The sequence below is a fragment of the Triturus cristatus genome, chromosome 1_1, assembly GCF_964204655.1.
Source record: "Triturus cristatus chromosome 1_1, aTriCri1.1, whole genome shotgun sequence".
Classification (NCBI taxonomy): Eukaryota; Metazoa; Chordata; class Amphibia; order Caudata; family Salamandridae; genus Triturus; species Triturus cristatus.
In genome coordinates, this window is record NC_140579.1 from 698,637,145 (window position 1) to 698,709,233 (window position 72,089).

Consider the following 72,089-nt stretch of genomic DNA (forward strand, 5'->3'; position numbering starts at 1 on the left):
GGAGCGAGAGGACTCGCGCTTGGCAGACTCCTCACCCGAGGAACAAGAGTCACTCGAGTTCCAGATATTACCATCCCATTCATCAGGATTCCAATCTAGTCCGGCTTTCGCCACGACCAGACGCACCTTCCGCGTCGAAACCCGACCACGCCGGTTCTTATATTTATAACGAGCAATTCGCACAGCCGCCCTCTCGGCAATAGTTTTGTACGTCTCAAGTTTGTCAGCAAGCAACTTATTTTGACACCGCAACAAAGTATGAGCATTCTGAATCTCAAAAAAGTTCGCTTCCACATCCTTATGCACTTTCTGTAACTTCAACAACCTCTCATGCAGAATCCTGTACGCAGACAGAACAATCCAACCTCTGCGCCCCAAAACGGGAAGCTCATCACCCTTCGATACGGTTGCCTTCTGTAAACAAGTAATCACATTAGCCGGCTCCGCCAGCTCCAAAAAAGAATTCCAATTCTCACTCAAACCAGTGGAATCAGCCCACTCACGGGCTAAGGCTTCATAAGGCGTTGAACCCCAACCGGGAATCTCAACGGGCAACTGAAAAGTAGATTTCGACTTTCTAGAAAACATCTCGGAAAAGACAAAAGAAAAAGAAGAAAAAGAAAAGAAAGAAGAGAGAGAAAAAAAAAAACTATACGCAGAAATATACCACAAATAATATACAAACAAAACCATGCACGCGCCGAAAGCAAACACGACACAACCACAACGCACACAGGTTTCGTAAACGGTTCGTGACGCCAAATGTTCTGCTTGGGTTTTCGGATCAGATAGAACCCGCTCATCAGAGCCTCACTAACCCAGCCAGAACGTTCCTTCGTCCCTAGGACCTATTTACAATAGGTAACCACATATATCTACCGCCTAAGGACAGGGAATTCCTAATACACATACCAAGACCTTTTACAATCGGCGGCCTCGCGATCCCATACGGATCCAGAACTCTCTACCCAGACGGCAGTATCACAAATGGCGGCCTCGCGGTCCCATACGAACCCAGAACTCTCTACCCAGACGGCAGTATCACAAATGGCGGCCTCGCGGTCCCATACGAACCCAGGACTCTCTACCCAGACGGCAGTATTACAAGTGGCGGCCTCGCGGTCCCATACGAACCCAGAACTCTCTACCCAGACGGCAGTATCACAAGTGGCGGCCTCGCGGTCCCATACGAACCCAGGACTCTCTACCCAGACGGCAGTATCACAAGTGGCGGCCTCGCGGTCCCATACGAACCCAGAACTCTCTACCCAGACGGCAGTATCACAAATGGCGGCCTCGCGGTCCCATACGAACCCAGGACTCTCTACCCAGACGGCAGTATCACAAGTGGCGGCCTCGCGGTCCCATACGAACCCAGGACTCTCTACCCAGACGGCAGTATCACAAGTGGCGGCCTCGCGGTCCCATACGAACCCAGGACTCTCTACCCAGACGGCAGTATCAGCACAAGTTCATCCTATGATCACCATAACATCATCACACAAAGACTGTTAGTTCGAGCACTGCCTGTTCTCTGGTTCGAGGGGCTCCCCTTCCCCCTTATTCAGTTACCACTCATCCGATCAGGGTTAACATCTGTTCATATAGCCGCAGCTGACTGGAGGAATAGGCTACCCTCTCATACAAGAACATACAGCACACGTTGGTCCACTACAAACTGGGGCATCATTATTCATCGGATCACACAAAGATTACTAGTTCGAGCACAACCTGTTCCCTGGTTTGAGGGGCTCCTCTTCTCCCTTGTTCAGTTACCACTTACCTGATCAGGGTTGACATCTGTTCATATAGCCGCAGCTGACTAGAGGAATAGGCTACCCTCCCACACAAGAACACGCAGCACATGTTGGTTCACCACAAACTGGGGTATTTTATTACTTATTTCATAACCTTACAATATAACTCACAACCTGTAAAGAAAAGTGAAAGATTAAGTTGTACAATCTAATACGAAAGGGTCGACATCACCTTAATAGTGTGTAGCCTGCACTCCGTGGTCATCTAGGTTCCCTTCTCGTCTATGCCTCGGCTCGTCTGGAAGTCACACCTCCGCGCACGGATCTGTTCCCTTCACCCTTCTCCGAGCCACTGGGACCTCTTCCTCATCGGCTACTCTCTCCTCTCTGGCTACTCTACTAGGAGAGTATCTGTCTCTCGGTTTCTTCTCCGCCTTCAAGATGGCGTTTGTCTTCCCTGGAATAAGTAGTAGCTCTACTGCTAACAGCCAGACGCCGCCTACGGACTGAAACAAGTGCCCACAACTGCCTCGGACTTTCACTAATATAGAGATGCATTTCCTCATGGAAAATTCCGGCCCGTAACCTGCCGCCCACCAAATTCTTGTACCTCCCCGTACCAAGGACACTTTCCCAGCCGGCCGGCCTGATGTAGTGTCTTCGGCATGAAGAAAAATACAATCCTTCGATAAGGGCCGGCCCGAACCGGTTCTCTCCAAGCGAATAACACCTCATAACTAAAACACTCCCTTTGACCTAGAAGCTTCCCAAGCTGTCGGAGCAGAAAGAAAGATGGAGTCTCTCCCGTTTGAGGCCTACCAGGTCTGAATTCAGCACGGCTCCAGGAAATACCCTCACTACAGGACAGGTTATCCCTAATACTAACAAATCTATCCCCTAGGTTATGTGTGCAAGCCCTGATCTACGGGAAGAGCACAGGATCATGTCGAAGTGCCCAGCAGATAGGCTCCATTCACTACTCTAACCCTTAGACTTGGATGGTAAGAGACTGAAGTCACAGTAATCACCCTACAACACAAAAAGGCCGGGAAAATCGAGCAGAACAAGTGGACAGAGATATGTGAGGGGTGGGTGTAGAGGACTCCCAGCAGTAGACAGAGACATGTGAGGGGTGGGTGCAGAGGACTCCCAGCAGTGGACAGAGACATGGGGGTGTGTACATCATTAGCAGATGACCACAACTCCATGGGTGTATGTACGCATCCCTAATTTTCGACTATGTTGATAGTGCCATAACAACACATCACTGACAGCAGTGTCCCACTCCCATGAGGATGGATGTCTTTCCCCCACTGCATGACACACCACATGTGGGTGTGAGGACAAATGACACATGCATACCCACCCCTGGCAGATGCAGCACAATACACACACAGAGATCATGCCACAAGACTGTATAGTCATGTCAATGTCTACTAAAGTAAGAGAGCCAAAGGGAACACACACTGTCACGCACATCCCAGGACTGATAGGAATGTACAGGTGCTGGGACAGCCACCAAGATGTTGTCTCTCATGGAAGGAATAGGGTGGAGTTCCCACAGATACAATGCCCACAATTGTGAGTCAGGTGCCCAAATACCCTGCAGAACAAGTACCATATGTGAGCTAGGCTGGTATTACACACATGCATAGTGCGGAAAAGGGACCATTTCTCCATGAAAGCATGGCAACATACTCAATACACAAGTACAGTGACTAGCAAGGATGGCACAGACGCTGCAGCCGAAGACATTGCTGAGCAGGCATGGCCATAGTTGAAGGGATCCGTCACCAACAAAGGAAATGTAGACACAGGTCAGCACAACAATTGTGCAACTCCCTGCAGGGAAGATGTCAGGTGCCACAGAGGAACACTCCTTGGGACAATGTCTCCAAACACAAATAGCACACACGACCAAAGATTCTTTGCAGAGACCTTGTGATGGCACGCAGATACCATGGTCCACCCCATGAGCATCAGACTACAACATTTCCCTGAAACATAACACATTACCACAACCCCAACTCCTGGAGCATCAGCACCAACATCAATACCTGAAATCCAATAGTGTTCAAAGTAAAAAGAAAATGCTTTATTCAGCATTAAATGAAAAATAATTAAAGGACACTATTTACACAGGCCAATGGCCAGTCCAGATCAGAAGTTCTTGGAGGGGACACATGGCCACGCGTCTCCCCTAGCTTGCCTGCACATTAGAACCCTCAGGTTCGTCGACTGGGGGGGGCATCATGTGGGGAAGGACCAGGCACCGCAGGGACAGGAGGTGTAAGGGTAGGTGTGGTGGGTGCAGGGCTGGACGCCTCCACCACAGGGGGTGGGGTAGCACCAAAGGTGGAGGTGAGCTTGGCGCTGCACACTTCTGCCAGGGCGTCCAGAGTATCACCTGCACCCGAAGAAACCACAGGCACAAAGGAGGGGGGGGGGTCGGAGGGATGGGGTGCAGAGCTACTGGGGGAGGGGGTGGACAGGGGGGGACTCAACTCCCTTACCCGTGGAGTGCCTTGCCCGTTTGCGGGCTGGTGAGCCAGTGGGGCTGAGGCCCAGCACAGCCAAGTAGCTCTCTTTGTCAGACTGTGTGGCAGGGGAGCCGAGGGGAGTGCCTTTGGAGGGACTGGGTAGTGAGGCATGTGGACTCAGACTGTGGCTGCGTGTATGCCTGTGTTCCCCAGACCCAGTGGGTGTGCCTTTATCCCCCTGAGTGTGCGTGGCAGGAGGTGTGCGCCTGCCCTTACGTGTTTGTGTGCTGCCTGTGTCTGGTGGGGTGCGTGCTTGGGAATGTCTGGGTGTGCATGGGACAGGCATGGGAGTGGGAAGTGTGGATGGTGCAGGGGTAGGGGGGGACGAAGCACTGCAGGAGACTCACTGCTGCCGTCAGTGAAGAGTCCATGGACCTCAGCAACATCTGTTGGTCAGACATCGCTGCTGACATGCCCTCCATGAACGACACCATCTGTGTCAGCAGTCTGGTGTGGCCATGGAGGACATTCAGCATCGATGACTGGCCAACCTGCAACTGCCGCTGAATGTCCACAGACTCTGCAGTGAGGGCAGCAGGGGGAACAGGGGCAGGGGGTGCGGTGCCTGGCACGAAGGAGACATGGTGGTGCCCTGCAAGGACAGAAGGGACCGGAGCAACTGGGAGGGCGGTAATGGGAATGGAGGGGGCGGTGATTGATGTTGTGCTGCTGCCAGGTGTTGTAGCAGCCTCCGCCCCCTCGAGGAGTTCAGCCTCGGACCCGTCAGCGTCGTAGTCGGTGTCGCCACCAGACAGGTCCTCCGCCTGACTCCCCTCGCCCTCCATGCCACTTGCTCCCACAGACTTGCCAGCAGTGGTGGCACCGGTGCTGGATCCCTCCTCCAGGTCCGTGCAGGTGTCTCCCTCGGTGTCCTCCGATGATGCTGTGGGCAAGGTGAAGATACAGAAAATAATCAGTCACCTGTATACATCTGACACATGAGTCCAAACAAAATATGTCACAGTGCATATCAGGAAATGCATCATGAGTAACATCTAGAATACTCCACACATATGTAAGCCCTGCACTCCCCAGTTGGTTGACCCACCATGCCACTTGGAAACAAGGAAAATTAGGACACAACAGCAAATAACTTGATATCGAATTAAACTGAGAAGCTAGTGTCTGGGAACAGTTGAGCACAGCAAGACTATGAAGGCATGCCACCTCTTGTTCACTGTGAAAGAAACAGTATTGGTGCACCCAAGGCCAAATAACAGAACTCAATGCTGAAGGTGTCCCCACACTCAGAGATCTGTGAGTACTTTGGAAACCCAAACGAAATACATTGTGATCCCTTGGGAATAACAACACTTTACACAATCTCCATGTTTAGAATGTGTGAATGTGCTACTTTGTGAACAGAACACACATGTGCCTGTATAAAAGAAGTCACACAATGAGGTGCACACAAAACTACATTTACACAGTCATTGTATGAGCTGCCAGCCTTATTCATATAAGCCACTGTTAGGAAGAAATGGGGTTTCAGTAAGTACATATACATGGCACCACGGCGGTCTGGATGACTTGACACTCGTAAGTTGGTATCAGCAACAACCAAGGACTTACCTAAATGCAACCACACTGTGGGAACATGTATATGCATAATCTGAAAACAAGTGTTATTCGAACTGTGCCTTCCTTTAAAATGTGCCAGCGTGTCTCCGGAAAGTGTAAAGTTGGTTTCCTGTGCACTTCCTTGGGAGACATCTGTCATGCAGGCACATTATTGTCCTTCACAACAAAACATCAAAGTCAAGCACAGAAAAAATCGAGACATGTTGACAAGTGTAGTGAGTGCCAAGGTACAAGACTTCTTGACTAACAACTTGATTCATGCCACCTGTCACATGGCCATCCGTACCATGATGACACAGTTGGCAACACATCTGACCCACTGACTGTCATGTGGAGTGGCACACATGTCCAAACACAGGACAATGCATAAGCTAATGGGCCTGCAATTGTGTCTGAATAAGGAACACCTGCACTGAGGAGACACCCTCATGGGAACCAAGAATGTCCACACAGATGTCAGCACACAAAGACCAAACTACGTAGCATCTGGACCACACACTGGTGCCAAAAATGGATGAGCAGGAATCATGTATTTTAACTTTTGACACATGCTGCAAAGCACAAACATGAAACCCTGCACAACATGACTGGGTCACTGCCTGTTGAGTGTCTGTCCAGACAATTATCACACACAGGTCAGACCTGGCAAGGAGACATAAGGTTTGGACATGTAGGCCTTGCCCGCACAAACCCCCTATACCTGAGACAATGTGATTGAGACAGATCAAGAAGTTACATCTCTTAATCTGGGTTTACTCAAATGTGCATCAAGATCTCCTAAATGTACTCCACATCACCTTGTGAGGCTGCCAACACATATTTGTGACAAACAACCATTAACAGATAGTTGTACATAGACACACATACACTGCCCAGTGTGAGGATGCAAAGGCCAAATGGGGTCACCCTCTACAGTGGACACATGTAGCACACTTTACATAAATACAAATGAGGCCAGGGAACGATGCCACAGAGGCCAACCTATGCTGAACACACAGAGAATGGGCACAGTGTTGGATGACACACATGATTCCGAGGCAAGGGTGTCTCAGGGGACTGTAGTGGGCACACTGCTCCATGGTCCTGGAATGATCTGACTGTAACATGAGCAACCGTCCCGGCACTATGCATATCTCCCACTCATGCACATCATGTCTGAGGCCACAACATCGGTCATGCATGCTGCTGTTAATTTGAATCCTCACACTCCTATGTTGAGACTCAGCATCAGTGCCAACAAATATGGACCCCCAAATGACTGAACAGGACAGGGCACAGGCAACACATGTCACAGACCACCCCCACACATGATGCAGAAAGCAATGTGCACGTGTATTAACTGGCAGCCTAGATTACCATGTGCAATAGTGTTTACACACAGACCAGGGAACACATGTCAAGGAGAGGAAGAGAGGAAGAACAGCACTGGTTGACTTGGTGGAAAAGGATATGCACTGCACATATAAACCCGTGTATCCAGGCGACTGAGCACTTCAAAAAGCTGGTGACACACAACAAACACACATGTACCTACCCCCTTCCTGCTGCTGCATCTCCTGTAACCGCCTATCCATGTCAGGGACACGCTTCATCTGGTGGGTCAGGCGTCGGCGCCCGTCGTGGCGGCGTGGAGGTGAGTCCTTCAGCAGGATCCGGGCGATCCTCTGGGTCCAGCACCGGATGTCCTGCCACCGTTTTCTCACTTGTGCTAGGTGCCGACTGCGACCCTCCACCGATCTCACGCCCCTGACGGCCTGCTTCCAGATCTCCCCCTTGGCATAGGCAGTTATCTGTGAGGATGACAAAGTGAGACAACATCACTACACCTGCTCCATGTCAGAGAGACACACATTTGAACATCTTTGAAATGTTGAACAGGGCATAGGATGCTGCCAAGGAATTGCATCTTAGTCATATGGACATTGGCCTCTGTGGAATCCCCAATGCACTACATGGCATGTAAAGTACACAGGTGGCGTGAGGGGTGCGACACACTCCATGAACATGGCACACACTGTGCATCACAAGAGACACCAGGCTGATGGACAGCACCTCCAAGCAGTTACATGCCCCAGGCCACTGACGCAACTTCAGCAGAGTACACAGACACACACAGGCACAGACCAATCACATGCCATTGGCAACAGCGGATACAAACCTCACTCTGCACATGTGCCACTTGCCTGGTGGGGGGTTACAGGTGTGGGGCTAGCTTAGCAAGTCAGACACACAGCACGGCTTACTTCTCACATCAAATTGGTAGAGCTGTTGCCTCCTCCATGCAGCTGTGGTGCTAAACTTCACATAGACACCCACCAACATGACAAGGAACATTCAAACACATCAATGTCCAGGGGGCGTACACATCACTTGGACACTCCCATCACAGCTCCACTCAACTCAGACACATCTGTGGGAACAGTCACCTGTCACACCCGGGGGACCACTGAATCACCTCAGGACAATAGACAAAAAACGCCACAAAGGATTAGCCAGGCTGAATGTGTCATGCACTATGCAGTGAATGTCACAGTAAGCACAATGCAAGTGAGGAGTGCACACATGAACTACATCATGCTCTGCATGGGAGACATAAGCCATTCCCTCCCCTGGGACCCACTCTAAACAACATTGCATGTCTGTCACACCTGGACACAATGCCAGAAGTGACAGTCACAAAAAAGGTGCACAGTCAAAGCTAGTGGACTCAGCACTCACCTGCTCCCATGGTCTCCCATACAGGCTGGGGTACTGTGGGAGGATGACATCAAGCAAAGCCTCATTCTCCTCCTGTGTGAAAGGCTGGGCCCTCTCCACAGACCTTGACATGGTGCCAGCAGTGGTATCAACTGAAAGGTTGTGCAGGCAAGTGCCCTCTCATGGGTTCTGCCTGACTTATATCTGCCTTGCTGGGTTCTTTCATTTACAGGAGTACAGAGGGATTGGTCAGACTCATTTGCATCCTACGTTTCCTCCAATCCCTTTAAACATACACCAGTGACAGCATTTGCATGGTTCAAATTAGCAGCATCATGTCAAGTCAACAACCACTTTGCAACAATGTATTTTGTGGCCAACTGACTTTTCAAGGCCACCTGATGGAAAAAAATGAACAGAAAACTCGGTATCCATGACAACCAGCATGCATTTATGGCCTAAAACTTGTCCCTTATGTGTCCCCTATGTAAATTTCAAATCCCCACACAGGTATGGTGCGTTTCACACGTACGCGTAGGCACTGGGAGTACACGTACGTGTACTACCTCAGTTCACGTACGTGTAGGCACTGGGAGTACACGTACGTGTACTACCTCAATTGTAGTACACATACATGTACAACTAGTGCGTACACGTACGTGTACTACCTCAGTACACGTACGTGTACAACTAGTGTGTACACGTACATGTACTCCCAGTGCCTACGCGTACGTGTACTGAGGTAGTACACGTGCCTACGCGTATGTGTACTGAGGTAGTACACATACGTGTACTACTTCAGTACACGTATGTGTACTCCCAGTGCCTACGTGTACGTGTACTGAGGTAGTACACGTACATGTACTACCAGTGCCTACAACAGTACGTGTAGGCACTGGGAATACACGTACGTGTACTACCTCAGTACACGTACGTGTACAACTAGTGCGTACACGTACATGTACTCCCAGTGCCTACACGTACATGTACTGAGGTAGTACACGTACGTGTACTACCAGTGCCTACAACAGTACGTGTACACGTATGTGTAGGCACTGGTAGTACACGTACGTGTACTACCTCAGTACACGTACGTGTACAACTAGTGCGTACACGTACATGTACTCCCAGTGCCTACACGTACATGTACTGAGGTAGTACACATACGTGTACTACCAGTGCCTACAACAGTACGTGTACACGTATGTGTAGGCACTGGTAGTACATGTACGTGTACTACCTCAGTTCACGTACGTGTAGGCACTGGGAGTACACGTATGTGTACTACCTCAGTACACGTATGTGTACAACTAGTGCGTACACGTACGTGTACTACCTCATTACACGTACATGTACAACTAGTGCGTACACGTACGTGTACACGTACGTGTAGTACCTCAGTACACGTACGTGTACAACTAGTGCCTACACGTACGTGTACTGAGGTAGTACACGTACATGTACGCACTAGTTGTACACGTATGTGTACTAAGGCAGTACACATATGTGTGTACGTCCCGTAACACGCGTGCTCCTACAGCAACACTACTATAGTGATACGGACCATACACACGCCCTCAAAGCGTGTGTACGGTGCGTTTCACACCCTTACACTGGTGATAGGGGGCGCACATGAAATCCATGTAGGTCTCAGACTCGCACAAGGCTGTACATCAAGTCATTGTCATTTATGTCCTTCATGTGCAGGGCCTAGGTGTGTCAGGCAGTGATATTGCACATGTCTCCTCATGTTTGAGCACAATAGATGTGTGATGACCTCTGTACACATGTCATGTGTGATGTGGCACTATGTGGCACACTTCCCCTTCACACTTTGCACATGTGTGCATGTAGTCCAAACGTGTCAAGCACAGCATCACTGGTATGGCACAGTCACCAACACCCGCAACTGTCGCCTGATGCCAGGGACAGGGACACTAATAACTGACATTGAACGACCAGCGTGCCACGATGTGACTATGTCATGTGTGTGTGATGTGTTCCCATGAGCTGGCAGTTGGTGTCCCGTCAACTGCATCTGCTGTTGCTGCATCCAACATGTGACGGTGTGTAGATGGGCATGGCACACATCTACACACACCATGCCACATGTGGAATCCCACGTAACGTGTGTCTGTATGCATTGAACATGGGATTTTGACATGAGGACATATCTGCGTTGTCTCAATGTCTGTGTTTTCAGTTTTCCCGTGTACCCCTTCATCGCAATGTGTGTGATCTGTACATTTGACCTTCCATGTGACCTGTACGTCTAGCTTGCCGTCAGCTGTCTGTATGAGATGACATCCTTCAAAGGCAGATATGTGGATGTATGTCACTCCTGTGATGTCTATGGCTATTCACTTACACTGGCCCACAGCTCGTTTCAGGGCATGTCATGTAGACTTGCCAATCAATGGTGTTATCTGGCTTTTCGTAGGAGTATCACCTGGCTGGCATACGTGTCCTGGATGTATTGCACAGACCAGACTCTGTATTAAGCAGATGTGTATTAGCAGTTGAGCATGTGCTCACTTCATTCCAATTTTCTGCAGGGCACCGCCTCTCCCCCGACCAATGCCAGTCTTGGCTGCCATGAGGGATCGTGACTGCATAAGACGTTACCGATTCTCTCAACAGTTGATTGAGGACTTGACCGCCAGGCTGGCACCACACCTCCAACCGCGACACTGGTATCCTACAGCGCTGACCCCCAAGATGAAGGTGATGGCAGCCCTACACTTTTTTGCCACCGGTACGTTTCAATTCACCATAGCTGATGTCGGTGGCATGTCTCAGACGATGTTCAGCCGTGTCCTGCATGATGTTTTAGAAGCCGTGTTGGAGCACCTGGATGAATTCATCCATTTTCCGACTCCTGAGCAGTTGACAGGTGTCAAGGGTGATTTCTATGCCCTGGGAGGGATGCCCCATGTAATTGGGTCCATTGATGGGATACATGTGGCTTTGGTACCACCACAGGCACAGGAGGTAGCCTATCGCAACCGTAACATTACCACTCTATTAATGCCCTTGTGGTGTGTCTTGCTAACATGCTGATTTGCCATGTCTGTGCACGTTTTCCAGGGTCAGCACACGATGCCTACATCATGAGGCGTAGCAGGATGCCACAAATGATGCTGCGGCTGCACAACGAACGAGCATGTCTTGTTGGTGGGTATACTTTGTTTGTCCTATGTGTTGTGGTATCTTTGTATCTTACGGCATCTCCTGACCCACTTCTTCACATGATGTTTCCATGTAGGGGACTCTGGCTATCCCAACATGCCATGGCAGATGACGCCTCTCCGCAACCCAAGATCAGCTGCAGATGACCGTTATAATAATGCACACGGGCAGACCAAGCGAGTGATTGAGAGGACGTTTGGCCTCCTGAAGAGCCGATTCCGGTGCCTTCACAAGACAGGCGGGTCCCTCCCATATGCACCGGTGAAGGTCTGCAACATCTTCCTCGTGTGCTGCATGCTGCACAACATGGCAGTGGAGAAGGCAGTGCCACTCATCCTGGATCCGGATGAGCTGGAACATCCACCCGTGGAGGATGAAGGGCTTGGTCACAAGGCAAGTGAGGAGGAGGAGGAGGAGGAGGAGGAGGACATCCGGAGTCAGCTCATACGCAACTTCTTCTCACAATGGTGAGTCACTGGGTCTGAGTGTGCACGCTTGGAGCCTTGTGTGGCAGGTGTTGCAATGTGTATGTCCAGCTGACTGAATGCTAAGTGACTTAGAGGTGTGCTCTGATGTGTCACTCGAGTGATGATGTAATTCCACACATTTTAGCAGAGACACAAAATTTTGAATTAGCATGGTGACAACATTATTCATGTAGAGTAAATGACCATGCATGCGGATAACAATATTTTCGCTGTCTCCTTGTGTGTCTGTCATCCCCAGGGTCTTGCGCATGTTGTCTGCTCGTGTCATCGTTGGCCTCCTGATATTCCTCATGAGTATTGCAACGTGTGCTGAATCAGCGTTCCATGCACGGACATGTTGGAAAGACATTTCGGGTAAGGATTGCAGCAAGGCATTTTGGGGGTGTTACGTGTTTTGAATGTGTGGGGACTGCTCCTGTGCATGTTGTGTTACCATGCATACATGTCGACTCACCATGGGGCACATGACATGTAGCATGACTCCCATGAACTGATAGTCACCCTTTGTGACAGTCATCTGTAATGGTTTGTGGATTCTGAGGAAGGCATCAATGTGTGTAAAACTTCACTCAGACACATACAGTATGCTATGGGTGGACATAGTGTGGGACATCCCCATAGGAGGCTCACTGGGGAATTGCAGCCTCTCCGTGTGCAGCAGGGGGTGTTTGGCCCACCTCCTTCACTTGTGTGCCATTTCATTTGGATTTACAACATCTGTGTTGTGAAGGGCGTGTCCAGTGTAGGTCCGACATGTTCAGCCAAATGACCTGTGAGTCTGTTCATATTGATGCATTTCACTTAGTGTGAGCCTGAGTAATAAAGGTGTTCCTCACACCCCAAGGTGCCTCATCTCTGTCAATGCAGGTCTCTTGCCACTTTGCATGCAGCATCTCTGGCATAGTTGTCAAAGATAGTGCATATGAGTCTATGTGTAGTTTAGCAACATGCATGCAGTTCTTCATGGATTCGAATCTGTATTGTGCACGAAGTCCATGGTTGTGCATGTATTTGGGCATGTTGGTCCCCACAACGGGCCGTCAACACCTGCTGAGGGTGTGTCTCCTATGCGCAGCTCGGCCTTCTGTTTCCTGATCCTGTGTCAGTCATCTTTGGTGATTGTGCATCCATTCTCTCGGGGTGTGCCATGGGTGACCGGACACTCCTTCCTTTGCATACGCCTGTTGGAGTTGTCCTTTCTGACATCCTTGTCTTTGTGTGCAACTCTTGGCATACTATCCAGGGCATGGCGCCTGCTGCTGCAGCCCCTGCAGCAAGGGCCCACAAAGTAGCGGGAGTCGGCAACACACACGCCTCAAAGATGTTCCTCCCTGCCTCCCTCCACCCATTCATTTGGCTGTCATCATCTTGTCTGTGCCACTGTTGCGGCCACGCGGTGCCAAAGGCTGGACCGTCAGCACATGCAACGTGCACATTGCATGACCCTCATCACACTACAGTCTGATGTTTTAGCCACCCTCCCAGCAATGTCTATCCAAAACTCAACCGCCTGCTCTCAGGCATACCCTAACCGCACACACAACACCTTTGCATGCTGAGTGTTCAACTCCAACTGGCTACACAGTGCTGCCCCGCCTTCCAGGCCCTGTCACACCAACCAGATCATGTCCCTCCTGCTCCACACAGGCTCCCTCCACCAGCAAGGCCTTGGGAGTGGGACTGAAGCCTTCAGCATGTGGTATAGTGGTGTCATCTGGCACATGGCCCAGGGATCATCTCTCAGCGTGTCAATCTTCAAAGTGTCCAGGACCCCCCTCTCCACCGTCACATGCGCACACAACCTCTACATCATGTCGTATGCCATTGACACCCAGGTGCTCCTCACCAAAGATGCAGCCATTGCCAGTTCCAACATTTAAGAAGGCAAGAGGTCCGTTGATGAATGGCTGAACATCAGCCACCTGAGGCTGGACTTGTACAGGACTGAGGTAATCATCTGAGGATTGTCCCCTTACAGCTGGCTCAACTCCTTGTGTCCCACCCGCAGGGGCCCTACATAAGCACCCAGTGGGTACGCACACAAGATGGTGTGCATCATGGATTTGTCACTCACATTTGCCATGCAAATCACCAGCATCTGTACCTCATGCTGCAACACCCTCTGCATGATGCACATGATCCTCAGATAGATCCACTCCAAGGAAAGACAGACCATCCCCCAGGTCCACGACACCAGCCGTGTCAACTACTGCCCCGCCCTCTACGGAGCAAGTACATCCAAACTCACGGGAAACTTGTCCACATCCAGGGTGCATCTGCACAACTCAGCTTCAACATCCCGCACACCATCAACATCACCGTCCACCTGAAATAGCTGCAAGGGATCACTGTGTGCTGCAGGATGACCTTCACACTCCTCACACACACTAAGGAGGCAGTCAACAACCCCATATCCCAAAATCAACCTTGTACGTCTGTCATCCAAGACCCCGTTGGCCCAACTCTATGCATCCGAACTTGGCCTGGACAACATTCTTCACATCCACAACACTCCAGCATGAAGGAGAAGGTTCTCACGCCTGGACAAACATACCTGGGACTCCCTCCCCGGGAACCTCCACATGAGCCATGACCTCTAGGCCTTCATCATCCTCCTCCTGATTGGTGTGTCCGCACAGTATTTCAAGCCCCCCCTCAGCAGCTTGAGGCCATCACGGGTGAGTATTGGGATCCCAGGCTGTATTGGATGATACATTGTGACCCATGTGTGTCCTGTACCAGACTCAGATCCCAGGGTATGGATGGCTGGAGTTAGTTCAACACTCAGGCATAGTTTGACATTTACACACACGTATGTTGTGGACTAATGCAGAATGACAGCAACATCTCATGACAAATAAATAGTTTTATTGTCGGTGGGGTGCGTGTTTTGGTAGAAAAAATAAGGTGCATAGAATCCAAAGTTCACAGGGGGAGATGGGATCCTTGGCATTTGAAGTCATCAGAGTCCAGACCACAGTGTTGGTCATCATTGGTCAGACTGTGACCATCAAGTCCATGTGGCAGAGAATGTCAGTCAATGATGTGCTGCTGTTGCACATGAAGGCCAGGTGCAAGGCCAGGTGACCTGGGAGATGTGGATGGTCCGCTGCCTCTCACGGTCTTTTCCGTGGATGACCCACCTTCCTCCGGGGACCCTCAGATGCAGGCCTTGACGATGTTTGGGAGGCTCCATCGGACGAATCCTCCTCCTCCTCCTTCTCCCTCCCTGTGGCTGGTGCTGGTCTGCACCTGGTGTCACAGGGAGGGTTGCCCATGTTGTCGGCGATCCGACGGAGTGAATGGCTCATGTCCCTTTGCACCGCCAGGAGCTCAGCCAGTCTTGCCTCCATCCGTCCTTGGTGTTGTTGTTGACTGGCGTGTTGCTCGGCCTGCTGATTCTTAATGTCTGTGAGGGCCGCCACTACCTGACAACCTCAAAAACATCTCCTATGCCGACGACACCCAGCTCATCCTCTCCCTCACCAAGGACCCTCACACCGCCAAAACCAACATCCACGAGGGTCGGAGGGCCATCGCCGACTGGATGCGTAGCGGCCATCTGAAACCGAACTCGGACAAGACGGAGGTCCTCATCCTCGGACCCACACCCTCAGCCTGGGACGACTCCTGGTGGCCGATCGCTCTGGGGACATCACCGACACCCACCAAACACGCACGCAACCTAGGATTGATCCTCGCATCCTCCCTCTCCATGTCCAAGCAGGTCAACGCAGTCTCCTCCTCCTGCTACGACACCCTACGCACGCTCCGCCGGTTCTACTGGTGGATCCCGACCTAAACAAGTAGAACAGTGACACAGGCCCTCGTCAGCAGCTGACTGGACTACGCCAATGCACTCTACGCAGGACTCCCATCCAAACACCAACGGCGGCTACAACGCTTCTGAAACACCTCCGCACAACTGATCGTCAACGCCCCCCGCCACAGCCACATCACCCCCCTCCTGAATGACCGACACTGGCTCCACATCGAGAAGAGTATCACCTTTAAGCTCCTCACCCACGCACACAAGGCACTCCACACCACCGGACAAGCCTACCTGCACATCAGACTCAGCTTCTACACCCCCACCTGCCAGCTCCGCTCCGGCATCCTCGCCCTCGCAGCTGTCCTCCGCATCCAACGTACGCCCGCCTGCAGCAGATCCTTCTCCTACCTCGCCGCAAAGACCTGGAACACCCTCCCAACTCACCTACGACTGACCCAAGACCTACTTGCCTGTAGAAGACTCCTGAAGACCTGGCTCTTCGAGCAGTGGTGGAACCCCCCCCCCCCCTCAGCGCCTTGAGACCCTGACAGGTAAGTAGCGCGCCTTACAAGTACCCTGATCGATTGTAGATTGATTGACGGTGCCTGCTCCTGGGTGTGGTGTGATTTGGCAGTGGGTCTCCCAGGTGATGTATCTGTCCCCCCATGGCGCATGCTGCCATGTCAGTGAGTGTGAGTTCCTGGCCTAGATATCTGAGCTTGTTGTGTTTGTGTTCGAGTTTGCAGTTGTCACAGGAGGGCCTTGTGCTGCCTACAGCAGGGCCAAGTGTCAGCTACCTTGTCAGTACTTTGCCAGGCCTGTGCATTGCGCATGGTGCGTGGGTATGTACCTGGGCCATATGGGCTGAGGGCAATGGTGTCTGTTTCTGAGTTGTACAATATGTTTAGTGATCCCCACCCTCCCAGCATCCCAGACATCCTGTCTTGGGTTTGTGGTTTGTGTAGGCTGGGACATGGCATGGCCTTGCTTTGTGAATGGGGCATACTCATGTTAGTGGCATGAGCATTGTTTTTGAGTGTGGTTGTGTCCGGTGAGGGCTTGGGGGTAGGTGAGTTAATTTGCTGTAGTTGGGGTGTGGATGCCATTCCCCCATGTTACGTAAGTTGTTTGTGTACTCACCAGGCTCTAGAACTCCTTCGACTCCGTGTACTCCCACCGGCGGAAGCAGGGCCATCACCTCCTCCTCCCAGGGATGGTAATGTACCGCTCTGCGGGGAAGCCCACCTCCTGTGATGTTACTCTGGGCGTAGTCCTCGTTCATTTCGCGCTTGACTGCCCTCTGCAGATCGTACCACCTGGCTTGGCATTCATTCCTGGTCCTTCTGATGGGCGCAACAGCATTCACCCGATCGACGATCCTCTGCCACAGGCGTGTTTTTTCAGCTATGCTGGTCTGTCTGACCAATGTTCCAAAGAGCTGTGGCTCGACTCTGATGACTTCGTTGACAAGGATGTCCAGCTCCTTACTTGTGAACTTTGGATTCTTGTCTGTGGGCATGGTGTGGATGGTTGTGGGTGTGTGGGTGTGAATGTTTAGGTGTGTGTGTATGTGTAGAGGGGGCATGTGTGAAGGAGGTTGTGTGAAGGTGTGTAAGTTAAGATGTATGGGTGCAGTTGTTTGTGTGTGATGTCTGTCAGCAGTGGGTCTGTTGCAAAGGCTCGTGGTTTGTGAGTGTGGGCCCTTTTTATTGGTCCATTTGTGGGTGTGGCTGGGTTTGAACTTTTGGTGGGTGTGTTATAAGAGGTGTTTGTGAGTTTGGGCCTCTGTTTGCCTGTTTGGATGTGCCAGGTCAGTCTTTTAGATGTTTTTTGTACTGTAGACGTGTTTTGTGGTGTTGTGCGAGTCGAATTGACCGTCCTTGTGCTGTTTTACAGTGTGCTTGTTCAGTACGAATCGTTTTTGCGTATGTAAGGTGCGTACATACGCTATGTTGTTGTACAGTGATCACATATGCAATGGTGTTGTACGAATCGTACATACGCGATGCTGGGGTACGGTGTTGGGGTACGGTGCGTCCGAGTGTGGGGCTGGGGTGGGGGGTACGGGGCGTACATACGCGGGTGCTTGGGTGGGGGCTGCGGCGCGTACATACACGGGTGCTGGGGTGGGAGGTACGGCGCGTACATACGCGGGTGCTGGGGTGGGGGTACGGCGCATACATACGCAGGTGCTGGGGTACGGTGCGTACATACGTGGGTGCTGGGGTGGGGGTACGGCGTGGACATGCGCAGGTGGGGTTGGGGGGCTGTATGACTCGTACCCCAGGCCCAAGTGTACCCGGGGTAGGGCTCGTACAAAGTTCGCTCCGTACGGGACGTTTTCCATACGCTTGTGTATTCGGGACGCCGGTACGGATCGGACTTGTGCGCTCGGACTTCAGTTTCACGACTCGTACGTAAATCTGTCCGGGGACGTCTCGTAGACTTTTGCCGATACGATTCATATCTATTTTTACTGTACGAATCGTACTTCGCCGTTTGTACGGGACTTGTACGACTCGTACGTAAAAAAATACGGATACGAGTCGTACGGTCATGTTTTTTTCTCGAATTGGAATCGGCACCATAATGTTTTGGGAGCATGAACTGAAATAAACTTTGGAGAAAAAAACTACTTTTGTAGGTTTTGATTTGATTATTAATTTCAAAGAAATAGGAAAAAATAATACTTTGATTATTGTTCAAGGAAAATCCTTGTCAACTTCTATTTGTGGAGCTACACAATAATTTTGTCTTAAGTCTCAATGGAAAATGGATTATAGGAAATGCCGTAAAATCATTAGTTTGGTTACATTAACAATAATATTTACAGTCTTAGCTGGCTTGTTGTTCTGCCTATTTTCTCTTGTAGGATATGTGTCAACAAAGCTTGAATTGACTAAAGTCACTATGAAGTGAATTACTATGAATACATAAAATAAATAATTAAATAAATGAAATAAAGAGAATCAATATAAAACAATATAAACAATACACTGCCATGTAGGGATGTTTAATCAGTGGATTGCAAGAAAATATTTATGTTAAAATGCTGAGAGAATACTTAATATTAGCACTGTTGCGTCTGCACTTTCATTTTCCTTTTCCCTAGGTGAAGGCACAACATACTTCCAACTTCCTATTTCTCTCAGACTTTCATATACAGTGTGTGGATTTAATTAGAATGAGTTACCCGGGGCGTGGCCGGCAGCAATGTAAGATCGTCAACACCTGAAGATGCTCCCGAAACAAAAAAAAACTAAAATGCAGCATAATATCCAAGTAAGGTACCAAGGTAACGCGGCCATCAAGACGGGGATGCCACTGGAGTGACTGGTTGGAGTTTGGAGTTCCGTGGAGGTCAGAGGAACAAGATATGAGATGGGGCCTTGTTAGAAATGGGGGTTTATAGTTGGAAATGGTTTGCAACTTTGTCCAAATAGGGACCCATGCTTCTAGTCAGGATAAGGGGGATACACTCCTAAAATAACCCTTGCTCACCCCCTTGGTAGCTTGCCACAAGCAGACAGGCTTATCTCAGAGGCAGTGTGTAAAGCATTTTTGAACACATACAGTAACACAGTGAAAACACTACAAATGGACACCACACCAGTTTAGAAAAATAAGTAGTCTTTATCTAAACAAGACCAAATGACAACAATCCACAATGCAGTGTTAAAAAATAAGACTTTAAAATGATAGAAGTAGTTCAGTTCAATGCAAGTTGTAAATGCACCATTTTTCTCACAAAGTACCTTAGATATGTCACGCAAAACAAACAAAAGGGTCGCAAGGATGGTGATGCGTCAGTTCCTTACCGGAGAGGAGGGGATGAGTCTGTTTCTTACTGCGTTCCGGTTACGATGCGACAAGTTGGCACCTCGATGCGTGGCGATGATCCAGTGCAATGCGACAAAATGGCAGCTCGATGTGATGCGATGATCCCGTATGATGCGGGCATGTTTGCAGCCGCACGGCAGGTGCTGCAACGGATTTCTCGGCGAATCGTCGGGACCCGGTGTGGATGCGGCATGCTTCTTCCCGGTTGCTAGGCGAGGTGTCATGCTTCTTCCCGTGGTTCGGCGATACATCGGGAATCGTTGCGTCAATCTTCCAGCTCCCAGTGACAAACAGTCTCTAGAGGTCCTAAACAGCAGTAGGAACCTCTTTGCAGGTTAGAATTCCCATCAAGGAAATTCAGGGGAGCTGAGCGTGAAGTCTTTGTGTCCCTGAGACTTCAGAACAGGAGGTAAGCTCATTTTCAAGCCCTTGGAGATCTTTTCTTCAAGCAGGTGACAAAGCAAATAGCCAAGTCCTTCTTTTCCTTTCTTTGGAAGCAAGCAGCCACTGCAGGCCAACCCCAGACAACACAAGGGCAGTAGTCCTTCTCAGCTTCTCCGGCTCCTCTCCTCGGCAGAGGTTCCTCTTGATTCCCAGAAGTGATCTAAAAGTCTGGGGTGTGGACCCCTCTTTTTATACACACCAATCGTTTGCTCTCTGAAGGCAGAGAGTGTCTGTACCCAGCCAAAAAAGGTTCTGTCCTTACTGGTGCAGCTTCCTGGCAAGAAGTGGAGACAGCATTGTTGAAAGGAGACCTGGCCCAGGCAGGTGAAAGGAAATCTCCTCCCCCTACTGTAAATTCAACCCAGGTCCCATTCAGCCCATCCCTGACTCATCAGACTGCCGGAGCCGCTGCCCTCTCCCAGCTCCTGTCACTCACAAGCCAGACATGCAATACACAAACCTAGCAGAGGCACAATGGAAAATACCCACTTTCTAAATGTGGTATTTTGAAACACAGAATGTAAAAATCACCAGTTCAGGCATACTAAACTTTATTTTTCTATCTTGTTCCTAGGGCCAGATATGTTTATGTTTTAAACTAACTGCCCATTCTGGCCTATGGGAACAGATAGCCTTGCAATAGTGAAAAACAAAATTGGTAGTATTTCACTATCAGGACATGCCACACACACATCAGGGCATGTCCTACCTTTCACATACAATGCACCCTGCCCACAGGGGACCTTGGGCCTACCTTAGGGGTGGTTAACATGTAGAAAGGGGAAGGTTTGGGGACTGGCAAGTGTGTGCACTTGCCAAGTCGACATGGCAGTCCCAGACTGCACACAGGCTCTGCAATGGCAGGTCTAAGTCACATTTTACAGGCTGCTTCTGTGGGTGGCACAATCAGTGCTGCAAGCACACCAGTAACATTTGATTTACAGGCCCTGGGTAGACATGGTACACTGTAATAAGGTCTGACAAGTAAATCAAGTCAGCCAATCATGGAATCACTAATCCATCACACAATTTACAAAGGGAGTACTCGCACTTTTAGCACTGAACAGCAGTGGGAAAGTGCCCAAAGCATCTAGACCAGCAAAAACAGACGAGGCAACAGCAAAAGAATGGAAGGGAAACCCACACCAATGGTGCCAGGTCAAATAGGCCTAAAAGCAGGCGGAATCCAGGGGCTGGAGTTGCGACTTTCCCAAGTCCAGACAGTTCTGGAGTGGAGCGGAGGCCTAAGAGTGGTCGCCCCTGGGAAGTCAGAAGAGTAATTAAAGTAGAGTCCAGGACAAGACATGAGAGAGCCTTGCGGCCCGGCATCAGTGCTCTGGACACTGCGGAATAGTGACCAAAGTGGTAACTGTATCACAAGCTGGACCTTCGGCTGCTGCTCAACCAAGACAGAAGGCGATGCTAACAGAGTACCAGGGAGGCCTGACATGCCTGTGGAGTTGCGATCCGGATGCTAATAAAAGCGGAGACAGATCTTGATAGCCACAGGCGGAATGAGTCAGAGAAGGCACCCATTTCAACTTGGTGAGATTTGTATGGACCCAGAAAGGGGAAAAGTTGTCAGGTGATCCACCCCCCTGCTGAGACGATCCGTAGGGCTGCATTGGGAAATTGTAGAGCACAGGGTTCAAGAACTGATATGCTAGCAGTGTATGTGAAGGTGTGCAGTGGAGCTGTGAAGCGTGTGGCCCGGGCTGTGGTGCAGAGGGAGAGGCGTAAGGGAAGATCAGATGCACTGCGGAGCAGAATGCAACTAGTCCATCGGAGACACTGCAACGATCCTGGCTTGGGGTGCAGGGATAGGAGGCAGCTCCTCATTACTCTCCCCCACAAGAGACTGTCTAGGAGAGCCTCAGACAAGGCGAACAGACAAGGCAGACTAGGAATTTGATCTCCCCACCCAGACTTTGGAAGAAACAGGAGCCTCGTGTTGTAGTTACCCCAGACTGCACAAAGTAAAGAGGAGGAGAGTGTAGGCAGTGAGTACATGCCCAGAGGTGGAGAGACACTCCACACACCACTGGAACCAAGAGATTATCAGTGGCACGAAGAAGTAAAGATGTACTCCCTAGATCCCGAGAGACACCATACAGGCCTCATTGTGTTTATTCACACCTATGGGCAGGCAACGGATGAACCTGAGCGGGGTTATAACTCCAACTGCTAGGTTTGGGGCTTGGATGAAAGTCCCTATGTATGATGGGTGACAAAGGCATGCGTAGCTCCCACCAATCTAAACTCGACAAATATGCCTGGAAAAGACAGCCGAAAGCCAAAGAGAACCCTGTTATGCGACACTGGCAAGGACCTAGTGGCCCACAACTGCAGGATATAATGGCGGCACAAAATAGGATACAGGCTTCACTGGAATCCAAAATTTACTCTGTGACTACGGAGGTCTCCCTTGTCAGAGTGGAGCTTAGGAAAATGGGCTCAAGAGTCACAGAGGTGCAAGAGAAAACAGCAGACCTAGAGAAGGACACATGCCAGGTTAGTGAACTGTATGAGACAATTAAAGTTATGGAGTCCAAGCTCAATGACTATGAAAGGAGGTCAAGGCGTAATAACATAAGAATTATGGGAGTGCCTGAATGGTCAGAAGGACCGGCAGCAGACCTATTTGTCAAGGATCTGATCCTCAAATCCCTCCAGTCCGTGGCCTTGCCACATATTTTTGGGTGGAGCACGTTCACCGAGTACCAGGGGGATGGCCAAGACTGGGAGCACCACCAAGACCGATATTAGCTCACATCACCAACTTCCGAGATCGGGACATAATACTCCAAACCTATTGAAGTGCACCTCCTGTGCGCTACGAAAACAACAAAACCACATTCTTCCCAGACTTCACAATCAAGGTCCAAAAACAAAAGCACTGTTTTTTGGAGGTAAAAAAGGCTCTGAGAGAGAAGGGATTCAAATAGGCTCTTACCTGGTAAGCTCAGAGTGGGACCAGAAGGGAGGGTCTGGTTCTTCGCTAGGCCAGATGATGCATGGGAATGGCTCGATGGATGGCGGCGAGTCGGAGATTCCAGTTCCAATGCGAAAAGAGACCAATGACCGAGAAAGACTCAGGGAGCTGGTGATACTAAAAGGACTGACACTGACCACAACAGGGGAGATTTACTTGAGGAAACACTGGAAGCAACGGAGCACCTCTGAGGGTGCTCCAAGACATCCCTATGGAAGGTTGATTTATATATTAAACCACTATGAGAAACTGACACAGTAGGTGCGATGCACCAGAGAAAATGGAACACAGAACTTAGAAAATGCTTGTACTATTTGGTGGGGGCTTGTAACACTGGGAGCCACAGTGGTTTGAAGATATTGTACCTTGCATGCATTGAAGCACAAATGGGGGAGGGTTCGGGGGGGATGCTGCAACTCTGTCTCCGAAGTTAGGGTTGGGAAGGGATGACCGTCAGTCTGCAGAGTTGGGGAGGTGGGCAGTTCAAGGCCAGAGATGCAGGGAGGCAGGAGGGGGGGGGGGTTGTCATAACCCATAGGAGTAGTTCTGTAGTTTTTGTAGTAATTAAACTTATGAAGAATTTGACTTGGTGAACAGACCCTATAGTTAAGATACCAGTATGCGGCAGTCAGGGGCACATGCAGAGGTATTCCTTTTTAAGAAGCAGAGCAAGGTTAAAATATCCAAGGTAATCCACCACCCACTCTCCAGAACAGAAAGGCACAGCTTGCTATCACGGATCAGGGATGAGTGACATTATCAATAATCCTGCTGCTTTTTTGGAATGTTAATGGATTGGGGTATAAGTTGAAAAGGGGGCTGGTACAGCAGTATATCAAACGTCAGTTACCAGACGTGGCCCTCTTGCAGGAAACACACTTGGTGGACAATACCTGCAAGGCTCTGGGCAGGTGGGGATATACTTTAGTTACACACTCATATGTCACTTCGGTGTTGAGAGGGTTGGGGGTACTGGTGAGGACCTGTGTGGATAAACAAGGCAGGTTTTCCACCCTGACAAGCAAGTGGGAGGGGAAAAAGATCAATATTGTTTCTGTATACATGCTGCCAGCGCTGCACAGCATAGCCATTCCAGATCTGAGGGCATTTCTACTGAGGTTACCCAAGGTAGAACTCCTGTTCAGGGGTGACTTTAATATGATGCTGAATGAGATCCTCCTGGATCGGCTCTCCGCAAAGATGTAACCTCGCCACCCCTCTGCTTTGTTTGATTTCATGGGAGCGATAGGTCTGGCAAATGTCTGGCACACCCAAAATCCACAGACACAGCAATTCACTTATTACTCAGATGCGCACAACAGTCACTCGTGAATAGACTTTATTTTGACACATGCAGATAGGGCCCTAATTTCAGGGATGTTTACCAACTGGTGTGGGGCATCTCAGATCACTCCACTAGGCTTGCTATTTAGCAGGAACACAAAGTGACACCATATTTTCTTTAAAAATATTCAGAGAGTGTAAGGGTAGGGAAGCTGCCAGTAGACCAACGCCTGGCTTTGATGGTAGTTATCCATAAACCTGTTAAGCTGGCGGATCAATGCGCCTCATCTTGTCCTATTTCACTCCTTAGTACTGAAATTAAAATACTGGCTAAGCTTCTCACCTCCAGACTTGTGCACCACATCTCTTACTTGATACACCCAGACCAATCAGGTTTATGCCAGGGAGAAATACAGCACTCGATCTGCGTCTCCTCCATGGGGTAATGGGCAGGAAAGATAAAATACGAGAAGATGTAGTAGTGATCTCTCTAGAAGTTTGCACGGCGTTCGACAAGGTGGAATGCGCATATTTATTCGCAGTCCTGGAGAAAATGGGGTTTGGTCCCAAATTCCGGGCACTGATCCGGCTCATATACATGGGGCCCAGAGCGCAGGTTCTAGTGAACAAGCAAGTCTCTGTCGCTTTTTCACAGCAGAGAGCAACGCGTCAGGGTTGTCCCCTGTTGCCATTTCTGTTTGCACTTGTTCTTAAACCACTGGTGATGTGGCTCAGGGGAGACCAGCTGATAAAATGTCTTCATTGGGCAGAAGAATGGGAAGATCGTATATCGCTATGACATCAATGGTCCAAATCCACAATTGATGTACTATGTGGCCCAACCCTGGTCCTACCCTCAGTCTGTGAGGCAACGGTAGTAGTCGAGGGCTTCTGTTACTTTGGAATATTTGTGACGGCAGACCCAGATCTGTTCTATATCTAAAACATACAGGCCCCACTGACTCGTCTCCGCAGTGATATCCAGCATTGAAAAAATTGCCACTGTCATTACCGGGACGTGCAGCACTTTACAAAATGATGCCACTGCCTTGGTTTTTATACGTCCTACAAAATACCCAATTTATAATCCCTAATTTCCGGGCTGTTAAGAGTGAGGTACGGGATCTATTATGGGATGAGAAGCCCCGACGATTAGCCATGCAGAAGTTGATTCAGGTTTGATGGGAGCATAGCACTGCCTTGTATTGAAAGATATTATTGGGCAGCCCAGCTGGCAATAATTAATCAGTGGGTGTCTTGACCCCATGACAAACCAGCCTACAGTATGGATACTTTTCTGATATGCAATGGAGGGTACATGTACCATATGTACCAAACCTAGGGAAAATATACTTACAGGACCCACCTCACACATGATCACCCTATGGCATAAGATAAATAAAAGGTTGTGGTGGCTTGGCATTCTAACTCAAAGTACTCAGCTCTGGGACAGTGAAAAGCTAGGCAGGCTTCACACATGCAAACGATTCAACAAATGTGACCTTATTGGTATCTCAACAGTGGGAGACTTGTGGAGAATAGGGGGGTGGTTCCAATTACGGATCTACAAAGTTTACACTGGCCCCAACTGAAACCTTCAGGTAACTACAGGTCAAACATGCCTTAATGGCAGCCATCCACATTGGGAGTAGTCTCTCTGAAGTCTCACCGCTAGAAGACAGGTGTTTGTTATAAAATCAGGTGTTTGTTAAGCGCGACTACTCACCCATAAGGGTCTCAAGGTGCTGGAGGTGTGGGGGGGTTCGCAGGTTCCAGTCCATCAAGGAGGGGGTCTGTCAAAGAGCCAGGTTTTGAGGTTTCTTGCAAAGATGGGGAGCGATGTTATCTGTCTGAGGTGGAGCGGAACGTCGTTCCAGGCTCCGGCCGCGAGGAAGGAGAATGAGCGGCCTCCCGATCTGGTCTTTCTGGTGCGGGGGACCACTGCATAGGAGAGCTGGGCTGACCGTAGGGTCCTTTGGGGTGCGTGGAATTTGAGTCAGCTTTTCAAGTATGCTGGTCCGGTGTCGTGGAGGGCCTTGTGAGCGTGGGTTAGCATCTTGAAGGTTTCTTACAGACTTCATGGAATGTAAGGCAATCTTATCAAAAGCTAATACAGAACTCCTCTGACCCCCTACGGACACTCCATGGGTACTGGCACAGTGATTTAGGTGATCTGGACAATAAGGACTGTCAGGAAGCCCTCAGATCCCCTAGGGAAGTAGCCATTTCCACAAAACTACGGCTCATTCATCTTAAAATCCTACACAGAGACGACTTCCCTAGGGCTACAATGGTCAAGATGGGTAGAGAACCCACTCTATATTGCTAACGGTCATGGGGGCAGGAAGGTACGCTCTATCATTTATTATGGGAATGTCCAATGATCAGGCAATATTAGAGAGAAGTGGTGAGCACATTGGCCAGTGTCTGCGGGGGAGACTTAGAATTAGAGCTGAAACAGTGTCTCCTCAATAACTGGGTTGGGACTGATCTGAACCAGAAAGACCAAATATGGGTAACACGGGGAATGGCAATAGCTAAGAACTGGGGAGCCAAGTCACACTATCATCCCGAGAATGGGGCAAAGACATGGTCTCATGCATGATCCCAGAAAGGGCGGCATACAGTATCAGAGATTGACGTAGAAAGTTAAACAAGATTTGGGAAAAGTGGAACATCCAGAGGGGGGGGGGTATGTACCAACCCCTCTGAGAGGCCGGGTGGGACAGCCATGATGTATAACAATAGGTGAAATTTGAATGAGGATGTCCTGGAGACGGATTGCCAGGATAAGGAATTGTTTTGCACTGTATTGCGAATTGAATGTGAAATATGCGACGGCTGCGTCGAGAATGTTTGTATCTAATTGAACAAGTTACTTACAAATCTAAAGATAATTTTAAAAAAAGAAATGATTTATTAAAAAGTGTCTGAAGTATGGTAAACATTTCCACAAATTAAGCATTGAATTAAAAATACTAAATGGGGATATGTGTGTGGTTTAAGCAAAGAAGAGCATGAATTCATTAAAGAATGCAATGAGAGATTAAATATTGTGTGAGACTAGAAAAATGAGAGAAAGATAAGAGAACAGATGAAAGTAGAAGAATTTAGATTGTCAAATCTACATCCTAGATTGAGAGTGGAGCATGAGAGAAAGGGTGAGATGCGGATGGTTTGTCATGAACCTTTGAACAATAGGAATGTTGAATATGTAGGAGAAAGTGAGTTTCAAAGAAGTTATGTTAGAAATGGTGATTTTCAGATTGGTGAAGAACGGATTATGATATTAATGTATTATGAATGTGTTAGGTGTGTGGTAAGACTACTTATTATAATTTGCCATGAAATTGGGCTGAATCATGTTATCTTGACTTGGTGTTTCCCATAGTTTACCATATGAGTGGAATGGGAGATGAAGTTGTTTTGAGGAGAGTGGAATATGGCTTTGGACAGATGGAATTACATATATTGGATGCTATTATTTTCCATAGAGGTGTGGCTATGAATGATGTGAAAAATAAATGCTTGTCTTTACAGTTGGACAAACTTGCTTCGAGTACTACTGGGGCAGTAACACAAATTAATTTTGAACTAATCAAGATGAGAGCAATGGCAATACAAAATTATTTAGTGCTAAATATCCTTCTTTAGAAGGAAGGCTGTGTTTGCTAGGTACTGAATATCAAGGAATGTACACCTTCATAGCTGCTAACAGCAGGGTTATTAGGTAATACATGGATTATGAGTTAGGGAAGTGTATTGGCAAGGTTGTTGAATTCATTAATAATTTGGGAAGGGGGAACCTTGAGACCAATTCTAACTCCTGTACTTATTATATTGATTTGTGCACTTGTTCTGTTTCTCATTTTCAAATTATCTGGGTGTCTGTTTAAAAATTGTGGGCCTAAGAGTGAAAGAAATGTATTGAAATGGAAATCCATAGAAGAAATGGATGTGATCCTTGAAGAAATTTGTGTGTTAAAACACATAATGGAAGAGACTTCCAAAATGTTGCAACGTTTAGATGATAAATGGCCTTCACTAGAATCACGAGTTTTAATGGTGCAACAAAAAACAGACCCTCTTCAACTTGTAGCTTCATGTATTTCTCATCAAGACTGGGAAATCTCTCTAAAAAAGCACACAGACTATCTTGAAAATCAAAATCTCAGGAACAAATTTGTGCATTGTGATCCGACATTATACTTTCAGCCTTTTCTTTCGAAATTTCTTGAAATGTCTGTGAACACCTCTCTCAAAATACAAAGAGCACTTAGGCTTGGTCCCAGAGTTTCTACAAAACCAAGAGATGTTATTCTGTTCTTTCAATATATGGACCTGTTACAAGTTATGTCTTCTGTCAAAGCTAAAAAATAAACTATCAGGGCCATTCACTGACTGTTTTTTTCTCATGATGTAGCTAAAGTTACTACAGATCGCCATAAACAATACCAGGATATTGATCCTCAGTTGAGAGCCATGAACACTAGATAAGGTCTAATTCATCTTTGCCTGTTTTAGGTGACATGCAAGGAGAAATAAACCACTTATGAGGAGCCTGTTGCACATAAGAGATTTATTCAACAACACCCAGGAGAAGATATGGACACTTCAAGAATTACTTGAATGTCATCTTGTTTATCTTGCTTGTTTCCTTTTGAATAACAATAAAGTATTGGTTTCTTTTATGTCTAATTGTTATGATTTTTTCCTTGCAAAGTTTAAATCTGTAATGTCTCTTTTCTTATGATACAGGTAGATGTCTTCATATCTTGTAAGGTCTCACTTTGTTGTGATGTCTTCATTCAAGTCAAGGCTACCTTGCCATTCTATGGATTTCGAGTGATGTCACCGTTGTCTTCTGGTTTTCCCACTCTCCCTTTTGTTTATGTGTTTTTGTAGTTATGTTTTTCTGACGTCCTTTGCATGACTTCTACTGTCTTTTTTTTCACTATTTCCTTACTGATGTTTCTTTCTATGGTTTCACTCTGTCCTTTCTTCTTTCCTGTCTCCCATACTAATACATTTCTCCCCCTTCCTTTTCCTGTTAAGAAGACTTCTCCCCAATATGTAATTCTTCTCTTTGCTAATCTTGCTACTGTAGACATATTAATTGTGCATACTAATGTTTCAGTAATTCATTCTGGTTTACCACATAATATATATGAAGGGTTAGGTAGCCCTATTAAGCGGCAGAGGGTGTTATCCCCTTTAGCTAAACTAAAAACAGATGTTGCATTACACCTTTCCGAACTAGAGGTTGCCAAGTTAAAAAGATGCTGGGTAGATACTGTGTTTGCTTCCCCTGCTCTGGGGAAGAAGAATGGAGTGCAGAGTCTTTACCACAAAAAATTTACATGTAACAGTTGTTAACCAAGAGTCTGATTTTGACGGTCAATGGATCATTTAAACTTCTTGTTGATAACATTCCATTAACTATTTTTAATGTATACGGTCCAGTTCCTGTTGATAATTCTTTTTGAACCAACATTTCTGACAAATTGCTCTTGTGTGATGATGACTATCTCATGTTTGGTGATGACTGCAATTCATTTCATGATCCTATACTGGCTAGAAATCCAACAGGCAAGTTTGTCTACACTAAAATGCACTCACAATTCAAATCCATAATCCAGCATAAGTCATTAGTTGATATTTAGAGGTTATGCCACCTGGATTTCCGGGAATATATTTTTTATTCAGCCACGCACAATTCACAATCTTGCATAGACAATGTTTTTCTGAATAAATCACTGGCCCACCATTTCCTTCAGTCTGCTATAGGGTAAATTTTGATATCAGATCATGCACCAGTATACACGGACTTTGACCATATACCCTTGTCACCACATGCAGTTTTACAATTCATTACTTTTAGAAAAAAATTCACATCCAAATTTGAAGCCTTTGCTTCTGAAAATGTTGTTATCAACACTATACCTGATTCATCTTTTGCAATAATTTGGGATTCCTTTAAATCAGCAGCCATAGGTTTTATAATAAATTTTGTTTTGCAAAAGTAAAAATCTATGGAAGCCCAATCAAATCAATGTCATGATAAAATAAAAAAATTGGAACATACCCACTATCATTCTGAAAATGAAACTTTCCTACAACATCTTATTGGCACAAAACTCACCTTTAACAGAATAACTACAAATGCTGCTTCTTCTTACCTATTGAAGAGCAGTGCATGTTACTATGGGGGTCAAAATAAAATGGGAAACTTGTTTGCAAACTATGTCAAAATCAGAAGAGATATAACCAGAATAGAATCTGTGTAAACTAGCTCAGGTACTACTCTTTTTAAGGATAAGGAATTTAACTTTCATACAAAATTTATATTCAGCAGTGACACAACCATTACAATTAGATTTGACAAAATACTTTCAATCTATTGCTTCCCCGCTCCCTCCCTCACATCTTATTGATTTCGATACACTAGTGGCAGATATTTCAATCTCAGAAATCCCCCATGCAGTCTCTCTGCTATGCACACCGTAAGCTCCTGGAACTGATGGCTTTACCATTATGATGTCTATTCTATAGCTTTTTTGTACAGCTTCTCCTTGAACCATTTACATTTATTTAACTCATTGATCTCTAAGGTTGCCTCTCAAGGATCCTTCCAGGGCGAAATGATTTGCCTAATTCCAAAAGATAATAAAGATCTTTCATAATGTAAGAATTACTTCCCATTTTTTTAGCTAAAATGTATTAAAAAATGTTCACAAAAATGTTAGCATTGCGCATTGACCCTATTTTGCCTGATCGCATAGGCCCTGAGAAATACGGTTTTGTTAAGGGTCAATTGGCTTATGACAAAGTTCAAGTTTTTTTTAATGTCCTAAGCAAGGCCTATACTTTAGATCATCCTACTGCATTGCTTTTGACATAGGAAAAGCTTTCAATAGGATCGGTTGAGATTTTATGTTTCAGGTATTAAAATGGATTGGTTTCCCACCCAAATTGACTGGCTCAATTTCTGTGTTGTAAAAGGGCCCTAAAGCTGAAGTTTTGGTGATGCTCTGCTCTCACACTAATTTCCTATGCACCCTGGAAGCGGGTGCATAGTGATCAAAGTGCGTCGGGTTTCGTCGTGCAGGTCTATGGAGCCTGAGGATGAAGATGCTGCAGGTGGCCAGGCAGGAAGAGTTCTGGTCGATCCAAGGATGGATCTGAAGAGTAGACGACCTGCAAGCAGAGGGGACAATGTTCAAAGTCACTAGCCAGTGACTGGCGTGGCACCAGGAAGGAACCAGGCGATGTCGGGTGCCAACAGGTGAAGAAAGGAAGCTTGTCTCCGCAGCCACGTGAAAGTGAAGAGGTCGACAACATCCAGGAGTCCCTCACGAGCTGTCCCACGAAGGCTCTAGCTGATGGCGGTGTTGGGTTCTTGATCGGAGCAAACAGGCCTTGGCTAATGCAAGCCACGCAGGAATCGAGGAAAGCTTGGTGCTCTGGCCAGCAAGGTCAGAGGGGCTGCTCCTTTTCACAGGAGCAAGGGCCAGTCTGGAGCAACCAGACCAGCAGTGTTAGTTGTAGTTTTCGTCACCAAGATGGCCACTAGCCAACGGGCCAGTAACTGGGATGACGTGTTGAGTGGCAAAAAGCAAAAGGGCCCCACGCAGATCTCGTAGATGCTGGAGGGCTGGTCTTTGGTGCAAATGCTGCTCGGTGTTGGGGCTTCTCAGGACCCAAAGCACAGCATTGAGGATGCCTCAGGTGCTGCGCAGTCAGCTTGTCGTGGATGTTCCAAGATGGCCGATCCCACATCTCTCGGTGCCTCCACGGGTCTCTTCTTTGCAGGGACTGTGGATCTGGCTCAGAGATGTCTGGGAGTCTGGGTCTTGTTGGGCTCTGGGCTCAGTCTCCGGCGGGAGGCGGCGGCAAAGCAGTCATTGAGTTGCTGGATGGTGCCTGTATTCACAGGGTGGTCACTCCTTGGCCACAAGGGAGATTCTCTTCAGTCTTCTGTGCAGCAGAACGTCGAAGTCCAGTAGTTCTTCTTATTAAAGTCGAGTTTCAGGATGATCTGAAGTCTTGGGACACAGCTCCTACTCTTATTCCAAATCTAGGGGCCGGATTACCTGCTAGGTCCCTCCTCTGGGTGGGACCAGGAAGGGGGGCAGTTACACCCCCTTTCCTTCGTCCAGTTTCATGCCAGGACTGGGGCTGGAGAGCCCCAGCTCCGGTTTGAACTGGCATATGCACAGGGACACCTTGTGTGCCCCAGGCATGTCTCAATCTATTCAGCCCTCCCTAACCCACTACACAAAATCCTGTCTGGGGTGGTGCAAGCACCTCCCCTGACAGGAAACCCTTTGTCCACACCTCCCAAGCTGGAAGGACTCCCAGCAGCAGGAGGGCAGACTTGTGTCTGTGGTGGCAGCATCCATTTTGTGATGCTGAGGCTCTGTCTAACTTTACCCGGGTTTCAGGTTAGGTACATGTCGTGTCCCTCTAGAAGGGTGGAATGCTACCCCCGTCGCCAGAATTGGCGAGGGGGTAGTATTACAAATGGTATGACACCTTACTCGACATGTTTTGATAAAGCCAAACCAAAGTTAGCATTCGACCGCGAGGTACATAATGCACTTAAGAGTATATGGTATGGCAATATCATGAAACAGCTAAAGGACGTTGTTCCGAAAGCTGCAGACAGGCTCAGCTTATGCCAGAGCACCATCTCACATGAAACCAAGCACTCTGCCTCCAGGATTGTTAATGCCTGCCATAGGAGTGACTGATAGGTTACCATGTGTCCATATATGTTAGATATAGATATACTATATCTAAGTAAGAGGTGGTTACACCAACTTACCCCAGCTGAGTGATCAGCCAGTTGTGTCAAATAGTGAGGCCAGGCCAGGGGTGGCATAATACATGCTGCAGCCCCTGGTAGGCCTTGGATACACCTATGCCCTAGGTACCTGGGGTACACTGTTACAGGGTCCAATAAGGTGAACCAGTTCCAATTGATAATGCACCTAGCGTGCATTGGCATTAATTTAGGGAGAGAGCAGCAGGGCTGTGGGTCTGATTAGCAGGCCCACAGCCACACTAAGTCATAAAACCAGCGAAGCAAAAGCAAAAATTTGGGGTGACCATAGGATAGCAGACCCTACTCTCCTACACAACCCCCCCCCAAACGCAGGGACATTAGACTAACCTTGACCAGTTGTGTCTTCATGTTCTAAGTGGAAGTACCGGGAGAGACCATCTGCATTACCATGGTCAGTCCCTGGGCGGTGCTCCACTGTAAAGTCCATCCCCTGTAGGGAAATGGACCACCTGAGTAGTTTGGGGTTTTCACCCTTCATCTGATTTAGCCATAAGACGGGCTTATGGTCGTTCTGAATCTTGAAGTGAGTTCCAAACAAGTATGGTCTCAACTTCTTCAGGGCCCACACCACAGCAAAGGCCTCCCTCTCAATAGCTGACCAACGTTTCTCTCTAGGGGTCAGCCTTCTGCTAATAAAAGCAATGGGCTGGTCTTGACCAACTACATTTAGTTGTGAAAGCATAGCTCCCACCCCCAACTCAGAAGCATCTGTTTGGACAATAAACTCTTTGGAGTAGTCAGGACTCTTCAGGATAGGTGCAGAGCACATGGCCTTCTTCAGGTCGTCAAATGCCTTTGACAGTTTACTGTCCACTGAACCTTTTTGGGCATCTTCTTGGATGTCAGAGCATTAAGAGGAGTCACTATGGACCCATAGTTCTTAACAAACGTCCTGTAGTACCCAGTCAGGCCCAAGAAAGCTCTGACCTGAGTCTGGGTAGTTGGAGGGGACCAGTCCTTGATGGTCTGGATCTTACTCTCCAGTGGTTGAACCTGGCCTCCACCTACAAGGTGGCCCAAGTATACAACTTTACTCTGCCCTATCTGGCACTTAGTAGCCTTGATAGTGAGGCCTGCCTTTCGCAGGGCCTCTAGTACTTTTGTCAGGTGGATCAGGTGATCCTCCCAGGTGGAGCTAAACACAGCAATATCATCTAGATATGCTGCACAGAAGTCATCCAACCCAGTGAGGACTTGGTTCACCAACATTTGAAAAGTGGCAGGTGCATTCTTCAGACCAAAGGGCATCACCACAAACTGGTAATGACCTCCTGGGGTTGAGAATGCTGTTTTGGCCTTAGACTCCTCAGCTAATCTGATTTGCCAATAGCCAGCTGTCAAATCAAATGTGCTCAAAAACTTGGCAGAAGCCAGTCTATCTATGAGCTCATCTGCCCTTGGAATTGGGTGTGCATCTGTCCTGGTGACAGCAGTGAGTCCTCTGTAATCCACACAGAACCTCATTTCTCTCTTTCCATCTTGTGTGTGAGGTTTGGGGACCAGAACCACTGGGCTAGCCCAGGGGCTCTCTGAAGGCTCAATGACACTTAACTCCAGCATTTTCTGCACCTCAGCCTTTATACAGTCCCTGACATGGTCAGGTTGCCTGTAAATCTTGCTTTTCACAGGAAGACTGTCACCAGTGTCCACCACATGGGTACACCAGTTAGTCTGACTGGGTGTCAAGGAGAACATATGTCTATATGACTGTAAAACTTGTCTGCAGTCATTTTGCTGATGTTCAGTGAGGCTGCCACCAAAGGCCACACCATCAACTGAGCCATCTTCAGGGTTCTGAGACAACAGGTCTGTGAGAGGGTCACTCTCTTTCTCCTGCCCCTCATCTGTAGCCATGAGAAAGCCCATGTCTGCCCTGTCAACATATGCCTTGAGTCTGTTGACATGGAGCACCCTGTGGGGGCTCCTGGGAGTTCCTAGGTCCACCAAGTAGGTAACCTCTCCCTTCTTTTCAACAATTGTATGGGGTCCAGACCATTTGTCTTGGAGTGCTGCTGGGGCCACTGGCTCCAACACCCATACCTTCTGTCCTGGCTGGTACTCAGTCAAAACAGCCTTTTGGTCATGCCAAGCTTTCTGTAATTCTTGGCTTGCCTCCAGGTTTTTAGATGCCTTCTCCATGTACTCAGCCATCCGGGAGCGGAGACCAAGTACATAGTCCACTATGTCTTGCTTAGGCTTTTTGAGAGGTAACTCCCATCCTTCCCTCACCAGACATAGAGGTCCTCTTACAGGGTGCCCAAATAACAATTCAAAGGGGCTGTAGCCAACTCCTTTTTGTGGGACCTCTCTGTAAGCAAACAGAAGGCAGGGTAGAAGGATGTCCCATCTTCGCCTGAGCTTTTCAGGTAATCCTTTGATCATACCCTTTAGGGTCTTGTTGAATCTCTCAACAAGCCCATTGCATTGTGGATGGTAAGGAGTGGTGAACTTGTAGTTGACACCACATTCCTTCCACATAGCTGTCAAGTATCCTGACATGAAGTTGGCACCTCTGTCAGATACTACCTCCTTAGGAAACCCCACTCTGGAGAAAACTCCAAGTAAGGCCCTGGCCACAACAGGAGCTGTTGTGGTCCTAAGGGGAATTGCCTCTGGATACCTGGTGGCATGATCCACTACCACCAGTATCTATTTGTGCCCAGATGCAGTGGGGGGATCCATGGGACCCACAATATCAATCCCCACTCTTTCAAAGGGAACCCCCACCAGAGGTAGTGGTATTAGGGGGGCCTTTGTTGTGCCACCTGATTTGCCACTGGCTTGGCAGGTTACACAGGAGCGACAAAACTCCTTGGTATCTTCATTCATGTGAGGTCAGTGAAAGTGAGGGACAAGCCTGTCCCAAGTCTTGTTCTGGCCTAAGTGTCCTGCTAGGGGAATATCATGGGCCAAGGTAAGAAGGAAGCCCCTAAATTGCAGAGGTATAACCAACCTCCTGGTTGCACCAGGTGTTGGGTCTCTAGCCTCTGAATAAAGGAGCCCATCATCCCAATATACTTTATGGGTACCTTGAGCATTCCCAGCAGCCTCAGCAGCAGCCTGCTGTCTGAGGGGTTCAAGGGAAGAACAGTCTAACTGAGCCTGCCTTAAGTCAGCCCTAGAAGGTCCCCCTGCACCCAGAAACTCAACCTGGTCAGGTTCAAGCTCTTCAGGGACAGTTCCTTCAGGGGTCTCAAAATCAGTTTCCTGAGAAGACTGATCTTCATTTTCAGGCAGGAGGGAAGGCACAGCCTTGACCCTTCTGTTCTTCTTCTTGGTAGGTGCTTGGTCCATTGTTCCAGGCTCCAAGACCTGAGGTTCAGTGAGGCACTTTTTGGCCTGTGACCTGGTCACAGCAAGGACATGTGATGAAATCCCTAACATCTCTGCATGAGTCCTGTACTCCACTTCTGACCATAGAGAGGATTCTAGGTCATTGCCCAACAGACATTCAACTGGGAGGTCTGCACTTACCACAACCTTTTTGAGGCCAGTTACCCCTCCCCAGAAGAAATTAACAATTGCCACACTATGTGTAGTAGAGATATTGCTGGCGTTGGTCACTAGGTAATTATCACCTAGTATTATCTGTCCAGGGTCCACAAAGCCAGGTGTCACCATGGTGACACTGGCACAGGTGTCCCTGTATGCTTGAGCCACTTTATTGTTTATTAGAGGTGTCTGTCTGTACTTGCCTAGATTACTAGGACTCACAGTAGTGGCCAAATCCATGTCCACCTCACAAATCAGAACAGCCTGTGTAGGAGTTCTGACTAGGCCAGAATCTCCTTCAGTACCCAAGGTTAACCCCACTACTCCCTTAGCCTGAGGATCAACACTGCCAACTGTACTAGGGGGTGCAGGTGCCTTAGGGGCTGCAGTGATGGGGGCTCCAGTTTTCTTACAATCACTGGTCCAGTGAGAGGTGTTTTTACAGACATTACACCATGGCTTTTTCTGACCTTCTTTCTTCTTCTCCTTGGAAGTTTGGGACCCACCCTCATTATTCTGTTGGGGGCCTGGTGAAGACTTCTGGTCTTTGGGTTTCTGTTCCCCACCCTTTTGGTCTGCCTTCTTCTGGTCACCACCCTGGTTCTGGTTCTGGTTCTTTTGCTTAACCCATTTGTCTGCCTTCTTTCCCAATTCTTGTGGAGAGGTCAGATCTGAGTCAATCAGGCATTGATGCAACTGCTGGTTCTGACAATTATTTAAGATTTGCTCTCTCATAATTAGATTATACAACCCTGTGTAATCTGCAACCTTACTTCCCAGCAACCAGCCCTCCAGAGCCTTAGTGGCACACTCAACAAATTCAGACCAGTCCTGAGTCTGTGTCTTCTGGGTGTCTCTGAACATTAACCTGTACTGTTCAGTGGTTAAGCCTAACCCATCAATCAGAACACTCTTCAGGACCAGGTAGTTTCTAGCATCCTCATCACTAACTGTGAGGAGCTTGTCTCTGCCTCTACCTTCAAAGGAGAGCCACAGGATTGCTGCCCACTGCTCCTGAGGGACCTGCTGTACTCTGCAGGCCCTCTCAAGGGCAGTTATCCGCTTGGGGATGTCATCCCCAGTTTTGTAGGGGGGCACAATCTTACTCAGGTTTCTATTGTCATAGGACCTGTCTTTATCCTTAGGGATATTGCTGCCACCAGTGGAATCTAATCCACTCTCTCTAGACTGTCTTGCTCTAGCAAGTTTCTCCTTAGCTAAGGCAACTTCTAGTTCTTGCCTTTGAATCCTAAGTTCAGCCTCTCTCATCTTGGCTTCATGCTCTCTTCTCTGAGGGGAAGTCATCCTCCTCTGAGCAGGGGCATTGGGGTCTTTAGAGCCAGTGGAATGGTCAGATCCACTCGAACTGGATCTTCTATCCCTCTGTTGCAAGCCTGCTTGGGGGTCTGTAGGGAGGCATCCCATTTCCAGTCCCATGTAAGCTTAAGTTAGCCTGGCTAAGTCTCCTGACTGGCACCCGGCTATTTCTATCATCATCTGAATCTGCCTCCTCCTCATCTACATCATCTCCCTCTTGAGTGATAGGGGCATTAGTATTATCATCTTCAGATGGGTGACCTCCATCTCCAGACCCTGTAGGGACTGAGTCAGGGGGACTTAGAGTATCAGAGTGATCTAATAGCTCTAGGAGTTTGGCTATAGTAGGGATTTGACCCTGCTTAAGACCTCTGGTGTTACACAGCTGTCTTAACTCCTGATAGTTTAACATAGAATATTTGGATGGTGCCTTTTGAGGGTCACTCTCAACAACTGGGAGCCCAGTGGCTCCTGCTGCTCCAGCCATTCTCTTAGTGAGGTGGATGTGTTGCAATCTACCTACACTGGTGTTTTCCTACTGTACCTTTTCTAGTTAGTTGTAGTTTGCTCTACAACAACTAAGTTCAGTAGAACTTATGTATACTAGTCTTGCTTTTATATGTACCTAAAGGTACCTGTATGATCTTTCAAATGATATTTTCAAAGATTACATTTGGTAAAACACAGCAAGCTCAAATCCCAACCGCTGCTCACCAATGTGAGAAGTTGGCCTGGTATATGCTGCTCACTAATTCTAGTGATCACCTTGTACCATGCCAAACAACCCTTATGGTGGTGGTTGAAGTCAACCATGATAGACCAGCTATCCTAGTGGTAGCGTGGACAGTGCAGTCTGCAGGCTAAACTCTTGAGGGCATGTGAAGCCAGCTGTTTTACCATATGTAACCTCCTTGAATACTAAATGAAAGGATACCACACAGATATATATTCAAAATATATATGTATTTATTTACTAAAAGTATCCCCTATACTCTTTATGAGCACAGAAGCACATTCGTTTAAAACAAGGCAGTGTTTAAATATACAAAAGTTGCACAATTATGGATGGGCCAGGTGGCCAGCTAAACCATATACTAAAATAGTGGTATAAGAACCACAAATAGAAAGGAAGGAAGGCCTAGGGCCTTGGGAATTGCTGGGACGACAAGGAGCTAACTGTAGTTAGTGACCAGGAGGCCCACAGGATGCGTGTGCAGTGTTAAAAGTTACACGCGTTCACCTATTTATTTCAATGGGTGCGTAAAAGTCACAAAGGTAAAGGAAAAGGAGTCTTCCGGATGGACCAGAACCTAACAACTTGAAACCTAGACACTAGAGATGTTTCTCTACCCAGGAGCACCGGAGTGCCAGCGTTACCTCACCCACAGGAAGCGGGTGCATAGGGGTCAAAGTGCGTCGGGTTTCGTCGTGCAGGACTATGGAGCCTGAGGATGAAGATGCTGCAGGAGGCCAGGCAGGAAGAGTTCCGGTGGATCCAAGAATGGATCTGAAGAGTAGACGACCTGCAAGCAGAGGGAACAATGTTCAAAGTCACTAGCCAGTGACTGGCGTGGCACCAGGAAGGAACCAGGCGATGTCGGGTGCCAATGGTGCAGATCAGAGCTTCCGAATCCCCTCTACTTCCACAGACGGAGTGATCTCACAGTCACACGCGCACACACACATCACACGCTGGTGGGGCCCATAACAGCAACATTCATTCTACCGCTCTATCCGTGCCATGTATAAGGGGAAACACCTTTTCTTTACCTAAACCAATCTGCATATACCTTGAGGTCAATGGCATCAACTAGTTGCTATAGATTTGGTGAAAAACATCATATTACACTCAATATTCAAATAACATGACAATAAAATAACCACCCGACACAGTAATTCAAACAGAATTTTGTTTATCTAAATTTGTAAGAAAAGCCAATTAAATGCAAGTTCATTTCTCTCATATTTACCTATTCTGGCTAAAAGTCAGATCCTAAGTCAGAACCGGTCCTCAGCAAAATAGTTAGAGTTTCTAGCCGTCATGTAGAGTCACCGTCCTCTCCGTCAGCATCGGGACCTCTGATCATCAGTTCGGGAAGAAGTGGCGCTAGACCTTTCTAGTCTACTAATATTTATACTAAAATTACATTCCAAATGTTGCAATCATATCTTACAAAACAGTCGCATGGCGGAAATTATGTCGTCTTGGTACATTGGGATACAACGATAGTTTCTCTCACGCATTGATAGTCTCAAATAATGAATAGAAATTAGGAGTCCATAACTAATTTGTTACTTCTAAGGATGTCTCTTTAGGGTAAATTGTATCCCATCCGTGGGACCACTATAAGTTCATCATGTCGGTATTTGGATTAGTAACAAATCTCCACGTTCAGGGGCATTTGGCATCTCTCCCAGATTTGTCATCATGTTCATGGCTTTTCAGTTCATCAGGAGGGCAAGGTCGCAGTCAGCGCGAAGCCTCCTTTCAATTATTCATCTACTCAAATGCAGGTGGCGGGTGGTAGCCATTTTCTAGCAGGCCACAATGGTCAACTTAAGTAAAAAGAAACACAAAACATAATTACTGCATAGAAATGATTATACAGTGTTATTCCCCTGCTTATACCCTTATGTGTATGCATTTACCTAGCCATTTGCGACATCAAAAGCCATTAATGCGTATTAATTATAAACGCAAAACAAAATAACATCACATAAGCAACATCTATTTCTGTCAGTGTGCTCACCAACTTAGTTCACTTATTATTTTAGCCATGCAATAGCATTCCCACGTGTAATTTTTCTGTTAATAAGGTTGATTAGACAAGACTCGACAAACCTTTAATAATTAATAATTAATCAGTAGTACTTTTAATTATAACATACGAAAATGAAACAGGTATTTGGGTTTAAAGTAAAAACCCTGCTCCATCAATCCCCCCTTTGGTGATATCTTATCACCACAAAATCAAAAACCCCAAAAATCAATTTAATTTCCCCTTTTGAAGAAATTCAATATGTCTTCTTGTTTAATTTTTTAAACTCTTGTTTCCATATCATCTTCTCTCTTAGTTTCTATATACATGCTTTCTCTCAATTCTTCTAATTCTATTTCTTGTGGATCTCTTTCTGGTTTCTTTTGTCTCTTTTTAACATTTTCTCTTGTTATTTTCTTTTTATTTCTTCTATATCTACAACACATACACCCCAATCTAAGAATCAATAAAGCAACAATTACACACGTTAATGGAAATAATATCTTACCAAAAATGGTACTACCTATTTTAGCTACAAAATTCTTAATAGCAATCATCTTATTAGCCATTTTAGTCCAGATACATTCAGCTTCCAGTGGTACTAATTCTTCATGCAAATCAGTAATATTTTTGATATAGACCTTTAGATCTTTGCTTTTGTCAGGAATGTAAGTGCAACAATGTTGAACTTTCAGCATTCTACAGACTGCACCCTCTTTTGCCACAAGAATGTTGAGGGCAAGTCAATTTTGCATCGCCATAGCGCGTAAAGCAACCATTTCAGTATTTACCAAAAGAAAGCCTCCAACGGTGCTTGTTGACAAGCGATCTACCACTGTTGACAGCTTCCGAATGCCAAATGCATTCAATGAAATTCCCACTGCTGGAATTAAAGCTCCAAAAATATCTCCTAAAATTTCTGTCCATGTTTCTCTTCTATAGCGGGTTAAGGGATTAGTATGTTCAGCATTGTCTACTCTATCCATGTGAAAAATCTTTGGAAAGACCAGGCCAACATAACATGTGCCAAACCAATGGTCAGGCAAACGGTAATAAGCCTTATTCCCACAAATATAATACACTCCCGGAAAAACTGGATCTTCTCCCCCTCTAAATCCCCATCCGGTTGCAATAAAGTATGTATCATGGCACTCACTAGTCCCTATGAAATAATAATCATACTGGGATCTCTTCCTGGTAATGCATAATTTGCCTTTCTGTGGTGCATCTATAGCCATAGTTGGACTAGCTCCATTTTTCAACTCTTTTTCTTTCTCAATATCCCACATTGTTTCACTCATTTTATGCCCTTCTGCTTTCTTGTGCATGTTTAACCTTCTTCTCTCAACCATATCTAGGAAAGTTTTCTCTTCTTCTTTCAAACTGCAGGTTAAATTATTTCTAAAATCATATTCTAATGTTAATTCTCTAGTTTCTATAAAAATCTCACCTAAAGTGTTAGCTTCTTTTGCAGGATTCAGTTCTTTATTCATAGGCAGTTGCCCGAGAATATTATCTATGTTAGACATATTATAATCTAATTTCCCTAATTGATAAAATATACTAATCAACACACTACATGAAATTCCATATGTAGCCGGAAGATGATGATAAGTCACTCCTTCTGAAACAGAAGCAGGTAATTGCATACAGACGTAGCAATCCCTTACATCCATTGTCTTTACGTATTCATACAGCAATTTTGAAAACACATTGCTGGAAAAATCATTAATTGACCTATCCTTATGTATATATACATTGCTAGTTCTAGTTGGAACTATCTTCTGTGAACTTTTCCCTATATTAGTCTTGTTCTCAGTATGTCCTTCTAAAGTGTCTATTGTTACTCTAAAAGAAATCAGTAGAGCAAGCACGCTCCAAAGCAGCATTAATAATCCTGTACAGCAGCAGCACATCTTGCACCATCTTTTCAAGAAGGTACATCTACTTTGATTATTCTCAGTGTTAGCCATCTTGTTAATTTGACCGTGTCTTTTGACTTAGCCTCTTCTACTCCACTACCGAACTTTAGGGCAGCAAGTACCCAACAGATTATTACAATCTACTAGTTTTAATTTTACTTCTTTTCCTTTCTTCTCCAAAAGATTTCTTCAATTTGGATTTTCATCACTTTTCACTGTTTCTTCATCATCATCAAACTGTATTAGGTCCTGAACATCCGTCTCTTCTCCAATGTCGGACAAGATAACTCTCAGGATTCCCACTGCTTCTTCTTCATCAACCACTTTCAGTAAAGCCTCCTATGGACTTCCTTGACTGTCTGCCTCTTCTCCTTGTTCAGGCAGTGCCACATACGTCCATTCTGGTGACTTATACTTCTGGTTTTGTTTTCTGATTCTTTTAGTTCCTTCAGATATCTTTGTTTCCTCTTCTTTTGTTGGGTTTTGACTTGACACTTCGTTCACTTGCTCAGCTTTCGAAGAGTTAACTCGTGTCAGTCGATACCTCAGTCTCTTCATCTTGTTGGGCCAAAGATCTCCTTTAGCATTTCTCTTTTGTCTTCCTTCTTTATTGTTTCTTTCTCCAATCCAAGTTCTCTTTCTCAGAACTCGTCCTCCATGTATCTCATTTTCACTTTCATCAGATTCTGTCTCAGTTGCCTCTTGTTCATCAACAGTTTTCTTTTCTCCAACAGCTTCCTTTTCTCCAACAGTCTCTTTTTCCACCACTTGAGATTTCCCTACTTCTGTCCCTCCTCTGGTCTCCAACACGCAATCTTCTTGCTGTCTACTTGTCCCTTCACCTAGCTTGTTGTTGATGTTCCCTACACCTCCTCGGGGTTTTTTCCGCAATCTGTCCCTCTCTTTCTTTTTCTGTCCCTTCTTCTTCAAGAATTATCTCAGGTGGAACCTGTCCAATTATCTCATTTGATTCAGGTGTCACTTCTGTTGGAATGTTCTTTTCTTTTCTTTCTTTCTTTTTGTGTTTGTCACTGTCAGTTGGAACTTCAGGCACTTCTTCAGAATCTGAACTAGTCTCAGGAGTTTGCAATGTTCTTTTTAGAACTTCCTCTGGTGGGATGAAAATTTCTCTTGACTCACTTTCCCCACTTTCAGGATTCTTTTTCCTTTTTACTGCCTCACTGTCTGCATCATCACTGGAATCTGATTCTTCAAAGTATTCTTTTCCAGTGCCGTCTCTTGGATTTGGAACTCTCAGTGTGTGACTTGCATGTATCCAATGTTTCACTCCAGCACACTTCACAGCAGTCGTTGTGGTCAGAATGACTTGTCTTGGCCTTCCCCACCTTGGAACCAGGTAATTCCTTCTTCTGTGGACTTTTATTCTTACCCAGTCCCCTGGGCTCAGATCATGGGCTGGTTTCTTTTCAAGTGTGGTGGCGTCTTCTCCAACCTGGTGAAACACAGAATGAACTGCGTCAGCCAGGCCCTTACAGTAATCCAAAATCATGTCATCAGTTATAGTCATCAGCTTGTTGACTGGTACAAAGGCATGTCTCATAGCACGTCCCATGATAATTTAATGTAGAGTCAAACCTGTGGTTCTGTCTGGAGTAGACCTAATTGTCATCAGGACTAGAGGCAAGACATCAGGCCATTTCATTCCTGTGGCCAGGCACATTTTGCCAATTCTGTTTTTGATGGTACCATTCATTTGTTCAACCACACCAGAAGCCTCTGGTCGGTAAGCGCAATGTAGCTTCTGCTGTACACTCAATGCTTCACAGATCAAACCCATGATTTCATTATAAAAATGTCATCCTCTGTCTGATTCAATGGTCACTGGGAACCCATACCTTGGGAGGAATTCTCTTAACAGTAGCTTGGCCACTGTTATCCCATCATTTCTTCTTGTTGGATATGCCTCCACCCACCTGGAGAACAAACAGACCACCACCAGGACATACCTCAATCTGTTGACTTGGGGCATGTCGATGAAATCTATCTGCATTCTTGTGAAGGGTCCTCCCTCCCTGCCTATGGTTCCTAGGCTCACCACTGTTCTCTTTCCAGGATTGAATTGCTGACATATCAGACATCTCTGACAGAGACTCTCTGCTATCAGCCTGAATTTTGGACTGTACCAGGTCTGCTTAAAGGCCCTTATCATAGCATCCCACCCCAGGTGTCCTTGGCCATGATACATCTTTGCCATTGTTGACAACATGCTATTGGGCATAACTGGTCTTCCATCCCTATAGACCCACACATGGTCTTTTTCCCTTGGTGCACAACCTGCTTTCACCCAATCTTTAATTTCCTCATCTCCTGCCTCATCCTGCAACTGCTTCACTTCCTCCCATGTTCCCACCGCATTAGTAAACATTAAGGAACAAGAAGACATTTCTCTTTCTTTACTCCGATTAATGGAATGATTATTCCTTGCACAGTATTGTGCTATGTCATTGGCAAATTTGTTCCCAACGGTGACGAAATCATCACCTTGACCATAAGCAGCACATTTTACAACTGCTAGTTCTTTAGGCAGCTGTATCGCCTCTAGCAATTTTCCAACCACTTCAGCATTCTTTATGGGAGTTCCACTTGAGGTCAGGAAACCTCTTTGTAGCCATAGCTGGCCAAAATCATGGACAACTCCGAAGCCATACTGGCTGTCAGTCATTACAGTCACTCTCACATTTCTTCCAATCTTGCAAGCTTTCGTTAGGGCTACCAATTCTGCCACCTGAGCGGATTTAACTCCTTTCAAAGGTGATGCTTCCACAACTCCTGAAACTGTACACACAGCATAAGCAGCACTCAGTGTTCCTTCATCCGTTCTCAAGCAAGATCCATCCACAAACAACACATGATCACTCTCAGGCAGTGGCAGATCTCTTATGTCTGGTCTTGGTTTTGTACAGTAATCAAGCACATCCATGATCAACTTCATTCCTCACTCCCACACATTCAGCATCAGGCAACAGTGTTGCTGGATTCACATTCACACATCTCTCAAGGCTCACATTTGTTGCACCAAGAATGACTTTCTCATATTTAGTCAGCCGACTATGAGACATGAACTGTGTCCGGCTCCTTGTTAAAAGGATTGCCACATCATGAGGTATGAATACCCGTACAGGATATCCCATTATGATTCCTTCACTTTGTTCCAGACTTCTGCATGTAGCAGCTACTGCTTTCAGGCAACCTGGTAAACCCACAGCTACTGGGTCAAGTGTTGATGAGAAGTATGCAATTGGCCTTCTCAGACGTCCATGTTTCTGGATTAACACTGAAAGTGCACATCCATTTCTCTCACTACAGTACAGCTCAAATTCTTTTTCGTAATCTGGCATTCCCAGGGCAGGAGCTTCACATAGCCTGTTCTTTAACTCTTTAAATGCTGCCATTTCTTCTGGGTTTAATTCCAATGGGTCTTTCACCTCACTTTTTGTCAATTTAATCAGTGGCTTGGCAATCAGGGAAAAGTTACTTATCCACTGACGACAGTAACCAACCATTCCCAGGAACATTCTTACTTCCCTTTGTGTCATTGGGGCTCTCATTCCTCTGATGATTTTAATCCTGTCAATGGTCACTTTCCTCAGGCTTTTCTCAATATTATGTCCCAAATAGTGGACTTCTTTCTTGCAGAATTGCAATTTGGCTGGAGATACCTTTAATCCTCCATCTGCCAAATGATTCAGTAAAGCAATGGTGTCTACTTCACAAGCTTCACGTGTTTTTGATGCCACAAGCAGGTCATCAATGTATTGGACCAAAACTGAATTTTCAGGCATTGTTAGACTCTCCAGAGATTTCTTCAGCAATTGATTAAATATCGAAGGGCTTTCTGTATACCCCTGTGGAATTCGGCACCATGCCAAAATTCGCTCTCCAAATCTAAATGAAAAAATCGGCTGGCTGTCATGATGCAACGGGATTGAAAAGAAAGCATGACACAAATCAATTACTGTATACCATTCTGCATCATGGGGAATCTGATACAAGATCACTGATGGATTTGGCACAATGGGACAGCATGACACAACAATCTTGTTAATTTTTCTCAAATCCTGTACTATTCTGAACTTTCCATTGGGGTTCTTCAGTCCCATTATTGGTGAATTACATGGACTGCTCAATATTTCTCTTAACACCCCCTGCTGGATCATTTTCTCAATTATGGGTGTTATTCCTTCAATTATTTCAGGTGTCAGTCTGTATTGTGGAATGTTTGGGTAAACCACTCCCTCTTTTACCCTAAGTTTTATTGGATCTACATTTCTCATCAGGCCCACATCTTCTCCAGTAAAATCCCAAACTGCTGCTTTTACTGTCTGTTTTAATTCTGGGGGTAATGCATCTGGATTAAACACAGCATATGTTCCCAAAGCCTCACATTCCCTGTTATCCATGGTCATTCTGTATAGGACATCTTCATCTGGTGTTTCAAAGGTTATTCCATCTGGAGTACAGAAAATAGTGCAATTCATCTTGCACAGCAGGTCCCTGCCTAGCAAGTTCACGAGACTAGTGTCACACACCACAAATCGGTGCATTTCTGAAAATTTCCCTATTCTAACTCTTACTGGTTCAGTAAGATGAGTTTTTATCTGTGTGTTGGACACACCAACTACTTGGATTGCTTCATCCGAGAGAGGAAGATTCTTTATATCAGCTGACCTGACAGTTGATCTTGTAGCTCCTGTGTCAACTAGAAAAGTAACACTTTCACCATTGATTTTTCCATCTACAAATGGTCCTGCCTGGTCTATTTCTAGAGTTGCGCCAAGTACGCACTCCTCCTCCTCTCTTCGGCACCGTCAGAATTCTCCCTCAGAATCACTTCCCTCATTCCTTAGCCAATATTGTGACACAGGGCTTACGCGTTTTGGCTTGTTTACCTGCTCTTCATCGTAGAACCCCGAATCTTGGCTGTACTTCTGGGATCCTCTTCTTTGTGGCAAGGGTGGTTTGGCACCTGATTCTGCTGCTTAACAGCCTTCTGCTGTTGCTGATGCTGACCACACCCCTCACTCTGCACCTGTAAATTCAATGATGGATTGTCATAATTAGTAGACGGTGGATTCTTACACTCGGATTTCCAGTGCCCTAATTTTCCACAGTTGTGGCAGGGAAACCTTTTCTTTGCTTCCTCAATATTACCTTTCCCTTTTCCTGGGCCAAATCTCGGTTTATTTCCTGGATTATTTGTTTGTTCCGCCAACTGAGCTTCCTGTCTTTCTGCAACTTTCACCTGTGCCCACATTGCCTTTTCCTTCAGTTTCCTTTGCTTTGCCTCAATCTCATCACTGAAGTATTTTGCATGTCTCAGGATCTCATCAATCTTTTTGCTCTGCCAGTCTACGGTATGCTGCCTTATCATTTCACTGATTTCAGGTCGCAAGCCATACACAAATCTATATACAAAATGGCTCAGATCCTTATCACCCAGATGTTCCTCTCCACTGAACTGTCTGAAAGCCAGTATTAGCCTTTCATAGTAAGCATGGACTGATTCTTTCACTTCCTGATGTGTTCGATCTATGTTAACCCAGTCTGTTTCCTTGGGGGGTATCTTATTTTTCAGGAAAGCCATAACCTGCTCATACTTTTTCATAACCTCCGGGTCTGGAGCTCCTGTCTTTGGATCTCTCGGATATTCTTTAGTGGGCCAGTCTATGACTATCTTACATTCAGCCCACAGGTCTGCTGGTACAATTATATCAAACAGACTATTCAGGTCGATCCACAGCTCTTTTGACAACTTCACAAACCTGTCAACCTGTCTATACCACTCGACGGGCTTCTCCCTTAGCCGAGGGAAATCATTTGTAAATGACAAAATATCTTGTCTGGTCCACGGGACATGTACGTACCCTCCTCCTGGAATCTCCCTCATGGGATAAGCTGTCACTGCTTTCTCCTTTTCTTTCAGGGGGAATGTTGAGTAAGTTCTGTCTGCTGCATCCTCTCGCTTTCGATACCATCTATCTTTCCATCTTTCCACATCTCCCCATTTTCTCAGCAAAGCAATCATCTCCTTAATCTGTCCTGTTCAGCCTGCGTTATTCAGATTCTCAATGTCTTTATCTGTAAAATCCACTCGGTAAGGCTTTTGTAAAGCTTTTACCTTGTCCATGTCGATCCCCATTTCACTGGCTATTCCTTTCAATCTGTCATGTATGTTCTTTGCTCTCCATGTGATACTCTTACACAGGAATAGAATCTCCCCTTCCTGATAATTTTTCAGCGTTTCTGTAGGGATTGTTCCTACAATCAGCTCCTCCATTTCCATACGTATTCTAGCCACATCAATTCCCTTGGATTCCTTTTCTTTCCTCTGCAAAGCTTTCAGCCAATCATTCAAATCTTCTGCAGTTATCCCTGCGTATTTTTCTGCACCCCCTGGTTCTGTCACTCTTTGTGGTTCTAAGATCGATCCTCCAATCATTCTGTTCCCTTCCAAACAACCAGAATTCGAACCTGAGTTAGTCTGCACATTCAACTCTCCTCCACATATGGTATGTCTCCACTGATTTTCTCCTGGTCTCCACTGATTTTCTCCCGTTCTCATTTCTGTCTGCTCTGGAGGAACAATCAATTTGTTGGCTACATATGGAACTGTCAAACCACTTTCGCCAGTCCTCTGCTTGTCGAAAATCGGCATAACCGGACCTATTGTCACAGGCACCGTAACGGCCTCAAGATTTTTAGTCAGTTCTCTGATTTTCTCTGTCAATTCAAATGTGGTCCTTGCTAGTTCTCTGGTCTTTTCATCCTCGATTTCATTCTCCCTTTCTCTTTCTCTATTTCTTTCCCTTTCTCTTTCTCTCTCTCTCTCTCTTTCCGCAAGAGAACTACTGCTTTTTAACTCAGGGGTCATAACTTCTGTCTTTATAATCCGCAGGGTGTCTCTCATTGGGATAACTGCTGTTCCTACCTCTGGTTCTCGTCTATACGGGGGTGGTCTTTTGTAGAACATGTCATCTAAGACATCGTCATCAGACTCATTCGCCCCATACCTCCTTGTTTCTACATTATGTTCTTTCTCTGTACACTTTCTCCCTTCTGTCTCCTCTGCAGTTCTTACAGGATATAATCCCTCAGTCATGCTGGCATCTCGCCATCTTCTCATCCGATCATGATGAGTTTCGCGATCATACTTCCGCCCAAACATATACCTGTAATTTCCTCCACTCCTCTGCTTTTCTCGCTCATGTACTTCATCTTCCCATTCAGTCAATGCCTCAAACTGCGTTGGCCTAGGCCGAGGCTCTAGGCCCATCATCCTCTCTCGTAAATTCCTCATTATGGCCAGATTAAATGAACCATGCTCTGGGAACGCTAAAACTCCATCTTCTTTAGTAAACTTTACCCAGTTGTCTAACCAAATACAGGTATGATACCCATATTTCGCATATACACAATAAGGAGCTACAGAGGGAAAAAGAACCTAGGCCGCCCTCCTCTCAATCAATATCTATCAACAAAGGCCTAGGGCTTCGAAGGTAAGATAATTTCTTGTTAGCTGCGGTTCAAATCCTATTACTTTAGGTATATAATACTCCCTGTTTGTAGATTCGCATCACAGCTGGGTGCCGAACCACTGCGAGGACTCACTTAAGGAGCCCGCGTAAGACCTGTTGGAGCGAGCTGGTACGCGAGGCCATGGCTTGTTAAGGGTATTTGACATATATAAATGAAAGACATATATCCATATATGTAGAAGGGGAAGTGGAAATAGCTGAGTGTTGTGTGTTTTTTACCTTTGGCAGTCCCCGAAGAAAAATCTTTTACAGTGTCCCTTGTATGTGCCAAGCGACTGGAGCTGCCCTGACGAAATCGCAATAAATATACTGGGCGATGAAACATGTTGGCACTACATAACGGTATGCGTATTAAGCAACGTTTTTAATTGTTGATTTGGGTGCACGTCGAAGGAAGAATAAAGTTTGAACCTATTGTGGGTGCATCCTCTTCAACCTTTTACCTTCACTATTCAGTCGCTCTTGGTATGTGATTTCTTCACCACGTACCGTCACAGTTTTGGTTTATTTTTGGACACTTTCTTTGTTATTTCTTGTAGCGTGATGGCAACCAATGATGATAAGAGTGGGCAGAGCTGATGAGTACCAATCAGCAGGCTCAATTGGTGTTGCGCACGTGAGGTGCCATCGCGTCTCTTTCACATTTTTTCCTTATTTTTTCTATTATTTGTATTAGAAAAAAACACACCCGGTGTATTCTACGCGTGTCTATGCACTTTGAGGTTTGTCAAGGGGATTGCCAGAAGTAAAACTATTTTTAAACTGAAGGTGGCTAGCTTAGCTGGTGACTACCCCAAAAATTTTAAAAAACGGGGAGTATTATATACCTAAAGTAATAGGATTTGAACCGCAGCTAACAAGAAATTATCTTACCTTCGAAGCCCTAGGCCTTTGTTGATAGATACCCATATTTCGCAACCATGAAGGATGCGGGGGTTCTTATCGGAGGAAGTAACTGTCCTTACCTAGTCACAATATCCTTATCCTTGTCAAACCAGTTCTTAACTTTACTAAACAAGGATTTCTTTTTCTTTTCTTCAGCGTGGTAATACGTTTTCTTATTTTCCCCAACCCTTTTGTCTTTCTACAACTGTACGATCTCCTGTCCCATTGCAGCGCGACTCACACTAACGCACCAATCCTGGAGCGTTCACGTCACTGACTCAGTCCACGAATCCCAGCGTGACCCACACCAACGCACCAATCCTGGAGCGTCTACGTCACGCTGTATGTCTTCCCAATCCTTGCGCGGCGTACACTAGCACACCAATCACCGTGCTTCCACCGTTCTAACACACTGCCCAATCACAGCGCGGTCTTACTGACGTCAGCAGTCGCTGCAGCAGCTTCTGCTCCTGTCTCCTGTCTCTCTCGTCTACCCCTCCTTTACAAAACTACTCTGTAGACTTTGTTTCAACTTCTACGAGTCTGTTAGTTACAACATACAAACATCTCCATTGTCTGCTTCGCTAGCCACAGAACAGCAAAATACCTTTCCCACGAGAATTCCGCCTTTCCCGAGAGCAGCGCTTACCTCTGCCCTACTACAGAATCGTTACTTCCGTTGATAAAGTAGCACATCCCTCTACTCTACCCTTCTAACAAGCACCAATTAACTGTTTTCTCCGGAATGCTCCTAAGAGTTTCACAATTAACCAGAATGCCTTCTCATTCACGCACTTTCACACCAGAAAATGTAGTACATTCACACAGAATTCTGTCTTTCCCGAGAACAGCGAACAGTCTGTCCTACTACAGAATTATATCACACGTTAACAAAGCAGCGCTTACCTCTGCTCTGTCCTTCTAACAAGCTCAGAGAATACCTATTACCTTTCTAGTGATAAGCGTTAACGGAATGCCATAAGGATCCCTGATACCTAAGACCAGAACTTCACAGATAACCTTGGCTATCATATACACTTCTCTCACAGAAAATACGTTTCTAATGGTAACACACGGCGATGCTACCTCATCGAACCCAGACAATGCGACGCGCAACTTCAATTGTCACACGTTTTCCCCTGTCTACATACAGGGCTAACAATCCCGCCTTTTTCCAAGAGCAGCACTCCCTCTGCCCTACTACGGAACTGTCACCGACTTCCTACGTTCCAGAAGCCGTACACACTACACAAAACTCAATACGACTTCAACAAACAGTGTTAGTGCAAACATCAATATCAATCAATAATCAATAAGCTTATATACACGCAAATTCACCAGATCAAGACAATAGTTAACCATCATTCTGCTACCAAGAAACTGGTGCAGATCAGAGCTTCCGAATCCCCTCTACTTCCACAGACGGAGTGATCTCACAGTCACACGCGCACACACACATCACACGCTGGTGGGGCCCATAACACCAACATTCATCCTACCACTCTATCCGTGCCATGTATAAGGGGAAACACCTTTTCTTTACCTAAACCAATCTGCATATACCTTGAGGTCAATGGCATCAACTAGTTGCTATAGATTTGGTGAAAAACATCATATTACACTCTAGGCCTGGGCGTAGTTCGCGAAGTAGCACTTCGCGAAGCTACGCAAAGTGAAGTTCGCACTACGCGCGCTACGCGTAGCACTTTGCGAACTGCGTAGTACCTTGTTCGCACTGTGCCAGATGTCGTTTTCAATGATTGCACAGTGCGGACAAGCAACCGGCACTGTGCAATCATTGAAAATGGCATCTTGCACAGTGCGAGCTGTAGTTTTCTGCTGCTCGAGTAGATTTTTACTCGAGCTTCAGCTTTCTCAACGCGAACTGGTAGTTTCTCATCGCGAGCGGTCGCGAGCATACGCGACCACTCGCAATGAGAAACCTGACCTCCTCGCGTTGGGAATCTCGCCGGGAGGTTTATTTTCCATGCTGGCGATCGCCAACTTGAAGTTGCTGATCGCGAACAAGGAAAAAGTCTCGCCGGGATGTCATTTTGCTTGCTCGCGGTCGCCAACTTAACGTTGAGGACCGCGAGCAAGCAAAAAATGACCGCAGCACTACGCAACACTATGCTACGCGTGTTCGCACTGTGCTACGTGCAGTTCGCGTAGTGCGAAGTAGCGCGAACTTCGCAAACTACGCGAGCGTAACGTAGTGCTTTGCCCAGGCTTATTACACTCAATATTCAAATAACATGACAATAAAATAACCACCCGACACAGTAATTCAAACAGAATTTTGTTTATCTAAATTTGTAAGAAAAGCCAATTAAATGCAAGTTCATTTCTCTCATATTTACCTATTCTGGCTAAAAGTCAGATCCTAAGTCAGAACCGGTCCTCAGCAAAATAGTTAGAGTTTCTAGCCGTCATGTAGAGTCACCGTCCTCTCCGTCAGCATCGGGACCTCTGATCATCAGTTCGGGAAGAAGTGGCGCTAGACCTCTCTAGTCTACTAATATTTATACTAAAATTACATTCCAAATGTTGCAATCATATCTTACAAAACAGTCGCATGGCGGAAATTATGTCGTCTTGGTACATTGGGATACAACAATAGTTTCTCTCACGCATTGATAGTCTCAAATAATGAATAGAAATTAGGAGTCCATAACTAATTTGTTACTTCTACGGATGTCTCTTTAGGGTAAATTGTATCCCATCCGTGGGACCACTATAAGTTCATCATGTCGGTATTTGGATTAGTAACAAATCTCCACGTTCAGGGGCATTTGGCATCTCTCCCAGATTTGTCATCATGTTCATGGCTTTTCAGTTCATCAGGAGGGCAAGGTCGCAGTCAGCGCGAAGACTCCTTTCAATTATTCATCTACTCAAATGCAGGCTGCGAGTGGTAGCCATTTTCTAGCAGCCCCAATGGTCAACTTAAGTAAAAAGAAACACAAAACATAATTACTGCATAGAAATTATTATACAGTGTTATTCCCCTGCTAATACCCTTATGTGTATGCATTTACCTAGCCATTTGCGACATTAAAAGCCATTAATGCGTATTAATTATAAGCGCAAAACAAAATAACATCACATAAGCAACATCTATTTCTGTCAGTGTGCTCACCAACTTAGTTCACTTATTATTTTAGCCATGCAATAGCATTCCCACGTGTAATTCTTCTGTTAATAAGGTTGATTAGACAAGACTCGACAAACCTTTCATAATTAATAATTAATCAGTAGTACTTTTAATTATAACATACGAAAATTAAACAGGTATTTGGGTTTAAAGTAAAAACCCTGCTCCATCACCAACAGGTGAAGAAAGGAAGCTTGTCTCCGCAGCCACGTGAAAGTGAAGAGGTCGACGATGTCCAGGAGTCACTCACGAGCTGTCCCACAAAGGCTATAGCTGATGGCGGTGTCGGCTTCTTGATCGGAGCAAACAGGCCTTGGCTATTGCAAGCCACGCAGGAATCGAGGAAAGCTTGGTGCTCTGGCCAGCAAGGTCAGAGGGGCTGCTCCTTTTCACAGGAGCAAGGGCCAGTCTGGAGCAACCAGACCAGCAGTGTTAGTTGTAGTTTTTGTCGCCAAGATGGCCACTAGCCAACGGGCCAGTAACTGGGATGACGCGTCGAGTGGCAAAAAGCAAAAGGGCCCCACGCAGATCTCGTGGACGCTGGAGGGCTGGTCTTTGGTGCAAATGCTGCTCGGTGTTGGGGCTTCTCAGGGCCCAAAGAACAGCATTGAGGATGCCTCAGGTGCTGCGCAGTCAGCTTGTCGTGGACGTTCCAAGATGGACGGTCCCACGTCTCTCGGTGCCTCCACGGGTCTCTTCTTTGCAGGGACTGTGGATCTGGCTCAGAGATGTCTGGGAGTCTGGGTCTTGTCGGGCTCTGGGCTCGGTCTCCGGCGGGAGGCGGCGGCAAAGCAGTCGTTGAGTTGCTGGATGGTGCCTGTATTCACAGGGTGGTCACTCCTTGGCCACAAGGGAGATTCTCTTCAGTCTTCTGTGCAGCAGAACATCGAAGTCCAGTAGTTCTTCTTATTAAAGTCGAGTTTCAGGATGATCTGAAGTCTTGGGACACAGCTCCTACTCGTATTCCAAATCTAGGGGCCGGATTACCTGCTAGGTCCCTCCTCTGGGTGGGACCAGGAAGGGGGGCGGTTACACCCCCTTTCCTTTGTTCAGTTTCGCGCCAGGACTGGGGCTGGAGAGCCCCAGCTCCGGTTTGAACTGGCATATACTCAGGAACACCTTGTGTGCCCCAGGCATGTCTCAATCTATTCAGCCCTCCCTAACCCACCACACAAAATCCTGTCTGGGGTGGTGCAAGCACCTCCCCTGACAGGAAACCCTTTGTCCACACCTCCCAAGCTGGGAGGACTCCCAGCAGCAGGAGGGCAGACTTGTGTCTGTGGTGGCAGCATCCATTTTGTGATGCTGAGGCTCTGTCTAACTTTACCCGGGTTTCAGGTTAGGTACATGTCGTGTCCCTCTAGAAGGGTGGAATGCTACCCACGTCGCCAGAACTGGAGAGGGGGTAGTGTTCCAAATCGTATGACACCTTACTCGACATGTTTTGATAAAGCCAAACCAAAGTTAGCATTTGACCGCGAGGTACATAATGCACTTAAGAGTATATGGTATGGCAATATCATGAAACAGCTAAAGGACGTTGTTCCGAAAGCTGCAGACAGGCTCACCTCATGCCAGAGCACCATCTCACATGAAACCAAGCCCTCTGCCTCCAGGATTGTTAAGGCCTGCCATAGGAGTGGCTGATAGGTTACCATGTGTCCATATATGTTAGATATAGATATACTATATCTAAGTAAGAGGTGGTTACACCAACTTACCCCAGCTGAGTGATCAGCCAGTTGTGTCAAATAGTGAGGCCAGGCCAGGGGTGGCATAATACATGCTGCAGCCCCTGGTAGGTCTTGGATACACCTATGCCCTGGGTACCTGGGGTACACTGTTACAGGCTCCAATAAGGTGAACCAGTTCCAATTGGTAATGCAACTAGCATGCATTGGCATTCATTTAGGGAGAGAGCAGCAGGGCTGTGGGTCTGATTAGCAGGCCCACAGCCACACTAAGTCATAAAACCAGTGAAGCAAAAGCAAAAATTTGGGGTGACCATAGGATAGCAGACCCTACTCTCCTACAGTTACCACTTGTTTCTACTTGTTATGATATCGGATTAACACTGATAAATGAGAGGTTTTACCTTTAAATGTCCCGTGTATTAAGAAGCAAAATTCTGCTCACACAGGATTTACTTGACACCCCTCCAAAATGAAGTATCTGGCACTGTGGTTCTTCCAAACTATTAAAGAAATTAAAACATTTAATTTTGAATACTTTACCAAGACTTTAAATGACAATATTGCCCTGTAGGATTCACTTTTCCTTTCTTTATGAGGCAGGATTGACTGTATTAAAATGATGTTTACTCCTGTGATATGATATGTCATTGTTGTGATTTCTATTCAAATTCCTGGTTAAGATTTAAAGAAAATAGACTCGCTTTTATCAAGTTTTTTTGGGAAAGGCAAATCTCCTCGTATTGCTTTATCCTGTTTAAAAAAAGCCTTATATTTCCAGACTTGTAAAAGTATCATTATGTTTTCTCTTTAAAACAAGCTACCTGATGGCTCTCCTCAGATTTCCCCTTACACTCTCCTTTGTGGCTATAGTGAAATACATCTCTAATCACCCCTTTTGATAGTAAAGCAATTCTCTCTTTCATAACAAATATTTCTCAGTCATGCTCTCCAGTTCCAATTCCTGTAAAATGTTGACACTTCTTCTATGTTCAAAATACCCCTTGGTTGTTACCTTTCAACAACAACTCATTTGGCATAATAGTTTACTAAGAATTAGGAATTGTTATATCTATTGGAAAACTTGGTGAATTATGGCCTTACGTTGGTTATTGCAACTTTTTATTGATGATCAACTTTCATCCTTTTCTGCTCCCCAAACAAAATTCTCTCTACCATCTACATCCAGGCCACAATATGAACATTTATCTACCTCCCTCAATCAATATATTTACATATTGCGATCTACATTTTTCCCTACCTCCATATCTGCTACACTTTTCCCATGTTTATCACCATTTGCTATTTACCCCTGTAACCCTAAAATCTTTTTCTCCAACTGCAACCTCTTCTTGCTGGTCCTGTTCATGTTCAACTGCTGATTTTTGGAAACTGGTCTCGCTTCAAATCAACAAGATTTTTAAAGTTGCTATTCCTTTCTCCTTAAGTCATATCTTCGTAGGTAATTTGGCTCCTCAGTGTCCCACCCGAGTTATACGTGGATATATTTATTGCTGGCTGTTGTTTTTCACCTAATAACATCAAATTGGAAACAAGCTCAGAATGTCACTTTCAGGTCCTGGTGGAATGTCATTTGCTTTCATCATAGACTATTACAGTCAATGGGGTAACCCAGTAACCCTCAGAACCTGGGAATTATCAACAAGGACTACAAGTGATTCGGTCGAAGAACACAAACAAATTCCTTTTGATACATGTAAGGCAATGGCCGGCAAGATAGAAGTCTAGTAAATGTTTTAAGACTTTTTGGAAAATGGAACATAAAAGCAAGAGTTATTTCAATGCTTAATATTTACTAATTCATTTACATGCTGTCAAATATAAACAGTTCCAATTTTCAAAATGGTGACGTAATTAAGGTGAAGTATGTGAACAAAGTCATATCAGTGACCATGTGATATATTACATAAAGTGTACAAGTAATATACAGAATGCAGGACTTAAAATGAAGGATCTGTCCCTAAACAATTTTTACAAATGTGCTCAGTCCTTTCTGTTTAGGCTGAGTGGGTTGTGGGGCATGAGCGGGCATAACTGTTGACGTTTCGACCCTATGGTTTGTGCAGATGAAATGCGTCACAACGGGTCTTCCTCAGGACAAAGTGCAGTAGACAGCCTAGTGGGTAAAGGATTTGTATATCAGGCTTGTTTGTTCCATAGGCAATAATACTCAACTAGGTATAAAGATCATTATATTCTGACCTCATGTGAGTAGAAGGGACATAGGTTTGTGTCCCGAAGCTGTGGGGTTTAAATAAGCTAAGGTGAGAAGGATGTTCACCTAGTAAAATAAAAATGGTGGGGAGAGAGGGAAAGTTTAAAAGCATGAACGGAATTAAGCATTTACCATATATCAGGTGAAAGGGCCTGTGATGGTTTAGGTCATGGTAATGTCCTTGCAATATATGCTCTCCCTTTGATTCTATGTAAGCCAGGAAGTCACGCGATTAATCAGCCACTCTCTCTGTTGTTCTATGAGAAGGAATAATTTAGTAAATATCAGCCCTTCTAAGTTGAAGCGAGCGAGTTACCTTATTTGAGGGATGCAGGGAAAGGGGATCAATAACATACCTTTAGCCTTTCACACAATAAATGTGTATCGATGCGGAAATCTCGTGAGGTCATGATGCTCGCGAAGCCACTTATAACTGCGAGCAGTACAATGGTGGAATTAAACACGTTTCCTGCATTCGAGTATGGGATACGTGCACGTTAGCTGGAGCCACGATCACGGTCGTCGGCTGTGTGCTACCTATGCTGTGTCCTGGTGAGTATTTCATACCCAAGCACATCACTTTGGTTTCTGTCTAGTCCATATGGGCGACTAAGAGATAGGCTGTGATTCCCAGCCCATCTGTTCGATACGTGAGCACTCCGTGACTCATGCATTCCAGAATTCGGCACACGTAGCACACAGCTGATGCTTTGACTACGTGGCCTCAACTTAAGAAGGGCTGATATTTACCAAATTCTTTTTTCTCATAGAATGACAGAGAGAGTGGATGATTAATCGCCGTGACTCTCTGGCTTGCCGTTCATCATAGACTAGAACCCAACTGTGTCTCTCCAATATCTTTAGCCATAAAAAAAGAGTTCTTTTATGGCTTCCACTAACTACGTATTTATCTCATTCCACCTCACCTGTTAATTCAATTATTAGCTTGTTCGATGAAGTATGGAAGCCACCTTGAATTTTACCCGACTAGCTCTTTATATTAAGCGTGGATTTAGCTACATGACATGTATGATGTTTACTTTTTCTTTCTTTTTATGTTTACGTTTTTTCACCATTATTGTTTTTTCTGATTTATACAGTATGGTTACATATTGTTTTCTTTTCCCCTGCCCCCATATTCTTTGTGTATTTACACAGTTTCTTACTGGATACAATCTATATCTTCTTATATTTATATATATTTTAACCAATTTTTCCACCATGCATTGTATGTTATGCTTACTGCTCCTGTTTGATATTTTTTTTCTTATGACTTATACTAATTATTGAATTGCTATTTTTTGCTGTTCCTTATGAACTCAAACTTAAAAAAGAAATACAGACACCAGATCCCAACTCTATCATGCCTGGGATTTCACTGTTTCCTTGGGGCATTCCGAGCGATTGCAAGGAGCGGTGAGAGAATCGAAGTAAATCTGAATGGCAGATTATTTATTCATACTGTCTTATAAAGATATATCGTTTTTTTTTCTCTCTTTTCTGCTATTAAAAGATATTAAAAAATGGGGTTGTCTGATTGCATTGCTATTGTATTTATTGGTAGTTAGACAATTCATTTTTACATAAATGAATGGGTAACCGAGGTAAGCTTGAAAGGCTGGTGGAAACCGATCTAATTCAAATGGATGCAAACTGATAAAACTAACAGGCTGGGAAGTGGATGGCTATGGGAAAACCACAGAGCCTAGGTTGCAAGCCAAACAGATCTTCACAGCTAATCTTCAACCACAAGTCCAGAATACAAGTCTAAAATCTTCCGGTGTCACCCTGGATGTTCCTGAGTGCTGCAAGTGTAGTGATTCTACAATAACCTTCCCCCTCCCTTCACTCTGGTGTGAACTGGCAAGCGTTGAACGGAACATGAATGTGAGCAATCAGTTTGTGTTGCTATATTGTTAAATGGAGGCACATTTAACATATACACCCCCGTTTTTTAATGCGAATATATCATGGTCTGTGGGGGATGTGCGTGGCCAACAAGGGTGACTTGGAGGGCCACACACAACCTTGCACACGAGCCAGAGACATGTGCAAAGTTGTAGGTGTGCTGAGCTTCTTGCTTGCATGCTTACTTGTGCACGTGATCAGTCACATTCACACTGCATACTCATTTCGGCACATGGGAGATGCGGCCTTGTGATGATGATTTGGATATGTGTGGTGATGAGGCAAGGGGGACATTGTGACAACCTCATGCATGTTCTACAAAAATGCCCCCTTGCCTGCACATGCTATGCAGTACTGCGTACAGCAAGATGAGAAAGTAACGAGTGACTGCATACCGACAACACATGCAATGTCACAACCAAAATACGGATTTAGTCGTGTGCCCTCCATTGCAAAATGCGATGCAGGGCGCACCAGGAAATCCATTCAGTCATCCAAAGTCTAGTTACCTGCATTCACACATATCCCTGTCATACTACCCACCACCCTTCCCCTCCCCACGTCAACGCCTGGCATGTACTATTTCCTCTTGCAAATTCTAAAAATCATTATGTCTGAGAAAGCTAGATCTTGAAATCTAACAATAGCACCAACCTAGTCCCTCTCCCGTCACTATGATGTACAAGTGTCCGAGCATAGGATCCTTGGCTCGTTACTATGACATTTCTCCTCTACTACCTTTAAGATGAAGAACCATGTAATAAGGGGAATAACAACCAATATTCAACACAGGCCCTATAAACAAACATCATTATCACAAATAAATCCATCCGAAAGTCAATTTCACACTCCCTCAAGGCATGTCACTGCCCATGTTGCTCTGTACTCTTTGATAGCCATTAGCAGAGCGTAATCTGTGGTATTCAGAAGGTAAACACAAAAAACCCAATATACAGGCTACCGCTTCAGATTCACCCATCCTGCATGTCTACAATGGTGTCGAATGGTTACATCTACTTGCTATAAAGGCTCTACCCTGTTACCAGCTCACCTGGCTCAGTGTTGACATCGCTCTCGCTGTCTTGGTCTACCAATAGTCCAAATAAATGGTCCCATGCCCTAGCCGCCTCAAGTGATCCCTTGCTCACCGTACCATTGACCAGTAGTAGTCTAACTATCCCATCACACTCGGCCCATTTAGTGAACTCTCACGCCCATTGATCTAAACTCGTGGCCCCACTTGTCTTCCAGTGCATCGTAATATCCCCTCATGGCCAGTAATAATTCCATATCCACAAACTTGCTGCGATCACACTTTGAGCTGTGTGTGGGAAGCAATGCAGGATACAAGCCCCCAACGCCAGATCTACCTCCCTGTCCGTCAACACCTTCAAAAGTGCCATCACTACGGTCCAATAAGTAGCCCAAAGTGGTCACCCCCAAATCATGTGAGGGAAGTTTGCCCCCTCTCCCCGAACCCTTTGTCATTCGTATGAGTCAGTGTTGAAACATGCATTGACGCTTTGCCGGTGTGAGGTAAGGCGATGTAAAACATTAAAAAGAAGCCATTGAAAGCGGGCGTGCCTGGTGCACCTCCACGCTTACTCTACAATCTCAGCACAAACCCATTCCGGTATCTCTCTCCTTACATCTACCTCCCATTTCAATTAAGTATGTCCAAAGGGGGCTGCTTCTCAAGATTCATGCTCATGTACAGGCATGTGACTGCCTTAAACTTTACAGCTGCTGTCAATATGTATTGGCACCCGAAAGAAACCTCAGGTCCTGCTTGGCCCCCTTTACAATGCGCACGAATATCCGCTGTGATCACTGCATGGAGTAGGAAGTCCCCCCCTCTAAAATCAAAGCGCTTATGCAGAGTACAGGTCACCGCCTGGTATGATGCACAAAACGGCCCACCACTTCCACACACACTCCACATCTGGGTCCAAATTTATGGGTAATGGGTGTGGACACTGTCTGCTCAGACAGCAACCAAAATTGCTATACATGCTGCACCATACTCTGAAAGGGTAATCCAAAAGAAGTGCATGAAGCAAACCATGCAAGATTAAACATGACAGACGCAATGCACACAACACAAATCACAAGGAGCCAAAGCGGCTTAGAGGCACATGTGTCCTACACAGTGCAGTTACGTAGAAAAAAGACTGTGCATATAATCAAGGACGGTCTTAAAATCATCGCCGCTTCAGTGGCAGGAAACTGCCGCTAAAGTGGTGATAATGTGCCTGATATCAGGCTGCAGAGAATTCCAATAGAAGCCTATGTTCACATCAGAACATGTGCTTCTATTGGAATTCTATGCGGCATATTTATAAGCACATCATCGACGCTTGTAGCAGACGTTTCCTGCTGCTAAAGCAGCGACAATATTAAGGCCGTCCCTGATAACATGCACCCAAGTAGGCACCCACTGCCAATGTGCCAAAAGTGGACCCTCTTCACACATAACTAATAGCACACAAAACACATGCACATGTGCAAGCCACTGCAAAACTGCAACTCCTTGAGCCACACTGACAAGGCAGGTGATAGGGCATGATGAATAGCATGCCTGCAGGACAAAGAGATTTACATGCTGCAGGACACCTCACTGATGTTGCGGAGTGTGGAACACATCCTCAAGGGAGCATGTCACACTCTGACACAACCTTATGTACAGACAACCCCTGATGTGAACAAGACACTTGATGACCTACTATGCACAAGTGTCACAACTCTGACAAGGATACACAATCCACACAGCTTTCAACATTTATGCATTGTACATACAAAGAATTCAAAGGCCCATTTCATGAAATGGACAAGGGGCAGCTAAACAAAAGCAGCAGGTGCCACCATCACACAATGCAGTGTACACACATACTAATCTGAGTACATCAACATTGCTTAATGGGTGTTCCGGACTGCATTAGTCACATAACACAAACCAGGACACACCAGGTAGCATTTGTGTGTAGACACTGTCAAGACACATTTCTCACATAGGTAACTTGTGATATTACAATGTACAAGTACACCCTCACATCCGTGATGTCTCTAAAATAATAATCATCCATAAACTAACATGCATATTGTACAAAATATCTATTATGTACAGTCTCCCTCAGTCTGCTTGTTAAGTCAAATAATGCATGCCCATACATGGATACCACTGTTAAACTGTATCTCCCATGAACATTGCAGAGGGAGAGACAACACCTCCTGGACAGCAGGACGACCCACTCCACCACGATGACTTGTCTGAAAACCCCACCATCAATGTGGATGAATTTCAGCTTCTCCTTGATTCCTTTGCCACACCAACTCCAGGAGCAGGGCCACCCAGCAGCATTGCGCCAAGCCCACCCCCTGCACAAACCACCCAGCAGCAGCACCCCCCACCACAGCTGCCTCACAGAACCCTGGTAACCCATATTTGGCCTTTCAACGCATGGTGCTTGAGGTCCAGCGTGAGACACGTGACTATGTGCGGGTGGGGTTGGAGAGCCTGACAGCCAAATTTGATGAGCTACGTGGGTGTCTGAATCGCATCCACGACAACATGCAGAGGATGTCAGACATCCACATACCCCTCAATAATATCCAACGCACCCTGGATGACATTGCTGGGGTCATGATCTGGAGAGCTGACACACTCTCCCAGCAGGCTGGCTCCAGTAGTGTCTGTGCTGAATTATCTAGACTGTCACGGATAATGGAGGCCAGGGAGCGGAGTGTGGAAATATGGATTTTTCTGGTCAGTTATGTCCCCTATCTTGGACCCCAACGGTTCTATGTGCATGTCACAAGTACATGTATGTTCCCTCCAGTTCCAGTTATGAAGACGCAAATACATGTGCGTCCACCGTCAACATGTCCTCTGTCAGATCCGCCATGAATAGGCCGGATATTCCATTCCTAAATATGAAAGGCCACCGGCTTTATATGGTTCACTTATGCCATTTTACAGTCCAGGCAAGTAGGCCCAGATTCTGTCATCAAACTCCTCTTGCTTTCTGCCTCTGAAAACTCCAGTTCGAGCCTGCATCTGTGACCATGAACTTTGTCTCATTCTCTGCGCGGCTCACGAAGCCTGACATCAGCCTATTCTCTGCCAAGAACTGTATTTCGCCTTCGAGTTATCTGCTTCCCCCTCAGCCGATGCATTCCTGTCTAGTAGTTTAAGTAAACATTCTTCCAGCTACCGAGCAAAAGGCTCGACTTCTCTGTCCTCATGCAAGTAATTCATAGCCCTGTTACCATGGAATATTCCTACCCCCTCGCTTTCAGTGTAGACATTTAGACGCTTGTACACCCACGCACAGTCAGTATAGAATAGATTCTGTCCGAGAGTCCTTCTTTTATGGATAACATAGTTCTTTAAACATAGGATGTTAGATATGATTTGGGATTAGGTTGACTTGACCCCCCAGACTTCTTGTCTCCACATGTAGAGCTAAATGTCAAGTCCCCTTCACCCCCTAGTTACACGTCAATTACACGTCATGCTGCTGCGCGCGCATCTATGCCAAGTATTATCTTATAGATCCACCTATAGGTGACATCATAACCAATTATGTTCCTTTTTACTCCTTGTTCCACCCATTTTTGGTTACGCAGACAAATCGTCATTTTTCCTTATCAATTGTTACGCCTACTGTATTCGCTTCATTGTAATGTATGATCTATAAAAGCCATTTCATGTCAATAATGTATGTACTTCACTTCCTGAACCTCCGTGGTGATGGAACTTGGAGCAACCGATTATAATCGATTATTGGAATAAAGCCCATTCCGAACCTCTAATACCACGGATTCTGCCTCTCATTTTACTGAGCTATTTTATTATGTTTCTGTATCAAATTCAGTCCAGGTAAAGGAAAATTATTTACCACATGAATGGCGCCCGAACAGGGACACTTTCTCATCTCACGCGCCGGCGGTGCGTTGCAGGCCCGGTCTCCTGCCACAGCTGGACGGACAATAACGCGTACCAGCAGGATTTCCTGTATCTCCCTCCGGTCAAGCGGGGGCGACTGAGACTGCGATCAACACCCAGACGAGGCGGTGAGAAGTGCGAAGTATCCCGACCAGAGCCTAGCTGAGAGAGCAAGATCCGAGGTATACAGAGACCCACCAGCTCGAAGTCAAGCCCAGTGCCCGACGAGTCGAGTCGAGTCCAGTCCGGTTCAAGTTCAAGTTACCGAGGCCTTCCGTTTCCGAAGCTACCCGGTGAGTACCATTGCTGGGGAGGCATTTCTGACGTGCACATAGGTTGTGCCGGTCAAGACGGGTTTGGGTACACAAATCCGGTCTGCACTGTTTTAGCAGTGTATCTGTACTGTTTAGCAGTATATCAAGTATTCCGAAGTATCTAGTTATTGTCAAGAATTAAGCTTGGTGATTAGTTATGCAGACGATCATCATTGTTGGTTATTCTAACGGTTAAAAATGTTTTAATGTTTAATATTTAATGTGTTAAACGTCTTGCATATTGTGGTATGAATGGTTGTTCATTATTGTGCTTTTGTATTAAGTGTGTTCAAGATTAAGTATCGGATCAGTTGTGAATATGCCGCTCTTTTCTAAATTAAGACAGATCACTACTAGAAAAGGGGTTCTCGAAGAAGCCGTCCCTATTCCTCCTAGGGACACTCCAGGGCATTTCATGTATCACAAACATGGCTTAGACGCTATATTATTTCTTGATTTATGGGTAGACTACACCAAGGGATTACCGGAAAGTCAGAGGTGGCCCGCAGCGGGAACCTGGGATGCAGAGTGCATCATGAAAGTCGAGGAAGAATTATGGAAAAGGAAAGTCAGACAGTCACAGAAAGACGCCGTTGAGTTATGGCGTAAAGAATCTCATAGACGCACAGAAAAAGCACGTAGACAGGAAGAAAGGAATAAAGAAAGTTCAAATAAAGTTCGAGAAAATCTATTAATTGAGGAAGGTATCCGAGTGAAATCAGAACAAGTAGACAGACAAAGAAACGCCCTTATGAATGGTATGTATCCCCTTCTGGCCGAAGGATTACCTAAGGCTACTCCAGAAATACCGAAAGACTTGCCACCCCCATTGTTCCCAATAAAGGTGCACCCTAAGGGGCATCCTAGAACCGCAGAAGATGTTTTTCTTTCCTCATATTTAGATGACGCAGCTCCCGAATATGCAAATTCCGCCCCGCATAGACCGCATACCGGGGAGGTCCAACGCCAAGATCCAGCACCCGTGTCCCTACAGCAACAAATCGAGTCCCAAGTTCTGGCAAGCACATCTGTTTCTGCATCCACTCCTACAGCTACTTCTATAGCTGTGTCCACACCTGTAGTTGCTGTGTCACGTTCGACGAATCCTTTCACACCCGACACCCCAGATGGGGCCACGGGAGGTGCTACCAATATCTTCTCTACGCCACCCAGAATAAATAAACTTACTTTTCAAGAGTCAGCACATTCACGTACACCCAAACTCATAAGTGCCCGTACGCTGAAGGAACTTCTTATAGATTGCAGATATGACCCTGTGCCCGGTAAAGAGGACGAAATGACCCTGGCATCATTGCGTATCAGACGAGCCGCAGTGTATTTAGGAAAGTTACCAGGAATGACTGCGCATCTAGATAATATATATCATTTTGTCCAAACAGGGCGAGATCCAGAATGTATTAACAGAGCTATGGAATACCAGAAAGTAGAGATACAGGGGGAACTGTTACGTTTCCTCATAAACTGTGTGATCAGAAATCAAGACCGACCGGGGGTAGACCCGGAAGCAATGCGAGTTCTTACAAGATGGAGCCAGAATATATCAGAAGGGAGACATGATAAACAAAATTGTATAATAGCCATGTGCCGAAAGATCCGTAAAGAAATAGAACGCCTACACGAAGAAAGATTAGAGGTAGACGAGTTCGAACAAAGCGAGGAAGAAGGGTCAGGACTGCCCACAGGACAGTCGGACACCATAGCCTATGTAGGTAGAGGAAGATCTTGTAATAGTAATAGATGTCTTACTGACTCGATACGTCCGATATGTCCAGATAATAACAGGAATTTCCAAATACCTATAATTAATATAAGGTCTAACGAGCATTCGTTCCAAACCGCCGACAAACTACTCCGAGAACGAAGGGGTTATCATTTTCTCGATTCTATGGATGAACAAGATTTAGCCAGGGCAGCTGTCCATTGGGTGGACAGTCCCGGAAAATATAGTGATGATACAGTAGTACGCACATTTTTGAATCTTACCCCAGATGAACAGAGGTTAGCGGGGATTTATATGATTCAACAACTCATTATACTATATCGAAGTCAGCATTCGGACCCTGGTCCCTTACCTGACATACTGACTGAATTGCTTATGAATAAATGGAGAGGTGCAGGTACTAAATTAATTAAAGAAATTCTAGAATCAAGAAAGCAGTATATTCTTTTTGTATGCACAGAGCATGTCTCATTGCCCGTCAAGGAAAGAACCACGTATCACATGGATAGACAGAATCCCTTACGAGAAGTGCATCCAATAAAAGGCGAGGACAACGAGTTCAAGCGCGTATTTGTATATACGCCCATATCGAAAATAGAATTGTTACAAATGAAGAAAGTGGTACCCAGTCATGACAAAGATCCAGCGGGTTTTCACCGAGAAATTAAGGACATGTTACTCATGGGAGAGTATACCTATCCCGACATTATGACAATATTAAAGGTATTGATGCCTGCTGGTATTTATGAGAAACTCAAGGAAAAAGAGTGGGAGGTAGGAGACCAAAAGATAGAATGGTCAGTGTTAGAAGCAGAAGAAAAGGCCCGAACTGCAGGAGCAGGACTTGGGGATAAAACTAAAGCACTGCCAGGTTTATTAGTACAGGTACTGCCACGTTTATTAACTACGAAAAAGGAAGATTGGGGTACAATTTCAGCCTGTAAACAGAAGCAAGATGAAGACACTAGTGATTACTATGCCCGATTTGAGAAATGTTTTGGTATAAATAGTGGCATAAAAGCAAGTAGCGAATCATACCCACATCTGTTTGTAACAAAATTAGTAGAAAATGCCCTGCCACCAGTAAAGAATAGAGTATTAAAATTCGAGAGTACCTGGCAAGGTAACACTCCATCACAAATGTTACAAATGTTACAGTACCATCACAATAGAATTAGAGAGGAACAAGAACATGAACACAGACGCATGAAAGACACGAAAATGAAAATGTTAGTTTCCCAGACGGTTCCAGCTGAAGGACATAAAAAGGGTATGACACATTCCGATTCAGCAGGACCTGTAAAAGGGACATGCAATTATTGTAAAAAGCCAGGTCATTATGTACACGATTGTCCAGTTTTAAAACATAATATCGCCATAGGTAAAACACAAGAAAGACCATGGCCATTTAGACAAGAGCAGAATGAACAAGGAGCTCTGCAGCATGCCCAGGCCATGCCAGCCGCACAACAGCCAATACAGTTTGTGCCAGCTGCACCACCGTTGCCTGTTGCTGCCACACAGACAACAACACGACAAATGTATCAGACCGCACAGTATGAATATCCTGAGTATCAGCGTTACGCATGAACAAGCCTAGAGAGGGAAGTTGATTTACCCCTTATCGAGATTCCTGTAGATCAAGAAGGACCTTATGTACATAGTGAATTATTAGGCCAAGATAGGAAGTTTTTACTCGATACAGGGGCAAGTCGAACAACTATAAAACGTAGTGAAGTTCCAGGGGCACCCCTCTCAGGCTCACAGAATATTTCCCTTGGTTTTTCAGGAAAACCTATTGTTAATGAAGTATCACAGCCACTTCCACTTACGATAGGGCCTCTGACCCGAACTACAGATTTATTGCTTACTAAATCATGTCCAGAAAACTTGCTAGGAATAAAAACGTTGAAAGCTCTAGGAGCCATAATATGTTGTTCTCCGGAAGGAGTAAGGTTGTTTTTACGTGATTTTAAAGGTCACTATGTGTCTAGAGACATGGATCCCCGACTGCAGACTTTACCTACACGTCTATGGGCACAAGGCCCTACTGATGTTGGTTGCATGAATATTACACCATATAGAGTCACATTAAAGGCAGGAGTGGTGCTACCACGAATGCGACAATACAAGTTACCACCAGATGCTGTAGTGGCTTTACTACAAATCATTGACGAGCTTATTGCCCAAGGAGTAGTTGTGGAAACAGACTCCAATGTATGTAATTCACCGATAATTCCGATTCTTAAACGAACAGATCCTAAGGCCCCGCCAGTATATCGATTGGTTATTGATCTGCGCGAGTTAAACAAATGCATTGTGCCACAATTCCCTGTGGTCCCGGATATCTCGTCATTATTGACAGCCATTGATTCCGAAGCAACATTCTTTACTGTAATCGATCTCAAGAATGCCTTTTTCAGCGTCCCAATAGATCCGGAAAGCCAATATTTGTTCGGATTTAGTTTAAATGGACGTAGCTTTAAATTCTCACGCGCACCTCAAGGATTTACAGAAAGCCCCAGCATCTATAGCCAAGCACTGAAACGAGAACTCGATAGTATCCACATGCCAGTTAACACTGCTCTGCTTCAATACGTCGATGATCTGCTGATCACCGCCCGAAGCGAACCTGAATGTGAAAAAGCATCACTGACAGTTTTACAATTTCTAGCCGAAAAGGGGCACAAGGTGTCCCCTTCTAAGCTGCAATTCTGTGTCCAGCGAGTTGTTTATCTTGGACACTCGCTGTCCAAGGAGGGAAGGCAGCTTACACCCGACCGCATTCAGTTAATAGCTAACATGCCAATACCCAAGACACAAAAGGAGGTACGGGCTTTCATAGGCCTCACTTCATATTGTAGGCAGTGGATCCCTCAGTATGCATTTCTAGCAAAACCACTCATTCAGTTGACAACACAGGAGGCAGCCACATCGACTGTTCTCCCTTGGACTCAAGAACATACACAAGCTTTTGAAAGCCTAAAGAAAGCTTTATGTCAAGCACCTGTTTTAGCAACACCATGTTACAGAAAACAGTTTACACTTTTTGTTACAGAACGCGAAGGTACTGCCTTGTCAGTACTCACACAGGAACAAGCAGGAGCACACAAACCATGTGCTTATTTTTCTAGTACATTAGATCCAGTAGCTCAAGCTTTGCCTGCATGCCTGAAATCAGTAGCAGCGACAGCTTTAGCAATTAGACAAAGCGATGCCATAGTGTTAGGACATCCATTGACAGTTCAAGTACCACACACAGTAGAGGTCCTTGTAAATAGAACGCAAACACAACACTTGACTATAGCGCGACTTACAGGGTATGAACTTACATTGTTTCAGCCACATATAGAAATCAGACGCTGTAACACATTGAATCCTAAACACACTGAGAGGGGGGGACCAGGAGCAGGAGTTAAGAAGGAGGTCCTGTACCAGCGCTCCTAAGTTAGCTAAATACACAAAATGGTACCAGTTCCTATGGTGGGCAGTCCCAAAGTGGTGAACTGCTGAGGGGTTGGGAAAATAATGGTGATTGTGAAGGTTCGCGGTGATGTCTAACGTGTAGGCCAGATACTCCTGGGTGGATTTCCAAGTGCCCTCACACACCCTTGCGGGTGCAAAGCATCATCATCGGGCGTTGCTCCTCGTGGGGGTGGCGCTGCAGTCCCTCACGGGCCCTTCAGGAGGGCTCTCTGTCGGAGATCTTTTTACTGGAGTAGCCGTAGTTGTGCGTGCGGGTGTGTGGGGATGGTGGGTGGTGTGGTGAGGCTAAAAAGACCTGTAGGAACCCCAAACGGTTTATTAATGGGTCCTGCGGGTCTGGTTAAAATCTAACGGGGAGTGGTGCCCAAATAGCACTCTAAAAAGGTAGGGGAAAGGTAGATAGTTCTGTTACTCTCGACCCGTATGTGATAAAGTTAGAGTGAGAGTGAGAACGTGAGGTGGGTGGTCAACATGTTTCGCGCTTCCCAGCGGTCCCTAACGGATCCGTAGCGCTTCGTCAGGACCAAAAGGAAAGTGGTAACAAAATTTGATATAGGTCAGAATGTATCCTATATGTCCATAGTATAGGGATCACGTTTTATTCGAGTCCCTATGAGCGAACCTAAAAGGAAAGGGAGGAGAAAAAGGGGACAGGGAGACAAAAAAGGGGAGGCAAAATGAAGTGGTCAACAACATCTCCAGGGGGCGTAATACATGTCCCTGGTATCAAAACGAGTCGGTGCGGAGAAATACTCGCATCATGGTTGTGCCACATGCCAGGGGAGGGGGGCGGGTGCAAGAAAGACTAGTGGTTCTATCAACTCTGTCGGTATACGGGTCACGCAAGATAAATCAGTGCGGGACACATGCATAGTAGACAGCTCCACAGTGTAAAGTTCATGCAGGGTATCAGGGGGAGGCATAACTGCATCCGTTGAGCTGGTGTCTCAAAGTTGTCTAGTGACCAGTGAGACTACTTCTTGACGACATGCCTCGTGGTCTGCCCTAGTACAAGGTGAGTCATGCAGGGTTTCAGATTGAGGTATGATTGGATCGGTATCTGAAAAATGACTTGTGTCGAGTGTGATAGCTTATTAACGACATGTCTAGAGGTCTATCTGGTGAGTGAGGATAACGGAGCCGGTGAAATTATTCAGCAGAATTCCGTGATCACGACTATTCTACATAGTGGTGGTGTGGCAATATACTGTTTATAGACAAACTGGTAAACCTACCCAATGTTTAATGGGT